The sequence below is a fragment of the Candoia aspera genome, chromosome 13, assembly GCF_035149785.1.
Source record: "Candoia aspera isolate rCanAsp1 chromosome 13, rCanAsp1.hap2, whole genome shotgun sequence".
NCBI lineage: Eukaryota > Metazoa > Chordata > Lepidosauria > Squamata > Boidae > Candoia > Candoia aspera.
In genome coordinates this window covers 22966142-23027089 of record NC_086165.1, presented here as the reverse complement: position 1 = coordinate 23027089, position 60948 = coordinate 22966142, and the positions used below count along the sequence as shown (strand labels likewise).

Here is a 60948-nt window from a genome sequence, read left to right as displayed (position 1 = left end):
AAAAGTACAGCCCACACCCGGAGGGCCAGAGGGTCCCCTCCTTGTAGAAAGGGGTGTCTCCAGCAAACGTGGGTCACTCAGCACTGGCAAAAACATTAAAAGCTAGTGATCAGGTGGCTATGATCACCATTGTGCATGGCAGCCCCTGGCCCAAGACCCTCCCCACTTCCACTCCTGTCAAGACTGAAAAATAGCTGGGGAGGCTTTCTCTGTGCTCCAGGGGAGAAGGAAAATTCACCCTATGTATCACAGTCCTGATCCCATGCCTGTCTTCCCAGCAGTCCTGCCAAAATTCAGGGTCCAGATGTCCCCAACCAGCTCTATGTCTGGAGTGCACAACTTTAGGAGAAGATGCCAACCGCTGGCAGGGGGGCCACACCTCCCCAAGAGGAATCGCATCCTACCTCTGGTGGGCATTCACCCTGGCGCGGAAGGGCTGCTATTCTGCCTCTCCGTTGGCGACCCCCCCCCCCCCGTTTTGGGAATGAACAGGTGGACAGAAGCCAGGGCTCCAGGGCTGACCCCCTCCCCCGGACGGAGCCTGGCCGCACCCCAGCCTGGGCAGAAGAGCCAAAAGGGGCGGTCTCGCTCTCCGTTTGTGCACCTCGAGGGGAGGCCGCAGGTAGGACCCTCTGCTGGGCTCTGGCCCCTGCCCAGTCTGGGCGCGCCGCCGATGCGGAGAGGGAGGGGCCCACCCTGCTCGATCCCCCGCGGGGGCGGCTCCTCCAGCCAAGGCTAGCCCCCGGGTTAGCGGCCCCCACGCGAAGGGGCGAGGGACCCCGTCTTCAGGGCCAGGCCGGGCCGGGCCGGACCGCGTCGCGTCCGCGCCGGGAGCAGCGCGGGCGGGGAACAAAGGCGCACGTGGCCGCCGAGGAGGGACGGCTCCGCCCCGGGGAGGGCGCAGCGCGGGGGGAGCCGGGGGCGGCTCCAGCGCTGCTGCGCTCGCGGCGGCGCTCGCCTCGCCTTCCCTTTCCTCCGCCGCCGCCCGCAGCGATGACACGCTACCTCCGCGCCGCCGCCGCCGCCTCCTGGCCCCGCTGCCCGGGCGCGCCGTTCCCCGCGCCCAGCCCCTGGTGGCGCCCGCCGCACCGGCACCGTGAGTGGGGCGGGGGGCGGGCCGGTCGGGGCTCCACAGCGCGTCAGGTTCCCGGGCCCGGAGAGGCAGCCCCGCCGTGCGCTGGAGCCGCCGCCTCGCCTGCCCGTTCGGGTCCACCGTGCCCTCCGCGGGGTGACCTTGGGACGCCCCCGTCGGCCCGCCCGGCTAGGCCTCTCCCCCGCCGAGGCGCGCAGCCGGAGAGGGGCAGCCCCGTCCAGCCCCGGGTCCCACCGGGCAGCGCTCTGCAGAAAGGGCGGCGGCATCGGCCTCCATCTGAGCGCGCTGGTTCCGCGGCGCCGGCCTCAGTCTGACGGGCGGGCGCCTTGCCGCTTCCTGGAGCTCGGCCAGACGGAGGACGCGCCGCGCCAGGCGGCTGCCCGCACGGGTTCCGGCGCTGCTCCGCTCGGCATCTCTGCCAGCGAAGGGAGCTGCTGGCCTGTCCCGGCTCTCCTCGCTGGCCGGAGCGGTCCGCGGCGGGGAAGGCCTCCGGGCAGCCCTCTAGGGGCTCAGCGGCGCGAGTGGAGGCCTCGGCGGGGCGCCCCCTCCTATTTTCAGCGGCCCTGGCAGCCGGCCCGGCTGGGCACCTGTTGGAGAAAGCCCGGCCAGCTGGCGCTCGGATGGCTGTAAAGGGCCTGCGGGCCTGCTGCTGACCAGCGTCCTCTGAGAGTGACCTTGTCCCTTTTGCGGGCAGAGGCCGTCCCTCTCCGGGCGGGGTGGGCGGGTGCAGATCTTCAGCGGCAACCGATGTGGCATGTGGGTGGCTCCTAGCGAGGGTCCAGGTCCAGGAAGGACTGGAAAGTGCCCCAGGATCCTGCAACCCACCAGATCCTCCGGACTGTGCTCCTTCTAAGCCCATTAGAGCTCCCCAAACGGAGTCGCTTGTCAAGGGGACTGGCCCCTTCCTGAACTCGGACAGAAGCAACTGCCCCTCACCTAGGGCCGCTTTAGGGACAGGCACATCTTACTGGTCTGGAGGCTTTTCACCAAACTCTGCACCTGGGGTTGGGATGGGGGGCAATATGTCAGAAGCAGCCCCTGGATTCTAGGTGGGGAACTTGCATGGTCCCACAAGTTGCTCTTTGGGGACATAGGTTTGCCTGCCATCTCCGCCCCACACTTTGTCACCGGCGAAGGAGGCTGAGACTGTCCAGGGGACGTATTTGGGGGCTCAGGTGGGGTCATGGTCTTGCCTCCTCTGATCTAGTCCTCTCCCCAGATGCTGACTGGAGGATTAAGGTTGCCAACCCCGTGGTAGAAATGGATGGGGATGAGATGACCCGGATTATCTGGGCCTTCATCAAGGAGAAGGTACTTGGAACGCTGCCCCCCTCCCCACCCCCAGTGAGCAGGGACAAAAGACCTGCACCACCAAGGCTGTGACAGTGGCTGTGGGTCTGGGGTGGACTGCCTGACTGCTCAGGGCACAGCAGAAAGCAAAGGCCCGCAGTCCAGAAGGGGAAATAGGGCGCATGAACTTGGAGCTTCAAGATGTGGGAATAGTAAGGGATCATTCTTCTGAGGTTTTTGTGTTGGTCGCTGGATGCAGCCTCAGTGCCCCAGGTGATGTCACAAGCGCATTCCGCACGCAAGGCAGTGGCACACAGGAGGACAACAAAGTGTCCCCCCCCCAGAATGTTGTGTCCTGAGGGCTTGGAAGCAACCTCTCACTCATCCATGGAAGGGAGCAGCAGCCCGAGCGCCTGCCTTGCCGGCGGAGAGGAGGCAAGGCAGGGCGTCTGGTCCTGACAGGTTCTTGTCTGGCCGCCTGCAGCTGATCCTGCCCAACGTGGACGTGCAGCTGAAGTACTTTGACCTGGGGCTCCCGCATCGGGACCACACAGAGGACCGGGTCACCGTGGACTCGGCCTTGGCCACTCAGAAGTACAGTGTGGCCGTCAAGTGTGCCACCATCACCCCTGATGAGGCCCGTGTGGAAGGTACGTGGAGAAGGTGAGACTAGCGCAAGGCAGAGCGTCGCCTGAAATGTCCCCTCCTGCTCTGCCGAGGGGCCTGCTTGGAGAGCCCAGGCTTGGATGAAGTGGCCTGCCCCCAGATGTGGCGGCTGGTGCGGGAGGGAGGTGGGCAAGCAGTTCTGGCCCTGGTGCCAGAGCGGCGGGAACCGCTTCTCCCCGTCACCCCCGCAGAATTCAAGCTAAAGAAGATGTGGAAGAGCCCCAACGGCACAATCCGGAACATCCTGGGGGGGACGGTTTTCAGAGAGCCCATCATCTGCAAGAACATCCCTCGCCTGGTCCCAGGCTGGACAAAGCCCATCACCATCGGGAGACATGCTCACGGCGACCAGGTTGGCTGGGAGGGAGGGAGGGGGGGTGCCCCTCTGTGGCGTAAGCTGGCCCGTACGAAGCAGCTTGTCTGCACTGGGCATCCTGGTGCCCCACCCCGGAGTGGAAAGGGGGGGCGCGCCGCACACTACAACGCCTGAAGGAGAGGCGTGTGGAAGCAGTTCCTCCCTCCTTACTGTCATCCGTGTGCTGGGATGGCCTGTGCCATTCCAACATGTTTTTGAACTGCCAAACCATGTATAGAAATTAATAGTATCAGCAAAGTTGCTAAGGTTCAAAAACATGAAAGTTCCACACTTTGTTCAGGGTTTGATAATTGAATGTTTGCAGGACCTGGAAGCTATTAAGTGAATGTGAGGATGTGGATGGGATGCAATCTGCTGATCCAATCCAGAAGCATTTCCCTGAATCCCTGAATCCAGGCCCCAATGTATTTAGACAAAAGTGTGATAAAAATCTCCTCCTCCTCCTCCTCCTCCTCCTCCTCCTAGCTTCCCAACATGCCCCCACTGCAGGGGCCACCCCCTCTCTGAGACAGCTTCTTGAAAGATTATCCTGAATCCAAGGCAGAACTGTCAGGAAATGCCCATGGGATAAAGCAGGGTGGGTGGTAGGTGGGTGGGTGCAGATATAAAGAATCTGTGAAATCAGTACAATCTAACCATAGTGCAAATCCTCAAATTATCCTAGGCCCCTGGTTAGACCAGAAGTTACAAATACAGGGGTAGGGGAAAACAAAATGAAGCTAAGGAATCTGCATGGCGAGAACATGGGAAGAAAATGCAGGTATCCTCATTAGGCTGCTCTGGGGCCTAAGACTGTTCCCAGTCGCACACAGGACTCTCCTTAGGAATGTTGGATGGAGAAACAAACAATGGTTGATCTTCCTGGATTATTCATTTTACAAACCATTACTTATTTCATCATCTTGCCTAAAAATGCAGTTCCTGAAAGCCTGCACTTTTTTTTTTTTTTTTTTAATTGTATGGCATAGCAGTTTGGGTTCATGCTGCTTTTTTCTTGCTGGGAAATCCTTGTGAGGTCCAGCAGCCAGATGTGTAGCCTATTGAGCCGTGACAAGTCACGTTGCCCGGGGTGCACCACGAGGAGGCTAGTCTACATTGCACCGAGTTGGGCTGAGAGAGGGACTGGCCCAGGGTCACCCAGCCCGCTTTCATGCCTAAGGCAGGACTAGAACTCACAGACTCCTGGTTTCTAGCCAGCACCTTAACCACTAGACCAAACTGGCTCACTTTGTTTTTAACTTGGCTTAATAAACTGTCCTAGATGGATTTTGTTTTCTGTATAGCCTTTTCTTTTTGCATGATAGGGTTGGCTGTAATAACCTCGGGGTTCTGCTTTTCAGTACAAAGCCACAGATTTTGTGGTGAATAAATCAGGGACCTTTAAGATGGTTTTCGTGCCCAAAGACAGCAGTGGAGCCAAGGAGTGGGAAGTCTTTAATTTCCCAGGTGGGGGTGTCGGCTTGGGCATGTACAACACAGACGAGGTGAGGAAGTGTTGGTGGCTGGGGCGGGGCAAAGAAATGAGCTCCCCTTGGAGGAGTGCCTGGGTTCCCCACCTCCATGGGGGTCTGGCCTGCTGAATCGTCCAGAGTTGGCACTCTGTCCTGAAGAGGGGTAGCTCTGGGGGCAGGCCGGTGACTGGTCCAGCCATCATTCAGGCACATCCCGCTGAACACACTGCCTGCCTCTTGCAGTCCATCTCGGGTTTCGCACACAGCTGCTTCCAGTATGCCATCCAGAAGAAGTGGCCGCTCTACATGAGCACCAAGAACACCATCCTCAAGGCCTATGATGGGCGGTTCAAGGACATCTTCCAGGAGATCTTTGACAAGTGAGCCACTTAGCCCAAGGTTACTGCGGGGTGGAAGCAGCCCCCTTGGCTCTTCAACAGTGTGTGTCCAGAGCCTTCCTACCAGGCCTCTGGTGCCCCCTTGGGAGTACTCCGCACTGAAAATTGTCCAGGGCTGACCTTGCATGCTACCAGCCCTGTCTGAGGAGGGTTCCTGTCCTACCTTCCTGTCAGGCACTACAAGACCGAATTTGACAAGCTCAAGATCTGGTACGAGCACAGGCTCATTGACGACATGGTGGCCCAGGTGCTGAAATCAACCGGTGGCTTTGTCTGGGCTTGCAAGAACTACGACGGAGATGTCCAGTCAGACATCCTGGCCCAAGGTATTTGCTGATCCTGCAGGGGGGCACGCAGCCAGGAAAGCTGCTACAGCCTGCAGATGGAGTTCCCATGCAGGGCCAGGGTGGGAGCTTGCTGAGTGGCTAGGAGTGGAACCAAGGCCCCCACAAACAGGCAGGGCTGCTGAAGACCCCCTCTTGGACCCTTGGCATCTGGCAAAGGCCTGTGTGGCATCAGGCAAGAGCCCTCCCTCCTCTCTTCGGCTTGCGCTGCCAGGCCAGGATGGCATCTTCGTGAGCAGCAGGGTGGGCTCACCCCCAAAGCCCCCAGTTTTCTAAAGGGTGCAAAGCAAAACTTCCTGTGGAGAGAAGCAGAGGGGAAACCAGGCACCTCCTTGCGGCTTCCCTCTGGTGGGCTCTTCCCGCAAGATGGGCCCTGTTCCCTTTCTGTAGCCTGGAGAGGAGAACCACCCCACCTTGCCAAGCTTGCTCTTTAAGCATGGCTGCTTGCGCCAGCAATGAGCACTACTGTCCCGTGGATGCATCTGGGGAATACGTAGGGCTCTGGGATGCTGGGCTGGGGGGGGGTGAGTGAAGGGCACAGTGCCCCTCTTTCCTGGTGGCAGCTGGGAGGCAAGGGTAAACCAGAACCCCTCTGAATGGTGTCTGGCTCCCTCCCAAGGGTTTGGCTCCCTGGGCCTCATGACCTCAGTTCTCGTCTGTCCTGACGGAAAGACCATTGAAGCGGAGGCTGCCCACGGCACAGTGACGCGCCATTTCCGGGAGCACCAGAAGGTGAGTGCACCGCAGGGTGAGGGAAGGCCCAGGGAGCTCTGCCTGTGGATGGCTGGGCTGCCCCAGGTCTCCAGAGAACATGTGCTTTACTTGTGTCTCCCCCTCAGGGCCGCCCAACCAGCACCAACCCCATTGCCAGCATCTTCGCCTGGACCCGAGGCCTGCAGCACCGAGGCAGGCTAGATGGCAATCCAGAGCTCGTCAAGTAAGGGTGGCACATGGCTGTCTTGGGCACCAGCCCGGGGGTGGTGGAACCCCCCCCCCCCACTACCTGCAGGCAGAAGAGGGGAGCTGGGAGCTTTGCGTGCTGGGCCTGGTATGGCTGTGGAAACCTTGACCGGGAAGGGCCCCGGCTCCCTCCTCCTCAGGGCGCCATCCTTTCCTCCCCTTTCTCCTCACCAGGTTTGCCCAGACTCTGGAAGCGGTCTGCGTGGAGACGGTGGAGAGTGGGACTATGACCAAGGATCTGGCCGGCTGCATCCACGGATTGAGCAAGTGAGTCTCCGTGGCCCCTTGGCTGGGATTGGGACGCATTGGCCGGCAGCCAGAAGCGCCTTTGCTCCCCCAGAATAACCCGTATCCCTTTTGTCTCTCTCCAGCGTGAAATTAAACGAGCACTATGTGAACACCACTGACTTCCTGGATGCCATCAGAAACAACCTGGACAGAGCCCTGAGCAAGCAGTAGGCGAGAAGAGGGCGTGGCAGCAGAGGGGCGTCACACAGGGACACCAAGCGCGTGTGCTGGGCCCTCCTGCATCAACAGGGCCCCTTTCTTGGCATGTTTCCTAAAGCCTGTGAGGCCACTGCTGCCGATTCCGGGGAGAAGAACATGCCCCCCTGCTGCTGTGATGGCTGGCTCTCGTGAGCAGAGAAAAAAATGGTTCAGTGCTGTTATTTACACGCGATGGCTTGGCACGGCCTTGGGTGCCAAACAGAGCTATTAAACGATGGCTTCTCCCTTAGTGCCAACAGTCAGTACCTGCGCCCCTTTCCGGGGAAGGCACCCAGCCCGCTAGAAGAGCTGCTGCCACGGCTCCGGCACCAACAGCCAGTCCGTCTGCCAAACAATATTCATTTATTGCTGAACTTCTTCAGAACTGGAAAATAAACACAGTAGATCTATGCACAAAAGGGGCAGCCCACTTGGTGGCATCACCCCAGGAATATAACGTGACCACAGACTGCAGGGCGGGGCCTTGACCGTTCTGCCACAACAGGAGGGGGTGCTTCAGAGTCCCACTGGACTGGGGGTGGGCCCCCTGACCTGGGCCCTTCCTTCTGAGTGCAGGGCAGAGGTAGTTTGCGACACACACCGGGAGGTGAGCGCTTGGCGGTCCAGTCCGGTGGCAGACCAAGTGGGTCTAGCCTGCCCTCTCAACAGCTGCTCCAGCCCCAGTCGCTTCAGCCGGGGTGCTTGGGCTGGAGCACCAATGTTGCCCTGGCCAGGTGCTGGGAGGTAGGAGGCGGCAAGCGGTGTCCGCAAGGCTGGTGCCCAAACCGAGGGACTGCCAGCTGTGGAGCCGCACCTGGTCAAGGAGCGGCTGGGAGGGCCATGGCAGGGCATGGTAGAGCAAGAACCGCAGGCCTGGCATAGTCCTCCAGGTGCTCAGAGGAGCTCCTGTTCCATGCGGCCCAAGCACCACTTCACTGGGAGGGCGACCCCTCCTCCCCTTCAGCCAGGCCCCTCCCACTCCAGCTACAACATGTTGTAGTAGGCCATCTCCTTCATGGTTTGTTCTGCCAAGGCAGGCCCACTGCCGGGGTTCCCCACTACCCCGTAGTCATAGGTGTTTTCCTCATAGTCATCCAACTCCTGCTGCCCGTCCAGCTCCGAGGGATTGGTGCCTGCCAGCTCCAGCATGGGATCTGGGGAGAGACGCAGACAGGCTTGGGTTGCCTGAGGTGGGCACCTGGGAGGATGGCTGTGGCACCCCCTCCCACCTCTGCCCCGGCCCACCCGCCTGTCCTGCCCACCTTGGCTGTCCAGGTTGAGGTCCATCACGCCGTGCTTGACCTTCATGTGCCGGCTGAGGTTCCCCTTCAGGTTGAACTTGCTGGAGCAGTAGGGGCACTTGAAGGGCTTGCTGCCAGCATGCAGGTGCATGTGGCCCAGGAGGTTGTACATGCGGTTGAAGGACTTCCCACAGACCTGCGGTGAGAAGGGAGGCGGTGCTGGCGGGAGGGGTAGGCTGGTGGGCGGGGGCACCCTAGCCTCCCTGCTCTGGGGCAAGGGCCAGCTGCAGTCCCAGCACAGGCCTGCCTGGCCAAGACGGCTACTCCTAGCTGAGGAGAGGTGTCCTCTGGAGGTGGGTGTCAGTGGCAGACCATCCAGCAGAGGTCAGCAGCCTTCCCGGGCAGCCAGCGAGGCCATGCGATGTGCAGCGTGGCTGGCGGCCCAAAAATTGAAAAGAACACTTGGGACATTTTTTAACATTAAAAGTGGCACCAATTGCATTTTTGGTTTTTCAGTTTGGGGGGCATGTGGAGATGGGGAGCTCGCCTGTTCCCTGCCTGCCCCCTGCTGCCGCTCCTCCACCGGTCCCAGTCCCCACCTTGCACTTGAAGGGCTTGACGGGCGAATGCACGATCATGTGAGTCTTGAGCGTCTGCTTCTGCACAAAGGTCTTGAAGCAGATGTGGCACTGATAGGGGCGCACGCTTGTGTGGATCAACATGTGCCGCTTCATGTTGGCCTGCAGCGTAAACTCCCGCCCACACACTTCGCACTTGAACTCTTTCACACCCTGAAAGAAACGGCAGCTGTGACAGGCACCCACCATCCAGACATGCTTCCCGTTCAGTGGCCTGGCAGGCACTGGGGTCTTTTCAGGGGAAACCTCCCCACCGGACATCAGCAGCTCAGGCCAGGGCAGAGGGCAGGGGCAGGCCGCCAGGCCGCCACACCCCATGGGCTTGAGCCCCCCCGCCCCATCTCTGGGGCCCCGGCCTACCTTGTGGGTCAGCGAGTGCTGCTTGAGGTGGTGGATCTGGCTGAACTCCATGCCGCATTCGGTGCAGACGAAAGGCCGCACGTTCTGGTGCTTGAGGGTGTGGTTTTGCAGCTGGCTGCGGTAGTGGAAGGACTTGTTGCACTCGGGACACGGGTACAGCGTGGGCCCCTGGTGCGTAGCCAGATGGCGCTTGAGCTGGGTGAGCGTGGAGAAGTCTAGGCCGCACTCCACGCAGACGTGGCAGCGGCCGCTCTCGTGCTTGCCTTCGTGGGCCTTCAGCTCACTGGGGTAGGCAAAGCCACGGCCACAAAAGCGGCAGCTGTAGGGCTTGACGTCTGAGTGCAGGAGCATGTGGCGCTTGAGGTGGCTGGTCTGGGTGAAGGCCTTGTGGCACACCTGGCACTTGTGGGGCCGGGTGCCCTGGTGGGTGAGCAGGTGGGTCTGCAGGTGGCTGGGCTGCTTGAAGAGCTTGCTGCAGTGGGGGCAGGAGTGCGGCTTGATGCCGTTGTGCCCCAGGATGTGGGTCACCAGGTTGTACTTGGAGGTGTAGGACTTCTCGCACAGGCGACACTGCCAGCGCTTCTCCACCAGGTAGGAATCGTCGATCTGGACATTGATGTCCAAGCGGTCCAGGTGCACCTTCTTGCTGCTGTGCTCGCTGGGAGTCTCCGCCTCGAAGTCCAGCGGCTCCTGCCACGCAAAGCCTGCCCCACTCTTGCCTTGCTCTGGGGGAGAGGCTGGCAGCTGATTCTCCAGGCCGCTCAGGGACGGTAGGCCGGGTGGGAAGCTGCAGCCGCTGGGAAAGCCTTCCGCTCTGTCTGGGCCGGCTTGAGGGGGGCATGGAAACCTTTCCTCGTACGCCCCCAAGGAGCGCTCTGGCTGCGTGGGCCGCTGCAGTGGCTGAGGCCGCCTGCCGAACGGGCTGAGGCTTGCCATCCTGCCAGCACCACTCTCCCCAATCTGTAGCTCTGAGCAGGGCTCTTCTGGGCTGCTGCCATCCGCCTGCTCTCCGGGGCCCAAGGTGGGCGGGGGCGCGTCAGGGGCCCCCTCCTCTGGCTCCCCCTCGCCCCGCTCGTGCTTCACCTTCGGCACCAGGCGCACGGGGGGCCGCTTCCTCCTCCGGGCCTGCTTCCCGAGGGAGGCCTCTGCCTCCGGCCCCTCCTCCTCCTCGAGGGGCTCCGCCTGGGCCAGGCCGGCCAGGCCACCGCTTTCGGGCGGCTTCGGTTCAACGGCTGCTGTGCCGTCGAGCTTTCCTGCAAAGCTGGGGAAGATGCTCTCTGGCGCGACAGTGCCTCCGAAGAACTCGTTCTCGGACACCAGGCCCAGGACGGCGGCTTGTGCCAGCGACAGCACCACCACAGCATCTGTCTGGGTCCCGGAGCTGGCAAAGCGCTCCATGTCCTGCACCGTCCAGCACGGCTGCAGCACCTGTGGGAACGAGAGGAAAGGGAAGCGTGGACTCGTGGCTGTAAGATATGCCGGCGGCACAGGATCCAAGCACAACACTGGAAAGCAACTGCTTCTCTGTGCGTGCCCACGGACCGGCCGGAAGTCCGAGCATCTCCATCCTCACAGGCCAGGCAGGATTCCACTCCCCAAAGAAGGCCTGCAAGGGGGGGTGACGCTGTAGCCGAAAGGCAGCCAGGCTACAGGCATCCTCCCGCACCTGGGGTGATCACAATCGCCAGATAACAATGCAGGTAGTTCTCGCCTAACAACCGCCCTGTTTAGCAACTGTTTGAAGTTACGGCAGCACTGAAAGAGTAACTGTACGACCAGCCTCACACTTAGGGCCATCACAGCACCCGTGTCACGCGATCGCCATTTGTGCACTTCACAGCCAGCTTCTGACAATCAAAGTCAACAGTAAAAGCCGGCAGTAAAATCTCAAGTCACAGTCATGTGCTGTCTCATTTAATGACCATATCCCTTAGCAATGGAGTTGCCAGGCTCAATTGTGGTTGTTAAGTGAGGACTTCCGGTATCATTTCCATACATCAGGTCCACGGGAGCACTTTCCCGTGTTTTGATTATTATGAGAGCTTAACTCAAAGCATGGACACAGTAGTTTTCTGTGCAGGAGTTGTGCGTCTCCAGAGCAAAATCAGCAGCATGAATGGCACAACTCTGAGCCAAATACCTTCCAGCTTGATGGCTGACCTGAACAGCCTATACCACAAGGACCCATCATACCAGGAACAATGTGGGGTCTGGAAGAGCAGGTCCAAGGGGAGGGGCCAGCACAGAGCCAGCTCTTAATTTACTGTTTGCTCCAAAGAGAGACAACCAAGGATGGGTGAGGAGGTGGGCAGAAGGGCTGGACTGATGCTGGGCCAACTGCAGGGCTGGGCGGTGGGGACCATGCTTCCCTGGAGACACAGGAACACAGCTGTTGTATGCAACTGCACTTCTGGGGGAAGAAGGTGGGAAAGGTTAAAGGAAAAAGGGCGGAGGCACAAGCATTCTGTATTCTACGGAACGGAGGGGGGTTCCTTTGTTGCTTATTGCCATCCCAGCAAGCGTGTCGCGCGGTGTCCGGAGCACTAACACCCCTGGGGTTTAGGAGGACAGGAAGGCAGCAACAGGCAGACCCAAGATTTTCTTAAGATTCCTTTGAGCACTGACAACAAAAGTGGATACAGAGAGAGAAGGAAGTGTGGGAGAAAAAGAGTTGCTGGGAGTTGGATGGTGTAAAAATTAATGAGGAGGAGGATGGAAGATGAGACAGCACAAACTAGAGACAGCTAACCCTGGTTAGAGAGTTGCTCCCTAAAAGCAAGTACAAGATCCTTTTCCTGTAGCTTCCTAACAGGGCCTCAGCTCTGGTTCTGGGCCTACCTGGATACCCCCAGGGAGTTTATAGCTTGGGTGGTGCCTTGCCTTTCATGCCAGCTGGGCACGGGCAGAGCAGACCTTTGTTAGGTAGCAGCCAGGCCGAGGAAGCCAAGGTACCTGCATATTCTGGAGGTCCGCCCTGTCGGAGGCCACAGGTCACCCCCCCCAGCCCGCGGCCCTTGGGGCTCGTCCGTCTGGCCTCCAGGCCGAGCAGAAGCGTTGAAGTGCAAGGAGGGCTTCTGGATCCCTGGCGATGGCAGAGAGCGCCCCCACCTGGCTTTCTTGCCAGCGACAGGGAGGGGGCTCGCCCTTGCCTTTCCCCACGCCCGCCTCACCTCCAGCCCTCCAAGGTCGGCCTAGGGGCGTAAGATGGCCCTGAGGAAGGCCAGGCCTCGGCGGCTCCCGGCCTGGCGCGGAGGGAAAGGGAGCCGAGGGGCCCCCAGAGACCTGCCCGGAGCCCAGCCCCGCCTGCCCCGCCGGGCGCCCAGGGCACGTGCGCGGCGGCACCCAGGCGCCCTCCCAGGCAGGCGAGGCGGGCGGGAGCAGAGCGGGAGGGCCGCGGGCGGGGTGGGGTCAGCCCAGCCCAGCCCAGCCGAGCCGGCGGGCGCGGGCAAGGCCGGCCTCGGGGCTTTGGGTGGCCAATCCACGGACTGAAGCGAACCCGTCGACCCGCAGCTCGTCCCTCTCGCGGGAGGCGGCGCAGAGACGAGACGAGACGAGGCGGGGGGCGGGGCCTCCGCTCCGCGGAGGGCCCGCCCCCTCCCGCCCCCTCCCGCCCCTTGCCGGGCGCGCTCGGCTTCGACCGCCGCGCGCTTGCGGGGGAGCCTCTCCGCCCCCTCCCCTCCCCTCCCCTCCCGCTCAGCAGCTCCCGAAGACGCCGGGCCGCAGCCCCCCCGCGCCCCTCCGCCCTCCGTCTCCCTAGCAGCGCCTCCCCGCCCGTGCCCCCTTCTCCCGGCCTCGCCACTCCCGCCCGGCCGGCCGCCGTTTCCCAGGGAGGTTCGGCCGGGCCCGCCTCGGAGAGCGCCCGGCTGCGCGGGCGGGTCTCTCCAGCCGCGCGCCTGGTGGGCCCCAATGCCCAGAGAGCGCGTTTCAGACGGCTGGACGCCGGGGGGCCGGCCGGCCTTCCCCTGCTTCGGCTCGGGTGAAGCCGATGTCTCTTCCGAGCATCTCCCTGCCCCGAGCGCCGGCCCGATCGCTCCGCCTGTCGCCCACGCCCCTCAGGGTAGGTGGAGGGAAGCCGGCGGTTCGGGTCCTCCAGGGGCGGGGGTAGGCCATCCCCCCCAACCCATCCTGGAGCCCCTTTGGGGCAGCTGCCCGGCAGAGCAAGGGGGAAAGCCACAGCCCAGAAAGGGTTCTTCCCTGGGGGGCCAGAGGGAGGGGCAGGAGAGCCCGCTTGGGTTTGGCAACCAATTGCAGGGCAGCTGCCCGGTGGGTTGGTCCTGATGCCCTCTGCTTCTGGCACCCGAGGGCCTTGTTTGCCCACCAGTCTCCCTGAAAGCAGAGCCGGGGTATATCCCCTCCTCCCTCCTGCTCCTCTGAGGCGCTGCCCTCCCCCCAACCCTAACTTACTAGGAAATCAAACCAGCCGATTTTATCATTTCCTCTACTCTCGAATTGCCCCCTGGTGTGTACCTTCCCTAGCAGCATCCCACGAGGAAAACAGGCCACCCCACTGGCAACACAAAGAAGCAGTGATTGTCCAGAAGACCTGTTGTGAAACAAGGCCGTGGGAAAACCAGATGCAGCGCTAAAGCAGCTTCATGGAATACAAGGCTCATGCCTGACGTCACATGAACATTCAGTGTTCAGGTTCAGCTGTCAAGAGCTGTTTGAACCCTGAGAAAATGGTGTTCCTTAAGCAGCTGACTGGCCCAGCTCAATACAAGCAGGTCAGATTGATGGAAGGACTCGGGGGATGTGCTGCTCCCCCAGATAGGGGTTCACTCCACACTCTGTCAGATCGCCCTTCTCCATCAGCAGTGGAGAATCCAAACTTCCTGCAAAGCAATGAGCCCTGCGCAAGGAGGGACATCACTGAGTGGGGAGGAGGGGCTGTAAAGTCACCGTGGTGGCTGTGACTGCCTGAACCCCACCCTTTGCACTGCACATACTCCACTGTAGAAAGGGGTGGGGCCTCAATACTCAGCTGTGGCCACCATCTTGACTTTTTTCTAACCCCTCTATGGATGCTCCTGGTGCTACAAGGCAGACTTCACTACTGTTGAGAACGATGAATCAAGCAAAGCATTTAAGAGGTGAAGACAGGCGGAAGAGGCAAGGAACCATCTGGCACTCCCCAGGAAGTGGCCTGATTACTAAGCCCTAACCTGGCTGCAGCGATGGGTCACCCCTGGCCTTCTGGTGGTGAGGCCGTTAAGCAGTGGCACAGCTGCCTCCGGCACTCACGGAGGCTTTTGAGAAGCGGCCTTTTGTCCGAGACGGTGTGAGGACTCCTGCGCCGGCCGGGCAGAGCATCTCCAAGGTCTCCCCCAGCCCTGGATTGCCTCCTTAATGCAGAGCTGGATGCCTTCTTATTCGAAAGCAAATAACCACGCAGACCCACCCCGCAATTCCCTTCTGGAACGAACAACGCTACACACAACAACAGTCCAGGAAATCCTAAGCAAGAGAAGTTAAAGGCATGAGCTGAGAGAACGAAAAGTAAGTCTGACTAACTCTAGTTACACCACTACTGCTCACTGGCCCTCTCCATGCCTTTGTCTGTCCTTGCAAACCTTCCTTCCTTCCACATCCATGCCTGACTTCTCACCTAGACTTTTTTCTTCTTTGGGGGATCTCATTAACTCCATCCAATCATATATTTATTTAACATTTATGTTATACACCACCCAATTCCAAATGATTCTGGGCAGCTTTTAAAAAGTAGGAATAATAAAGAGGTAGCCCATAAGTGTCCAGAAGACAAACATTCTGTGACAAGTAAAACATCCCACAAGGGCTCAACTACCTGGGAGAACAGATGGTTTTCAAGGACTTTCTGAACGTCCGGGGGTGTGGGGGGAGCCAAATGGATCACGAGGTAGAGGGAATGGCATTCTGGAGGGCAAGTGTCATGGCAGAGAAGGCGTGCCCCCTGTATTCCAATAGACAGCATTGTTTGATTGAAAGGACTCAAAATGCACCCACTTTGACCTCAACAGAAATGGTGGGAGATGGGCAGACCCTCAAATAACCTGGCCATATGTTATGTTTATAGGGGATAACCACCACCTTGAATTGCATCCAAAAGTCATCTAGCAGCAAGTGCAGCTGGCAGAGCAGTGGCATCTCATGGGAATAGTGTGGTATGCCCATCGCTGCCAGTGCTGCCACATTTGGGACCAGATGTAGCTTCTGAGTGGTCTTTAAGGGCAGTCCCATGTATAGTGCATTGCTGGAATCCTTTCATGAGGTGACTCAGGTGTGAGGGACTGAAGGGCACACCAGAGGTAACTTGGCAGGAGCTGGGCATCCAAGACAACCCACAGATTGCATACTTGAAGGGGAAGGGTAGTCCCCTCCAATACTAGAGATGGAAAGTCCCCAGAGCTGGGGCCCCAAATATCCATGGCTACTTGGTCTTGTCAGAACTGAGACTGAGTTTCTTTCTCCCCAGCAGGCCTGTAAAGCCCCCGACATGGGACAGGACTTCACTTGGCTGAGCTGTGCTCCAGGCACCTTAATTGGAGTCCAACTCTGAGTGGACCAGAGAACTTGATCTGCCAGGTAGCTGCAATATTCTGCACAGCAGCCATTCCTTCAGCTGATCCCTCCCTATCGAGGAGTGAGTCACCCTAAAGCAAACTGCTGGAGAGCCACTGGCAGGGGCAGAGCACAGACATAGTGTTGTTTCGCCATGATATAATCTCAAATAAGGACTCCTACTCTTGTTCAAACAGACTCACTCTTTTCCTTCCTCCAACAGCACTTCACCTGCGTCATCTTCCAGAGTTCCTCAGAAAACAAAGGTGCACCCCAGGATCAGCGCACAGGGAGGTGCCACACAGGGGCAACCGGTCTAGGGCCTCTGTCACCCACCCGTTCCAGGCTGCAATTAAGGCCTTGGCTGAACCATAACCTCAGGGGAAACCTCAAGCTCCCTCTAGAATCCTACAGGGTCTAACATAGGTCTATTGGGGCAGGCCATTCTAACAGACCCCACCTCCCTGGGAGGGGACACCAGCAAGCTGCACAGCACTCAGAGGGTGGTGTGACCATGGCAATGGGCTGATGGTACCACATGACGTCACAACTGCTCTGAAATCAGGTCCAAAGTACAACCACTGGTATGCACTGGGTCTTCAATGACTTGGGACAGGTCCATGGTTGCCATGAAGCCTTTCTTGGTCTTCCCCCTCCTTTCACCCCTGTCGCTTTCCTTTCAATTTATTCTTCCTCCATATATTTATTTTGTAATTAAATCTTCATTCATTCATTTTTATGCAGAAACCACCTCAGTATCTTTCTTCCATATTTGTTACTCACTTCTGTATTCATTTCACATTCATTCAGCACTCATTCATCCTTGACCCCACCTCTTCTTGTTTGATCACATAGAGTTCTTAAGAACCCCTTCTCACTGCCTTCAACCTACTTATGTGTTTCTGACATACACTCACTTCTATATAACGAAGGGGCAGAAGCATGGTCTGACACAACTGTTTTCACCTCTTTTGACTAGCACTCATTTCTCATAACAGACTGCATATTTCCCATTCCCCGCCTACCAGTATTTGCGTGTCTTAAAATTTCTCCATCCATTTTCACCATTAATAATCTTCAAAAGAACACAACCTATTTGCGCTATTTTTGTCATTTATGTACATCTTGCAATCATCCATTTTATTTTTCCTGTCATCCACGATCTTTTTCATTTCAACTTTCCACTAAGCATCCTTTTACATACTTCCCAGGAACGTAACTCTCCATATATTGTGGCACTTAATAATATAATTGTTCCAAGCAGCTTCTACATCCTCTTTTCTGATGTCCGTTTTTCAATTCATTCTGTTGGGAGATTAATCAAATACATTTTTATACAGGACTTGTACTCTCTCTTCCTGCAATCATTCTACTTTTACTGTAGTTTGTTTCACTTTAATTTTCTTCCACTTCCCCCCACTTTTGACACTACCAAAAAGGTCCTGCATTCAGAACTTCTCATTCCCAATGTATTCTTCACTAATTCTCTCAATCTTTCATGATAAACTCTCAAATTAATCATGCCTTTAGACGCACTAACTGTATTTTCCATGTGTAGACCACCTTTTCCTAAGCAGATGTTCACCAGTCACCAGCCCCCTTCATTTCTCCTCTCCAAACGGCTCAGGCACGTTTTCTTACTCCTTTGCCTCTTTCCCACCCATTTATCAGTGTCACTTAACAGAGTCACTCTTCTCCTGGACTGCATTCATCCAGAATGTTGCACTATTCCTCCCAGAACACTTCTTTGGTATGCCCATTATCACCAGTCACTAGGAATGTGCAACTATCATCAACCTGTGCCCACTTTCTTCACCCTCCACTGCTCATCCTGGCTTTGTCTATCAAAGCTTTTACATAAAGCTCTTCAGTAAAACTAGAGAAGGGTCAGGCTAAGTTACCAGCCTTACTCACACCCGTGCCCTGTGCAGAACGCCTTGCTAACCGTAAGGCCAGTTTTGACGTATTTTGGCCAGTATGTCACGAGCATAAGCCAAGCCCACAATCCAAGTTTTGCTTCAAGTATGCTACGCAAGCTGGCAATTTTAATCTGAAGACTACCTGAAGACAGCACGCTATTTGTAGTATTGGTGGGAAGGGTGATGTATTGACACAGGATGCAGGGAATGGCCTGGCTGGCCTTTGCTGTTTGTTTCCAGAGCAGAGCCCCCTGGGGGGGTGGGGGCTGCAGATGCAGTGCAGAGGCCAGCCCAAAAGAGAAACCCTAAAGGCCACTTGCAGAAGAGGAACCTCCATGCTCCAGATTACCCAATGGGAAGATGGCTAGCAGTTGGACCACCGTGGCACGCACAACCCTGGCACTGGGATAATTTTTCAGTGGGTGGGGCATTTGTGCTGCTTGTGGAGAAACAGCCACAATTCCAAGAAGTCGAAGGGCTTTCCTCTCTTACAAAGACCTGCTACAAAATAACTTTTGCTAAAATAAATGGAGAAAGACTTCCATGTTCCTTTTTTGCTGAAATGATTTCTCTTCCTACATGTTCCATGTGCTCTCTGAAAATAGAACAGCTATTTAAAAAGAAGCAACACGCACGCACACGCGCACACACACACACACTAGAGGAACTGAATAGAGGAAGGATGAAAGGGGGAAAGGAGCCTCAAAGGGGGAGTGGGGGTGAGAGAAACCGAGTGAAAAGGGATGGAAAAACGGAGGAGGAGGGGACGGAGAGCGCTGAAAAGGAGGCTGAATGGAGCTGCAGGAAGGGGGGAAAGGGGGAAAGCCTGAAAAGAAACAGCTACACAAATGACCCCGGATTCACAGGCTGTGCCAATCCCTGTTGTGTAAGGATGTAAAATCCTTTTGGCTTTTCACATTCTCTCTCTTTGGGGGGGGGGGTTAATTCCCAACTGAGCAGAAAATGAAGGTGGCCAAATGAAAGAGGAAGAACCTACTCCTGGGAAATCTTGTGAGGAAATCACATGCGCATATTAAGTTAAAAATCAAAAGTGTGTGTGTGGGGGGGAGCATCTGCCCTAACAAACAAACCCTCCCTCAAACGCTTTCTCCCCGAGATGGTCGGCATCCAGCAACCGGTGGTCTGCCACATCCCCCCCCCCCCGTGCGCCTCAGGAGCAAGGCCCAGCTGCCCCTGGGCCCCAGTCCAGCAAAGGGCCTGGGGCAGTAGGCGACGGGCTGGGGGGCAGGAGAACAAGCCCTGCCCCCGGGCCACGCTGTCCTTTCTTGCAGCTCGTTCTTTGGTTAATGGCTGGGAGCTCACCCACCAGTGCAGAAGTTGCTACCCCTTTTCTTGTTCATTTCAAAGGGTTCTGCAGATAGGAAAGGAGGGCCAGGCCTGCAGCCCAGATTCAACCAAGGGTGGCCAGCTTCAGCCCTCCGAATGGCCAAGTGCTCCTGTTGGGTGGGGACAGGGCGGGCACCTTGGAGGGATCCATCACATAAGCACCCGCAGTGTAACTCCAGAAATGACATGTGACCACAATATATTTTCAGCAAACAGGAATTTTTCAAAATTCTAAAGTAAGACCAAAATCATGACTTACAGTAGTTTAAAATAATTGGTGGTTCTACTATGCTTTTTTCCAGTTTGCCTGATGCTTCTTTCTCAGCTCTCTGGGTAATAAGGTGCTCTTTTCTAATTCTGTGCCAAGCAGGTCAGCAGGGCAGCTGCTGGATGGGAAACAGGGTCCCCATCACTACTTCTGGGGCTTCTTCTGCCAAGGGGCTCCAGCAATCCAGGGAAACGGTGTCTGCCTCCCAGTGCCTCTTTTCCATGGACCAGCGCGGCTGCTCATCCCTCACTCTGCCTCCGCCTGCCAAGGCTTGCAGGTGGCCATTCTGCGATGCCCGAGATAGAACGCAGGCACTCCTTAGAAGAGGAGCAGCTGCAGAGCCACCCAAACAATCCAGCTTTAAGAGTCACCTTGGGCGCCTAACTGGGAGATCAGCTTCCTCTGCAAAATGCAATGAATTCATCACCGTTGCCTGAACAGAGTAGAGAGAACTGACGGGAAATGCTAAAGCCAGGGCCAGAAATCCAAGGAGGCCCTCATGACTGGCAGCCTCTACTTTTTTCTCCAGTGGAAATGGCATCTGCTGCCACCTACTCTGCCCCCGGAAATAGGCAATGCATAGAGCAAAGCATGGAGCCTCGTGTGGCACAGAGTGGTAGGCGGCAGTATTGCAACCAAAAACTCTCCCCACGACCCGAGTTCAATCCCAGCGGAAGCTGGATTCTCGGGTAGCCAGTTCAGGTCGACTCAGCCTCCCATCCTTCCGAGGTTGGTAAAAGGAGCACCCGGCTTGCTGGGGAGAGTGACGACTGGGGAAGGCAAGGGCAGACCACCCCGCTATGGTCTGCCAAGAAAACATCGCAAAAGCGGCATCCCCCCAAAGGGCCAGACATGACTCGGTGCTGGCACAGGGGACCTTTCACCTCTCATCATACAGCAAAGCACCAACCGATAGAAAACAGTAAGTCAGACAGAAAGCCCATCTCTGCCACCTTCCCACAGTATTGATGGTGCTGGAGCCGAACAAGCCATGAGGAAAGCTGAACAAGCCATGAGAGAGCCAGTGAGGAAAAGGGCCCTTGAGAAGCCATGACAGGGTCATCCCCATGGCTGCTCCTTCACAGACCAAAGGAGAGGGAAAGAGGCACACATTTCTTTCTGGAAAAAATTGCTCCTTTAATTTTCTTAATCAGATCTAGACTTATTTCACTAGTTTAGAGTATAATCTGTGATTCATAATTCAGCATCAAAACTCTCTATTCGGCAAGGTGTGAAACGTACAGATCATTCTTAAACCCCAAAAAGTCCCATTGTAGTTAGTGGCTGCCTAAGTAGGACTGCAGCTTCAAAGGCCAAGATGCTTCAGATGCGTTATGAGAATGGTTGTAAACACACCAGAGAAGACCTGTCCTTGCCCTGGCTCTCTCAGCCCAGAGTAACTTTTCTGGGAGTACCGTAGACTCAACCTTGCCTTGAAAGATGCCAGGGATCGACTGATCTGGCAGCCTTGTTTCCCTCCAGGCTGTTGGATCCTGTTGGGTGGACCAGGCTGTTGCTGAGTGGCCAGCAAAGAGGAAGGGCCAACCATGCCAGTAAGTTCTGGAAACCCCTTGGAACACAGGCTGGTGGAAAGCCATGTTTCGTTCCTATGTCTAGGCTTCAACTGATTTCAAAGAGAGTTGGCTATGTTTGACTCTTCTTTGCTTGATCCCTGATCATGTTTGGAATCAGAAATGGGTTGATTTTGTCTTTTTGCCCAGCCTGGGATGGGTTCTCACACGTGTGCCAGGCCAGACTAGGCACATGCAGCTCACTGATTCTTGAATTAAAGGAATGCTCTAGAAGAGGGGCCTCACTCAGATGGCAGCAGTACATCTACCTCTGAAAAACACGACAAAAGGATCTACAGCGGTACTACCAGGCAGGGTTGGCGGCGCAGGCTGCTGTTTATCACACTGCCTAGCAAGAAGGAAGAAGCTGCCTCTGTTGGGGCCACTGAACACCTCCTGCTTAGTCATCAGAAGCTGGAAATTGAAACTACAAACTTATAATCAGTAAATGAAAACATATTATTCAAACATAAATAGTATTTTCATGGATACCCTCTAGCTGGAGCAATGTAAAAAAATCTATGGGGTTGCTAAGAGTCAACAACAATGATGGCACATAATCAATCAATCAATCAATCAATCAATCAATCAATCAATCAATAGCAATGTATGATTTGAGGGCTGTATATTTCTACAATATACACAAGAATGATAATCTTGTCATGCCATAGATTGTTTTATATAAAAACATCTCCACATTTCACTGAGTAGGGAGAAGGACATAAGTTGGGGGAACACCAAAAAGGGGTCAGTTGACTCAGACAACTAACACCCAAAGGGGAAATTGAACCTTAAATTCACCCAGTTCTATGCATAAGTATACTAACTCTACCTAGTCAATTGTGATGTTGGAATGCATTTTGCCTCCCTAGTGCCCCTCCTCCCATGGACAGAAACACTGCTGGAAAACCACCCAGGTCTCAAACATGATTGGCTGCAATGGCCAAGCCACACCTACTGCTGCCAGTCTGACCAATGGGGAAGTGATTAGTGATGCAACATAGCTTTGCTAGCTCTCTCCTGGCCCCAGACCCCCACAAGTAAGGGAATGGTGTGGGGCCCCTTCTCCCAAGGAGGAAATCAATGTCATGGGTGAGGGGGAGGATTGCCCATTTACTCTAGATGTGACACTTCACAGGGCTGCCAGGCAGTTACAGGCCTAGAACATATCTGTAGGTCTAAAGTCTTGCAAGGGCAAACTTAGGAGGAGCTTCTGAGAGCATTGGTCAAGAATTCCAAGCCTTACGTGGCAAAGTGGTGTCAGTGGAATTAGCAGTCCATGGTCAAAGAAAAACTCCTTCTCAGGAATGCAAGACGGTCTCTCCTACTGACACAGGTTACCTGAAGCCCAGTAAAATGAATTACGTTACGTGGTCTCGTTGGAAGTGCCCTTCCAGACAGTGGGAGAATTACAACCAGTCAGCATGAGCGAAACAATAGAGAATGCCCAACACCTTCTTTGTAACCTCATTGTGGAGCTATGACATTTGAGGTTGCACAGATGCTGTCTTATAACCAAAGTATTACCAGACTGACTTCTGCTAGAGAGGAACTAGAACATACATGATGAAGGAATCTTGCAGAAGACAACATGGACCTCAGTGGAGAAGGGCAGCTTCTGCTGGAACAGGAAGAACGTGCCATTTAGAGGGTTTTCACAAGCCTGAGAGTCAGCTTGGTCAAATGGACCAGGGATTTGCAGCTGTTGCAAGGAGGAGACTGTGCCACATCTCCCACTTTGTCTTTCATTATACAGACTGTTGTTGGCCACATGATCTTGCCATGGCCAACTCATGGGAACTGAAATGTGCACAACAGGAGAAACAAACAAGTCTTGGTGAACGGACATGAGAAGATCTGTTCCATTCTACAGGGAAATTCAGCTCCACTGAACCAGCATTATGCTTGTCCAAAGGTACATCTTCGATGCAGCCTTTGTTAGGCTTGGAAGAGAAACTGCTGATGAAATGTGAAATTTGTAAAGTCAGCCTGCAAGCCATTCTTAGAGCACACTGATGACTTGGTTAAGATTCATTTTCAACAGCCGTGAGCTGCTCCAAGTATGGCTGTTCCATCAAGCGAGTCAGTACATTCTCATCCCAATCCAGCCCCCTTGGCAGAGTTCTTTGTACGACATGGTGACGGAGGACCACTCATGTCAATTACACATTCTGAGGACTTTGTCCCTTTAAATGGGGAGAGTAAAAAGGTTCCCCCAAAGTCATCTGAAAGAAGACTAACCTTGGGCAAGGAGGAGAGCAAGATGGATGCATTTGCCAGTTCTGAGCATTAAAGGAGCACTGCATGAAGCAATGTTCCAGTATTTATTACATGGCACCAGGGTAGCTTAATAGTTCAGGTACTAGTGTCAGCAGGGATACCTTGCCTTGGACAGTTGGACAAACCAGAGCATACCACATTTCTCATTCTTCCCTTTCCAGACAAAAGTATGTCCTGAACTCATTGTCGGTTTGCCATTAACACTACAAAGGGACACACATCTGCCAGGACCAACTTCACTCTCTCTCACACACACACAGACATTTTCATCCTGCCACCAGGCATGCAGTGTGTCTCTTTGCAGTCCATATGAAATGGGCCCAAACGGGGCCTGGAATCTCTCTCCTGTTGGACAGCAGCAGGTAATGAGCTGGGGTGGGCAGGAGGAGCAGGCCCAGTGCATGTAATGGGAAGGTGGCAGGCCGTTGGTGAAGAGGCTGCAATGCCCTTCCCTAGCAGGTTCAAAGGCCACCTTGTTGCTCCCACATCCAAGCTGCAGCCCTGCAGCAAGGCAACCAGAACAGTGGCCAGGATGGAGAAGGCGAGGACTTCCACCGATGCAACGGGAGTGCTTCTCCTGAAAGCCCTTCTCCCAGCTGCCGGAGAGGAAGCTGTCTTCCATTCCACATCCTGATCTGGGACTTCAGTATATCTGGGGCTGGATGAAGATGTCCTGATTGCGGGCATCGCCCCTTGCTTGTGCTGCATCTTCTCTGACAAAGAGTAGGCACATTGGATGTATTGGTGCCTGGATCTCTGGGGCAAAGAGCTAACAAACTATTTGGGGAGACAGGCATTCTGAGGCCAGCCTGCCTTGGCACAGGGCTCTTTCTCCAGAGTCCCAATTACAGCACTGCCCATTGCCTGCTCTAAGACACGGCATCCCACAGCTGGAGCAGCAGAGAAGATGCTTGCACAGAAGGCAGCAGCCTGGAAGTGATGATGTGGAGGCTGCTCAAGGGACTCCTCTGACCGGCCATTGGGCACCTGGGCTGAAGAAGTGGTGGAGGCACCATGAAGGGAGCAACAGAGGCAGCTTTTTTCGATATGCTCAAAATAAGGGGAAAACAAAGGATCAGTGCACTAGCTTCTCAGTGAAGACAGAAAGATGCTAAGAGGTAAAATGCAAAGGGAGAGGTACTTAACTCGTCTGCAGCCAGCAGGACAAAGGGGAAGAAAAGCAGCTTCAGGCGACTGAAATGTGGGCAGGAAATAACTTACTTTGAATGAGTTTAAATCTCCACAGCCATGTGAGTTCCACGGGGAGGTATTGAGGGGTGACAGAAGTTTTAGTCTTTTCCAGTAGGTTATTAGTTACTCAGATGAAGGAATGGAGGGGTGTTTATCTAATCTGCAGATACAAAACTGGATGGGACAGCCAAAAGAGGCATAAAATTCAAAACAAACTTGGTAGGGTAGAAATATGTGCTAAAAGGAACAGTATTTTATGTAACATAGAAAAGTGCTGTACACGGTTCTTCACATGTGATGCAAACATACAGGATGAGGGCTCTCTGGCTTGGTAATGGTAAAGCAGATAATGGAATTTACGGTAGCCTGAGCCCGAGTCAGCAGTGTGAGGTGGCTGCAAAACAGGCAAATTCGATTTCACACTTCAACGGCAGAAGCGTAGCTCCTAAAGCAGCAGATGCGAGAGCTGCACTTGCCCCGCCTTGCTCAGACTCCACCTTCGGGACGCCACACTCCAAGAGCCAGGGGGGGGGGGCAGGACTCAGTCCTAGGAAGAGGGGGGAACGAGCTGGGCATGTTCAGCCTCGAAGGAAGACGACTGAGGGGGGACACGTTGGCACCTTTCCAATATATGAAAGGCAGCCAGGCCTCGTTCTCTGTCCTCCCAAAATTCAGGACACAGAAGAATGGGCTGAACACATCCCAAAGACGGATTCTGACTGAACGCTGGAGCAAACTTTCGGCAGTAAAGGCACTTAGGAAGCAGAACCGATTTCACAGGGGTGGGTGGTGGGGGGCTCCCCTCCCAGATGAACTCAGGTGGGGCTAGACAGCCACTGAGTGCCATCTGGATTTCGGTACCGAGCAAGGGGCCTAAATGGCCACGTGCCCTTCCACAGCACTTGCCAGAGAAAACGCTGAATGGTTCGTTTGAGTCAGAAAGGAATGGGGGGGTGGAGGCAAAAGAAACATCTCTCTTCCTCCTTCCTGTCAGCTGAGAAAGGGGGATCCTGCAAGCACATGGCTGACCCCAGGGAGGGTGCTTCAGAAAGCCCCCTTTGTGGAGTCTGGCCAAGCAGAGGAAAGGCCTGCAAGCTGGGTGGGTGGGGGGGCTGTGATGCACAGCAGAGCCTCACGTGAGGGGCACAACCCCCTGTGGGAAGGGCAGGGGCGGTGGCACTGGAGCCCAGTGTGCCCCCCTTCAATGGGGCTGAAGAAGAGGGAAGAGGCTGCACAGTTGCTTCAGGGGCCTCTACCCTCCCAGAGCCTGGGAAATAAATGGAAAATCCAAGTGCGGGATGGTAAGACCTGGCAAAGTTGAAAGACAGGCTTTGTTCAAAAGGAATCATCCCCACAGAATAGAAGACAATCTAATATTTCCAGCTGCACCACCAAAAAGCAGAAGTGAGAAATAAAAGTGAAATAGTTATGGAAGGGATGGACAGCAATTTCCCAGAACAGCTGAAAAAAAAAAATCTCCCACCTTTGCTGCAGGTCTAACTTAGCTAAAATGGCAAATCAAAAATGTTTGGATATTCCTTGCTCACCACTCCATACCTTTGGCAATAAAGAAAGCAACAATAATGGAATTGTTATTTATACTCACCGTTTACAATATAAATCCTGCCAAGGAACCTTTTATCGACAGTTGGAAATCATAGACTGGAAAGGTACATTTGAGTCACTGCCCCTGGGGCAATACAGAGTATCCCCTCCCTCTTCTGTGGGACCACCTTGAAAACAACTGTTTCCCCTCTGTCTTTCCTTCCCAGATCCTCCAACTCTTCCTCCCAGGGGTTGGCTTCTGGATCCTTTGACTCCTAGGTAGCCCTCCTCTGAACTGGACCCACCTTGTCACTAACCTTGTGAACTGTGGTGCCCAGGACTGCATAGAACTCCAAAACGGGTCTGACCAGGGCACGGTGGGGCAATTATTTGGGGGATCTGGATTTTTTGTTTCTCTTAATGCAGTCCAAGACTGCTGGCTCATCTTTACCTTGTAGTCAGCAAGGATGCCCAGATTCTTCTTACATGTTCTGCTGCCAAGCCAGGTCTCCCCTATCCTACGCTTAGATCATTTTGGATCTTCTCTTTCTCTTTTACGGAAGAATTTGTTTTGAAAAGCAAAAACTGTTAAGGCAGGTGGTAGTAATACCCCTGAGTGACATTGTCTCTTCACCCATCTTCAGGAACAATTCTAACCTATTTTCCAGAAGACAGTCTTTCAGCTATGTGAAGTCGGCTATCATGTCTCCCCACAGTCTTGGGAGATACCCAGCATCTCCAAGTGTTTCAAGTAAGGTTTTCCTTCCAGACTCCTTATCCATCTTGGATGCTATCCTTAGGACATGCTCTAGTTTCTCAGTGTCTTTCCTAAAAGGTGGCACAGAGAATTGGATGCAGTATTTTTTGCTTATTAAATTTGCATGCTGCCAAACCATTCTGATTCTTAGCAACATGAATTGGCCATGATATATTAGAGGGGAATGATGACTTTTCTTGATCCTGACATTCTACTCCTATTGATGCAGCCTAAGATTTGATTTTTTTTGTACCTGGATCACTTTGTTGGGTCACTTTTAGCTTGTCATCCAGATCCTTCTGACATATACTTTCACCTCATATGGTGCCCAGAGTATCATTCTCATGCCTTTGATTTTTCCTACCCGAACAAACTTAGTATTTTTCCCAGTTGAAATTCATCTTGCAACTTTCTGCCTATTTTTCCAGTTGATACATTAAGATCCTCCTGAATCTTGATGCTTCCTTCTAAGATGTTTGCTATCCTCTTTATGTTATCTACAAATTTGATAGCCATATTTTTAAGCCCCTCATCCAAGCCATGCATAAATGTGGTAAACAGCACAGGGCCTGGACTGGGAATGTCATCTGAATCTGAGAGCCCACACTCCTCTGGCTTGAAGCAAAGGAGGGACATACATTCCCTGGGTACAATTGTTCAACCAACTCTGTATTGATCTAACAATGATAAACCCAGCTCATTTTTTCCATCTTTTCATGAGAAACACTGGATGCCTTGCTCAAGTCAAGTATACAATTCCTATGGTCAACTAAGTTCATCTCACTCAAGAGATCAGGTTGGTTTGCATGCTTTATTCTTGATAAACCCATGCCAAGCAAGGCATTCTCTTCTAAATGCCCACAACCTAATTTAATCTCTTCCAGAGTTTTGCCTAGTATCAACATCAAGCTGACTAGTGTAATTAACTGGGTCCTCTTTTTTTTCCCCTTTGTTGAAGGTAGAAATAGCATTTCCTCCAATTCTCTGGCACTAGGCCCATCCTCCATAATTTCCCAAAGAACCCAGAAGTGGTCCACAAGCTCCTTCTGGGCTCTTGGATGCAAGTGGCCTGGACCTGGAGACTTGTACACGGTGGGCAGATGCTTCCTCGCCATCTCATTACTTTGGGTTGCCCCTTCCTCCCTTTGTCATTTGTTCTCCTTAAGTCCATTTGAACAAGTTCCCTTTGGAGGGAGGGAAGACACAAAGAAAACAGGTACTTAAGTGCTCTTCTAAGCTCCTAAGCCCACTGCCACCTTTTACTATCCACTATTTCTCCCACCAGCGGACCTACCCTTTCCTTTTACTACCAACATGCCAAAAAAGACCTTTTGTGGCTTCCTTTGTCAGCCTAAACTTAATTTTTGCTTTCTTTCAGCAGTTATTAGCTACTTGTTAATACCTCCTTGATGATTACACCCATCTTCCAGTTTAATTCTTAGCTCAGTTGACAGCTGCATCCATAACCATTTCCTAAGCCCTTTGTATTTTTTTTTAATGTTGTGTGATTTACTTCCAGTACCTAGCTTGTGAGACACTTTCAACCCTCCTACACTGCCTCTGACACAAGGAATTTGGTTTGTGGGAGCACTTCTCTCAACTTGTTAAACTTGGCTCTCCTGAACACTAGTGTGTTGTATGTATGCTCCAATTTCTCTTTTGGTAGAATCTTTGGGTAAAAACTCCCAAGATGACATATTCATTTCCTCCCAAATTTCCCACCCTTTCAGTTCTTCATCCTACTTTTTCCCATTGGTTGAGATCGGAAGTCAGCCAGCCAATCCCCTTGTCTCTCCTCCAACCTTCTGGAGAACAAAACAGCGAGACCACCAAGGAATCTTGGAGATCTCTGTTTTGCTGAATAGTTTTTCTGGCATATGTCCAAAGAATTGAAGTTCTTCAGTAGGGCTATAGCTCTCCTCCCTGAGTGTTCTGTGATCTGGCCCAGAAGGGCATTATCTACCTGGCTTGATGGTATATATTGTACCCTAGCAATAACAGATTTGTTGTTTCCATTCCCTTGTATTCTTAATCGCTCTCAGCTGGACCCTCAGCACTCCCTTTCCTGGATCGCGGTGCTTGCATGCCCTTCCTTCACATATGATGCCTCTCCTCCTCCCCTTTTGCCTGGGATATTCCTTTGGAATAAATTGTACCCTTCAATCCTTGCATTCCAGTTCAGGTCTTGCCCCACCAGGTTTCGGTAATCCCTACTAAATCACATCCATCTTCCTGTATAAGACTACAATTCTTCCTGTTTGTTCTGCACACTCTGTATTGGTGTATTGAGATACTGAAATTCTTGGCTCATGTAATTAGACTGATTCATTCTTGTATTATTGACATGCTTATTATTGGATGCCTCCATATTCTGCATACCCACTCACCCCCACCTCTGACTCCTGTTTCCAGCACTTGGCATTACATTATTTTCATAGCTCTCTTCTCCCTCGCCTACAAAAGATTCAGTTGAAAGCCCTCTAGATCAGGTCTGCAAGTCCAACTGGAGCAAGTTCCAAGCTGATTTTCTCTTCAGACTCAATCCCAGCCAAGAGTTAACAGCTGTTAATGAAATGTAAGAAAAAGGAATGTTGAGAATAGTAACCATGGTATTTTGGAATTTGTGATAGTTGGGTAGGATCTCATGCCTAAAAATTCTTAAGGAGAAAAGAGTTCAAGAGGCCTGCAAGCAAATGGAAACTAAAAATATTGAAGACATCAGGAAATACCTTTTTCCTTTAAATGAGTTTAAATTTCCAGGGCCAGAAAAATTGCATCCTAGGATACTGAAGAAACTAGCTGATTGGTCTGGTAAATCCCTTACAGGTTTTCTGAGAAATCCTGGAAGATAAGTGAAATAGGAGTTCAACAGAAGAGAGAAAATGTTCTTATTTTCAAAAATAAAGGGGGGAAAGGATGATTTAGGAAATTACCAATCAATCTGACTTCTGGGGAAGAAGTAACGAATTGAAGACGGGTCCCTAAAAGCGGAGCCAATGACTGTGGTGGAATGAAGAGCCGGCAAGTAGACCGGCTCTTTGTAATTCCTCTCCAGATAAGGTGGGTTTAACGCTCTGTGAGACGAGAGAATAGCCATTTTGTTCAACCCACAGTCGGCACCTTCACAAGGACACTGGGTTCCCATACTTCCTTTTCTAATCACTTTTGGAAATTGCTTGTTAACTGCTTTTCACCTATTAGGAAACTTTGAATCAACAAGTCTAAAAAAACACTGGGTGAGTTTCCTTCAAACCTTAGTGAAATAAATTTTAAATACAAGTTTAAGGATTAATAAAAAAATGCATATTTTGGAATAAATAGTAAAAGGTGATTAGAACTTTGACTCTGGAAAGCTACAAACAGACTAAGGGTCCAGATGAATTTGAAATAAGATTAATAATAAATTAATAATAAATTAAGAATAAATAATAATAATCTTTCCCAGGGGAAAATGCTTTTGTTTGAATTCTTTACAAAAAACATAATAGGATGGGACTTTGAAGGTTGGACACTAGAGGGAACTAGAAGGAACTAAAGATTACAATTAAAGGAGAACAACACTTAAATTTGACTTATTAATACAGAATGGAGCAAAATATTTTAACACTGGACATATTGAAGGATATTTTTGAACAATGGACCCAGAGGTTAACTTTAAGAGTGTCTGCCTCTATTGATAGACATTAAAATATGTTATGAAAGAGGAACAACTTTTGGCAGGCTACAAGAATGACATGGAAAAAGATGCTACACTGGAAATACAAAAGAAACCAGCTGGTGTCAGTTAAAAGGGATATACAAGTAACAGACCAAGGGAGTGACCTGGATAATTTTCCTATATTGGATTTACAAGAGAGGCTTGTTAAAGCTTTGAAGAATTTTGTGAGAAGGGATAAAGAAAATGAAAAGAAATCAAGTTCTAGGACTTTGTTTGAAGGGGCTCAAGATTGTTAAAAGTAAAAGAAAGGAATATAAAGTTGGTTTATTTGATCAAGGTTAAAATAGATATGTTATCTCTGGTAACCCTTAATGGACTTTTGCTGACATCAGGACTGAAATGACAAGGCTTTATGGATTTGTTTATAGATAAGAGATGGAATATGGAAAGAAGAGATCATTTGTTCTATTTTAAGAGAAGGTGATAAGTTACTAAAATTGTTTATATTTGATGTCATTTCTATATATTTTTCTTTTTCGGTTATGCTTATTTTTTCTTTCTTTTCTATTTTTTCTATTTACTTTTTTTCTGCACCTTCTATTTTTTTCTTTTTTTTAGTTTGCATTAGTTTTTTATCATTGTAAGTGTAATTTTAATTGAATTATTATTTTAAAAAAAGGAAATTACCAATCAATCTGACATCAATACCTAGGGACACTTTGCAACAGATCTGTAAGCATCTTGAAAACAATACATTAATTATCAGCAATCAGCATGGTTTTGTCAAGAACAAGTCTTGTCAAACTAATCTGATTTCATTTTTGTTATTAGGTAACATCTTTAATAGATAGCGGGAATGCAGTAGTTGTAAAATATCTTGATGTGGATGAAGAGACAGAAGAAACTCTTATTAACTTTGTAGAACGCACGAAACTGGATGGGAAGACAGAAATAAAATTCAAAATGATCGTGGTAGAGAAACTGACAGTAAATAACACTTAAATTCAAGAAAGGTAAGTCCATAGGTCTTCAGTTAGGAAATAGAAATCAAATGTTCAGGTATAGGATGTGGATATCTGGCTTGCTGGCCACACTTGTGAGAAAGATCTTGGAAGAGTAATTGATTCAGTGTCATTATGGGACCACAGTGCATTAGCTGCAAAAAAGGCAAGTAAATGTCTGAAAGCATCAACAGTAGAGTTCCAAATCAAGGGAAGTAACAGTTCCACTTCCTTCTGCTTTGGGCAAATCACATCTCAAGAGCTGGATTCCCCTTCACAGAGGAGAATCTAGAGAGCTACCACCAAGCTTCTGTTTTATGGTGAACCACCCAGGGTTCCCAGAGTGGGGAGATGGGCGATAATAAAAATATGATAAATAAAATAAATAAAGGTTGCTTTAAATTAGATTTCTGCACTGAGCAAGGGGTCAGATTCAATGGCTTTGATGGTCCTTTATAAGGCTGGGTCATGAAGATTAAGATCTAGAATGAACAGAATTTTGCCAGAGAAATCAGTCTGTGTGCACCTACAAATAATACATTGCTTCTTGGAGTCGCATGGGTTTATTAAAAAGAAATCAAGTGTCAAATATCAACATGGGATGCAAGAACATCCAAGGCACCCCAGATGATGCCCAAACCTTCCTCTCTTTTTTTAATGAGGTAGAAGATAAATAAACTGACAGAAAATTAGAAAAGGGAGATAGTAACCTTATTTTAGTCTTCAAGGGAAAGAGAGCTGCATGTTAAATTTACTAAACAAAGGTCTCTGAATAGGAAACTCCTGGGAGCATCCAGGATTCCAAGCAAGCAGCCTGCATGCTCAGGGCATGAACACTTTCCTCAGCCACCCCCAAAGCAGAGCTAGAAAACGGCTCAGGTGTGTGTGTGGTGGGGAGAGAGAATCCTCCCAACCTTTTCAAGCTCGACTCAGGCAGGAGGAAGGAGAAGGGTGGGAAGCAACCGCCATTCCCAACTGGACATGAGTGGAAAGGCTCCTTTGATTTTACAGCATGAGGGAAGTGATGGGGGCATCTAGAAGAATTAAAGGAAAACCAAAAGGTACAAGGAGTCTGTCTGTTGAAGGTGCAAAATAACATTCAAATTGGCACATGTGTGCAAGCACTCTCTCACACACACAGGCAACACACAGGGAGACTGAAACAGGAGCAACAACATGGGAAGGAAGCAGTGGCTTTCTTCCTTTTGAAATTCTAGCCACCCTTTCTTCCTTCTTGATTTTGCCTGGAACGGCCACCACAATGAACAGCTCCTTACATATCATGTTTTAAACTGAGTGTGCATGCCACTTCCTATAGAACAGGGATTCAGAGTAGTCTGCCTCACTAAATACAACCCCCTCAAGTGTTAATGATTATAAACACCTCTGTGTTCAAGGCTATTAACAGCAAACCAAAGCCAAGGATTCAGAAGGGTGTTTTAAACAGTTGGTGTAACTTGAATACTGAAGGGGGCTGATGTACCCCAAGTTCCGCAGCAACAGCCCCGCCCCAATGCCCGACAGAAAGCGCCGCTCAGGAATCTGCTCCCGGCATCCTGCTCAGTGGCCCAACAGCTCCCCTGACGTCTCACGGGCCGGGCTAGGACAGAACGCAGGAGGCGCACCAACCGATCTCCGGGCTCTAAGCAATTGTGACCCCTTTGGAGAGAGCCAAAGTGTTCTAGGTGTTTTACTGAGAAGCAAGTAGAATATTAGACGCATTCCAATTATTTACACAGAACTACTTGTGCTTCTGTTCCTGAACATACTGCAAGACCATCTGGAAGTTTTCAGTCTCTAACCACAGCGTAAAACCCAAGGAACTGATGCTCGGAGGCTCCCCAGACGGCGCAGCACTTGCTTGGGGGAATGCCATGTCATGTAGCAGGTCCTCCTCTCTGCCCTGGCACTGATCAAGGCACCTGCCTCCCCGCACACTACAATGGGTGCAGTCTTTGCCTTCCACAAGAGCTGACCTCTGTTCAGACCACCTCTCTCTGGCTGCCATTTCCTTGGAGTTTCACTTCCCACCTGGTTCCTTGGGGGCACGGGGGTGGGGCAACACATTGCCCCCAAACACCTGCCCTGCTGCTGCCCTGCTCTCCTTTCCCCTGAGCCTTCACCCAGTGGCCAAAGAACTCCAAAGAGAGGGAAAACAGGCCGATCGCCAGTTCACCCAATCCCCGCTCCAACCCCACAAGGAAAGCACGCCACACGTTCTCCGCAGAGGGTACAGAGCGGGGAGGTGTCCGTTCGTCCCTGCTCGCTGTTTTGGATCTGTGACCTCCCGGCAAGGGTACCCGGCAGTCGGCTGAAGAGAAGGCAGTGCCGCGCAGCTGGCAGAGAGCTGGCCGGACACTCCCTGGAGCCTCAGTTTCCCTTTCGGGAGGCCAGGATGGCTGAGGCTCTGCGACTCGCTCGGGCGGAGAGTCACACTCCGCACAGCCACTCCAGCCCTTCCTGTCCAGGGGAGGGAACCCCCGCTTTGGGGCAGGGCAGAACTGACCGACAGCCGCCGCCATCTCCGGCAGCGCTTGAAGAAATTCAAAGCGACCGGATCGCGGGGGGTCGCTTCTCTGAGCCACCGCGGCCACGCCAGAGGGGCGTCCCGAAGCCCATGGGGAGCTTGTGGGGGGGGCACGGCACGGCCTCCCCGACCCGCTTCCGGCGGCGTTCCGAGGGGCTGCTCCGCTTAGCTGGCGGCGCCTCGGCTCGGGAAGGAGGGCGCTTCGGTTCACCTGCTTTCCGGGCAGCCCTCGGCGGCGCTCCATTTTCCAGGGGTCGGGCGGAAGGGATGTGGGCAAGGACGCCCCCGCCTCCCCTTTCCGCCGCTCTGCAAAAGCAGCGCCGCCGTGACTGGAAGCCCCTCCGACCAGCAGCCGGAGAAGCGCCCCGCCGCACGCAGGCCCCGCGGGACGGCGGACCCCGCCACGCCCTGGAGCTCCGAGCGAGCCCGGCGCCACCCGCCCCGCCAGCGAAGCGGCCTTCCGCTGCGCCGGAACGAAGACCGCGCGGAGGGGAGCAAAGCGGGCAGCGAGCCATGCCTCGGCAAGACGATCAGCTGTTCAAGGGGAGGTTCAGCGCGGCCGAGCCGGAAGGGAAGGGAGGGAAGGGAGGGGAAGAGAAGGAGAGCCGCTGCCGCTCCCCCGCCGGGGCTCGGAGCGGCAACAGGTAGCCCCCGCCTCGGGCGTCCGCCGGGAGGGTCTTCCTCCGTCCGGCTCGCCAAACTTTGCGCGGCGAAGCGGCAGAGGAAAACCGCACCGAGGGCCGGCGCGGAGCGAGCGGGCGCCCCCACGTGCCGAGCGGCCGAGCGGGGCCGGCAGGGCCAGCGGAGCCGCGGGCCGAGCCGAGCTCTGCGCGCCTGCCTGGCTCCCTCCCGCCTTCGCTTCCTCCTCCTCCTCCAGCGGCGCCATCGCTCCTTCCGCCGCTGCCTCCTCCGAAGGGCGGCGGCGGCGGCGGCGGCGGCAGCCTCTCGGGCCCGGGCCGGGCGTTACGCGCGGCGCGGCCCTCTCCGTCCGGGTGGCCGGGCCCGGCGCCTCCTCGAGCCGGGGAGGAGAGGGACGGAGGCCGGCTGCACGGGCCGGGGCACGGGCGAACTCACCCTGGGAGTCCCGAAGAGGCTCGGCCACGGGACGGGCAACCCTACTCGGCGCGGGCGAGGCGAGGGGAGGCCCGGCCGCCTGGCCTCCGGGGCGGCTGCCGCAGCGCTGTGGTCTGGCGGCCACCGGCTTCTCCTGGCTGGCGCGTTCTCAGTTCCCTTTCCCTTCTCTCTCTCTCTCTCTCTCTCTCGCAGGAAGGAAGAAGGGAATGAGGCAGAGCTGACGTGAAGGGATGCAAAACAGCCCCTCCTAACCCAGCTCGGAGAAAAGGGAGAGAGAGAGAGAGAGAGAGAGAGAGAAAGAAAGAGAAAGGCGCAGAGAGGAGGGAGAGCCGCCGCCGCCGCCGCCCTTTTATCTCGCTTTTGTTGTCGCACTTCCTCTCGCTCCGGCCGCGCCAAGTTTTCTTTTCTCCTGCAGCCCGGGCTTCTCCTCCCCCGTTCCGCAGCCGCGGGGGACCCCGGATCCCTCTTTCTCTCCCCAGCCCAGATGAAGCTCCGGGGGAGCCGAGTCTGGCCGCCTCCCCGTGGAACAGGTGAGGGAGCGAGGCCGGGGAGGGCCGGACCCCGCAGGGCCTGGCCTGGTCGGGGGACCCTTTTCCAGGGCCCAGCCTCCCTCCCTCCCTCCAGCTGCCTCTGTTGGGACAACCCAGCGCTGCTGCGGTGCACCTGGGAAGGGCCCCTGGCCTTCAGCTCCCTTCCTGCAGCCCTCAGAGGCCAGCCATCAGACAGCAGACTTCCCTCCCTGTTGAGATGGGAACTGCAGAAACACACAGGGTGTGAAATAAGCAGTAGAAGTTAGAAAACAAAGCAACTGCTGCCAAATCAGTGTGCAGCCCTCTGGGTCCCCGCTTCCCCCACCACAAAGGACTCCCCATCTATCTTTCCTTGGGGCAGAACGAGCATGGGATGGACAGCAGTTGATGGGATGTTGTGGGTTGACAGGGATGAGGAAACTGCATTTGTCCCTGCTTGGCCCCCAGATGTTGAGTTAATGCATCCTGCTAAGCCCTGATGCTTTTTGTGGCTTGTGGGTCAGTTATGCCATGTATACCCAGCCATCATGGCTTATGGCATAATGCACTGTGGGGGTCCAACCCAGCAGCTGACGGCCACTCATTAGATCACTGTGAAGCCAAGAATCACTTGGTGACTTTCCGCCCTTTGCAAAGGACGACTTTCATTCCTCAGGCCTGCTGGCTGTCAGTGTTTATCGTTCCAGATTCTCCCCCATTCTGAATTACATAAATGTTGCCCCAAAGATTTAATACTCCTCTTGCAGGAAAGGGCTCCAGTCCCTCATTAACAGCCCCCAATCTAAGCTCAGCAGAAGACCTTGTCCTCTGCCCAGCCCAGCATGTGCCACCCTGAGCCTGGAAATTGCCATCCTCAGCCCATGTGCACTGCTGCCAGCCAGGCCTCCCTTGAGGCGTCTCTCGGGGTGCGGCCTCAACCAGCAGCCCTTCGAAGCTGCCCCCCGCAACACCCAGCATGGACAGCTCTTCTTTCCACAAAGCCTGTGATTCAAGATCTCATACTCTGCCCAGGAGGATCAGAGTCCCATCACTCTGTCGAAATCTGCCTGCGTTTGGAGGCTTATTGGTTGATTCGTGAAACTAGTGGTCATAGACAGAAGGTTCTGTTTGCCTAGAAGTAGCCTTTTGCAGGAGAAAAATGAGTTCTCGTGGACGTTGTCCAAAGAAAAGCCACCGCTGCAGCAGCAACCCTTCAAGCTCGAGAGTGACAGCAACGGCAGAGATACCAGTGCTCGGGTGCCAGTCTCACTTGCTCGCGCCAATGTCTTGTTCTGAGAGTTGCGGTGTGGAAAAGGGAGATGCGGCAAGGGGAGCCCGGGACCCACCCCAGGCCAGGTGTGAGAGGGAGTGCTCTGCTAGCCCTTGGCCTCCCAGGCCCACAGCATCTCCGGTTCCATGCAGCTCGGCCCCTCGGGGGATTCGAGAGAGAAATGGGTTGATTTGTAGGAGCTGAAACAGTGTCAGGGGCTCCCCATGTCAAGAGGAGTCAGTGCAGAGGAAGCTGGCTCTGCTGCCCTCCCAGTTCTGCGCCCTGTCCTAGCTCATCCTTGCCCAATAGTTCAGCATGTTAGCCAGCCAGTGCGGCTGGCGCAGGGTGACCCAGCTGTTCCTGGGACGACTTTTTCCACAGCCAGGGCCCCTTCACCCTCTGCGGATGCTCAGGGTTCCCATCCTTGATGAGGTACTTTCCATTTCCTGCAGGCACGCCCCCAGCCTGCAAGCCAAGACTTTTTCATCAGCGCAGCAGTTGAGAAGAAAGGGCCCCCCCAACAGCCAGGACTGTCTGATGGGTATTCGTGTATTCCTGAATGTTGGCTCGGCTGATGCCAAGCTGTTCTGGAGTGCTTCCATTTGATGCTGTTTGAGGCACCAGCAGTGGGAGGGAGGTGGATGCCGTTTGGGACCCCAAAGCTTTCACCAGAGAGCGCCAAGAAATGCCACCACCTGCCTCTCAGAAGGCTTTTGTTTTAGCACTCAAGCACGGATCAGCACCAAGGCTGGATCAGGCCAGTGGCCCATTCAGTCCAGCCTTCTCTTGCCCCCAGGACGCTTCTGGGAAGCCCACGAACCTGGAGGGGTGGCAGTGCCTCCTTGCCTATCGCCACTGAACAGCTGCTGCTTCAGGAGGGGCAACAGTGTCCTGGCGGCAGACAGGCTGACCCGCTGGTGGCCTGGCGAGTTCCCTTTCAGAGTCACCCAGATTGGCCGCCATTACTGGAATGTGCCGCTCTGTAAAGAGCGCTTCCTTTGGCTGATTCCGAGTCCTGCGTTCAATTCCTGTGTTCAATTCTTTTTTTTTTTTTGCATATAATTTTTATTCAGGGTTTTGATTACAATAGTAAAGACTAATACAAACTAAACTTAAAGAAAAAAAAAAGAAAAAAGTGCGAGAAAAAAAGAAAAGTAGGAATATAATAAAGAAAGAGAAGAATATATAAAGAAGTGACTTCCAACCTTCATCACAACCAGTATAGTCAAATTTAGTAACCCTTCACCCTCTCTGAGGTTACAGACAGATCCTACAAACAAACCCTAACCCTAACCCTTCCCATGTCCCATCCCTTGTCCATAAGCATATCAATAAAACATCAACTTTTCAATCCTGGTATCAGCAAAAACTCCATAAAGGGTTGGCAGAACTTTGCAGATAAATGTCCTATTTTAACCTTGATCAAATAAGCTAACTTTATGTTCCATCCTTTTACTTCTAACAGTCTTAATCTTTAGTTCATTGAAATATTGTTGTAGGATTTGATTTCTCTTCAATTCTTTATCCCATCACCAGATTTCTTCAAGGGTTTTACAAGCTTCTTCTATAAATCCAATAAGAAAACATTTTCCAAGTTATTCTCTTGGGTTTGTTATTTGTGTTTCCCCTTTAGTTTTTAAAACTTCAGCCAGTTTCTTTTGTATATCCAATAAAGAGTCCTTTTCCAAATCCAAATCATTCTCTCAGCCTGTCATTTGTACTTCTACTTTTGGTACTTTGTCCTGCCAGACAAAATTTGCTCCATATCTGTCATTCCCTCATTGACATGTTATCTTCGTAATGGACCACTGCATGAGACAGGTCTCATCTCCCAAGGACTGGGAGTCTCGTTCTCAATGAAAAATCATGGCCTTTGTTGTACACTACACTAATGTCCAGTAGATGGGAGACAAATGAAATGAGCTGGAGGTCTTAGTACATCGGAAAATACAATTGAATGAGCACACAGAGACCTGGTGAGAAGATGATCATGACAGGAAGATCACAATTGTTTGAAAGGAACTGAAGCAACAGAAAAGAAGGTGGTGAATTGAGTGTTAAAAGTATCTTATGTGCTCAGACTAAAATATATAAACTTGGCATTACTATGGAAGGTGTCTGTTAAAAGAAGTGGAAGAATGAATAAAAATGGTACTACCTGGGTGAATACAACTCCCTGTGCAACTAAGAATATGTGAATTATTTCCAAAAGTCAAATGGTAGGTTTTCAGAGTCCAGAAGTAATAAGTGATTGGGGACTGATTCTACCAAACATAGTTGTCCTAGGACAGGAGTAGATTCTGCCCTGGGCAGAGGGCTGGATCAGAAGCTCTCCAAGGTCTCTTCCAAATGTTATATGCCACCATTCTCCAACCCAAAAGAATCTGCCCCACCTTGGAGCATAATGAAAGGCGCGACTGAAGCTTTGGACTTCAGCGACTGTCTGTTGACCATGAGTGAGTTTCAATTTCCAAGTTAGATGAATTTGCGTCCTGGTGTACTGAGGGAACTATGCATGGTCTGGCTGAACTTTTCATATTATCTTTGAGACAGACTAGAGAACTGAGGAAGGGTGAAATGGTTAGAAGAGAGCCAAAGCCCCTATCTTCAAAAAGGATGCTCAAGATTTGGGAAGATTTGGGAAGAATCTAAAGCAAATCATGAATTGAGCGATCTATAGACATCTTGTACAACAGTGCAATAATTACCAGAAGTCATCAAGCACAAGTCATCCTTGGCTGAGCTTTTTTTAAAAAATATTAGCTTCCTTAATATGCTGTGGATAGCCGTAAAACATAATATAACTTGATTTGTTACATATTTTTAAAAGAATTTTATTGAGTTTGAAACAAAGATAAGAACTACAAAAAAGAAAACAACTACAAAAAGAAAAGGAAGAAAAACTAAAAAAGTGTGAAACACAAGAAAAAAGAATTTTGAAGATTACATAAAGTGACTTCTGACTTTCAACAGCAAGAATATACAGCAATTTCCATAATCCCTTGTTGTTTATTCGTTTAGTCACTTCCGACTCTTCATGACTTCATGGACCAGCCGACGCCAGAGCTTCCTGTCGGTCGTCAACACCCCCAGCTCCCCCAGGGACGGGTCCGTCACCTCTAGAATATCATCCATCCACCTTGCCCTTGGTCGGCCCCTCTTCCTTTTGCCCTCCACTCTCCCGAGCATCGGCATCTTCTCCAGGGTGTCCTGTCTTCTCATTATGTGGCCAAAGTATTTCAGTTTTGCCTTTAATATTCCCTCGAGCGAGCAGTCTGGCTTAATTTCCTGGAGTATGGACTGGTTTGATCTTCTTGCAGTCCAAGGCACTCTCAGAATTTTCCTCCAACACCACAGTTCAAAAGCATCGATCTTCCTTCGCTCAGCCTTCCTTATGGTCCAGCTCTCGCAGCCATATGTTACTACGGGGAACACCATTGCTTTAACTATGCAGACCTTTGTTGTCAATGTGATGTCTCTGCTCTTAACTATTTTATTGAGATTTGTCATTGCTCTCCTCCTAAGAATTAAACGTCTTCTGATCTTCTGGCTGCAGTCAGCGTCTGCAGTAATCTTTGCACCAAGAAATACAAAGTCTGTCACTGCCCCTATGTTTTCTCCCTCTATTTGCCAGTTGTCAATCGAGCTGGTTGCCATAATCTTGGTTTTTTTGAGGTTTAGCTGCAAGCCAGCTTTTGCACTTCTTTCACCTTCGTCATAAGGCTCCTCAGTTCCTCTTCACTTTCAGCCATCAAAGTGGTGTCATCTGCATATCTGAGGTTGTTAATGTTTCTTCCAGAGATTTTAACTCCAGCCTTGGATTCCTCAAGCCCAGCTTGTCGCATGATGTGTTCTGCGTACAAGTTGAATAGGTAGGGTGAGAGTATACAGCCCTGCCGTACTCCTTTCCCAATCTTAAACCAGTCCGTTGTTCCATGGTCTGTTCTTACTGTTGCTACTTGGTCGTTATACAGATTCTTCAGGAGGCATACAAGATGACTTGGTATCCCCATACCACTAAGAACTTGCCACAATTTGTTATGGTCCACACAGTCAAAGGCTTTAGAATAGTCAATAAAACAGAAATAGATGTTTTTCTGAAACTCCCTGGCCTTTTCCATTATCCATCGGATATTGGCAATTTGGTCCCTAGTTCCTCTGCCTTTTCTAAACCCAGCTGGTACATCTGGCAATTCTCGCTCCATGAATTGCTGAAGTCTACCTTGCAGGATCTTGAGCATTACCTTACTGGCATGTGAAATGAGTTCTACTGTTCAATAGTTTGAACATTCTTTAGTGTTTCCCTTTTTTGGTATGGGGATATAAGTTGATTTTTTCCAGTCTGATGGCCATTCTTGTGTTTTCCAAATTTACTGGCATATAGCATGCATTACCTTGACAGCATCAACTTGCAAGATTTTGAACAGTTCAGCTGGGATGCCATCGTCTCCTGCTGCCTTGTTATTAGCAATGCTTCTTAAGGCCCACTCAACCTCACTCTTCAGGATGTCTGGCTCTAGCTCACTGACCACACAGTCAAAGCTATCCCCGATATTGTTATCCTTCCTATACAGGTCTTCTGTATATTCTTGCCACCTTTTCTTGATCTCTTCTTCTTCTGTTAGGTCCTTGCTATCTTCGTTTTTGATCATACCCATTTTGGCCTGGAATTTACCTCCGATGTTTCTAATTTTCTGGAAGAGGTCTCTTCTCCTTCCTATTCTCTTGTCTTCTTCTACTTCCACGCATTGCTTGTTTAAAAATAATTCCTTATCTCTTCTGGCTAACCTCTGGAATTTTGCATTTAATTGGGCATATCTCCCCCTATCACTGTTGCCTTTTGCTCTCCTTCTTTCTTGGGCTACATCTAGTGTCTTAGCAGACAGCCATTTTGCCATCTTGGTTTTCTCTTTCTTTGGGAAGTATTTTGTTGCCGCCTCCTGAACAATGTTGCGAACTTCTGTCCGTACTTCATCCGGGACCCTATCTACGAAGTCCAGTCCCTTAAATCTATCCTTCACCTCCACTGCATATTCCTTAGGAATATTAGTGAGCTCATATCTAGCTGATCTGTGGGTCTTCCCTAATCTCTTTAGTCTGATCCTAAATTGTGCAGTAAGAAGTTCGTGATCGGAACTACAGTCAGCTCCAGGTCTTGTTTTTACCGACTGTATAGATGTCCGCCACCTTTGGCTGCAAAGGATGTAGTCCATCTGATTTCGGTGTTGTCCATCTGGTGAAGTCCATGTATAAAGCTGTCTCTTAGGTTGTTGGAAGAGAGTGTTTGTTATGCAGAGTGAGTTGTCTTGGCAAAATTCTATCAGCCTATGTCCTGCTTCGTTTTGTTCTCCCAGGCCATGCTTACCTGTAATTCCAGGTGTCATTTGACTGCCCACCTTAGCATTCCAGTCTCCTGTGATGAAAATAACATCTCTTTTAGGCACGTTGTCCAGTAGGTGCTGCAGATCCTCATAGAACTGCTCTACTTCAGCTTCTTCAGCATCTGTGGTTGGGGCGTATATTTGGATCACTGTGATGTTAGATGGCTTGCCCTGAATTTGAACTGAGATCATTCTATCGTTTTTTAGATTGTATCCAAGCACTGCTTTAGCCACTTTACTATTAATTATGAAGGCTACTCCATTTCTTCTGTGGTCCTCTTGTCCACAGTAGTAGATCTGGTGGTCATTTGATGTGAAGTGGCCCATTCCAGTCCATTTCAGTTCACTGACGCCCAAAATGTTTATCTTTAATCTTGACATCTCACCAATAACCACATCCAATTTGCCCTGGCTCATAGATCTTACATTCCAGGTTCCAATGGTGTGTTGATCCTTAGAACATCAGATTCGCCGTTCACCACCAGCACCATCGGCTGCTAGCCGTCCTTTCGGGTTTGAGCTAGCTGCGTCATCACGTCTGGGGCTAGTTGAACTCATCCTCTGTTCCTCCCCAGTAGCATTTTGACCCGGGGGGTCTCATCTTCCGATGGTATACCGACATATCTCTGGTTGTACTGATCCATTTAGTTTTCACGGCAAGAATACTGGGGTGGGTTGCCATTACCTTCCCCAGGGATCGCATTTAGTCTGACCTCTCTGTCATGACCTTCCCATCTTGGGTGGCCCTTCACAGTTTAGCTCATGGCATCATTGAGGTACTCAAGCTCCAGCAGTACAACAAGGTAATGATCCTTTGCTGAAGCTCTCTTGTGGTAGATAAACTTAAATATAGGTAAAGGTAAAGGTTTCCCTTGACGTAAAGTCCAGTTGTGTCCGACTCTAGGGGGCGGTGCTCATCTCCGTTTCTAAGCCATTAGAGCCGGCGTCCGTAGACCCATCTGTGGTCATGTGGCCGGCATGACTACACGGAATGCCATTACCTTCCCGCCGAAGCAGTACCTATTGATCTACTCACATTTGCATGTTTTCGAACTGCTAGGTGAGCAGGAGCTGGGACTAGCAACGGGAGCTCACCCCGTCGCGCGAATTCGAACCGCCGACCTTCCGATCGGCAAGCTCAGCAGCGCAGCGGTTTAACCCACAGCACCACCACGTCCTGTAAACTTAAATATAAATTGGGTGATTTAGAAATGGGGTGGCTCAACCTAATGTCCCTTTAAGGCTACAGCACAGTGTGGAAATGGTGACATCCCCGCCTCCCGTTGTCTCTTACGGGATCATCGTGAATGCTGCCTGCAATTCTCTGGCTGCAAGATGCCATTCTGGTGGGCAAATGGGAGGATTCTGAGCTTTTTCTTTATTCATGAAAAAGCTCTGGGCTTCAGGAAAAAGCCTGCCTGAACCCAGGGTGGAGGTGGGGACTTCCGCTGTCAGTTCAGTCCGTGGAGCTTGTGGATAGCTGTTCAGTTGGCCATGTTCCCACCAAAGTCCAATTTGTTATATATTCTCATTATATATTCACTTATTTTTCTGTCTTTTAGGGTGGTGTGATACTCTGATTAGAAAACAAATTAAATGTGGGTTGGATATCATGACAATTAAATGTACTGTTGTGTGCCGTCGGGAGTTGCCTTGTGTGAGATGGGAAGCCATATAAATGTGAGCAATAAATAAATAAATCTATGCATAACTATATTCTAGAGGTGATGGACTCGTCCGTGGGGGAGCTGGGGGTGGCGACAACTGACAGGAAGTTCTGGCGTGGGCTGGTCCATGAAGTCACAAAGCAACTGAACGAATAAACAACAACATGCATAACTACCTACAAAATCTTATGCAACATGTACTCATCAATCATTCTTCATAAATTGGAGACAGATATTGAATGGGGGCCCAGAACTATCAGTGTGGGATGCTATATTCCAACCTTTTTATTAAATGTTTTCAATTGTACTTGTTTTAATATTTTGATTTTATGATTGTTTTCATTGTGCGCTGCCTAGAGTCATTTTCTGTGAGATGGGCAACTAATAAACATGGTGAACAAACAAACAAACAAATAAATGACACAGGGGAAGAAACATGGAAGGAATTGTAGGGAGCCATGGAAGTGTCCCTGGAGAAGCTATTTGGAGCCCAGGCAGTGCAGAAGCAGCAGATGTGAAGCCCAGGGCAGCAAGAAAGTATTCGAATTCCCTGGGGAATAAGAGAGTGGGAAGGGTTGCAAGATTCTGTTTTTAGAGCCTGTTTCAATAGAGTTCTAGCCATCCTGTGGAGTCAGCAAGAAACTATCTACTTTCTAGGGTTGACAGGAATGCTTACCAAAGTGGCTCCCCACACAAAGTGGCTAACCCACTAATAGGAGAAAAATCTGTGTGATGGCTAGGTTAGGGCAGTTGCAGCCTCTGTGGACTTCAACTCCCAGAATTCACCAGCAGCAAAGCAAGAGGATGAAATTTAAGAGCTAAGAGCGACCCTCCGCCCTTGGGAAACAGAAATCAAAGCAGTGGCTCCGGGAAGGGCCCCCTGGCTTAGTTACAGGCCCTACCACGAAGGGCCTGTGGAGGGCTGAGCGTGTGAACTGGGGCTGAGTCCAGCCACAAGGAAGTCCGGTGCGGTGCAGCCTCGCAAGCAACATCAGAACGCAAAGGGCAGCCGGGAGCTGCAGTTTGCTGAAGGACAGGGCAGGAACCCGGGACCTCGTTAAAAGGACAACCCATTCTCAGTCGCTCCAGCTGCAAAGCCCATTCAAGCATACGCCAAGCCCTGCCCAAACGGCGGGGACCCCGGGGCAGCCCTCCCGCCCTCTTTGTGGCGCAACGCACCTGCCGCCCGGCCTCCGCTGGCCACACAGGCAACCGCTGCACCGGAGACAGTCTGCCCCAGCACCCTTTGTGGCCGGGGGCTCTCGTCCAGCCCCGCCTCGCATCTGCCTCTCCCTCGCGATTTGCTCTTCGGCCACCTGCCCGTCGCTGGGCAGAAGCGCGCAGAGAGTTGCCGGCGTTCGCTCGCGAGCCCCTCGGAGCCCTGCAGATGGGCCGCAGCCGGCGAGGAAGAGGGGCGAGTCTGGCGCCGCCCTGCCCCCAGGAGGCTCTGCGCTGCAGAAGCGCGCCCAGCTGAGAGGGACTTCAGGGCCGGCAGCATCTTCGAGCCCCCGAAGGCTGTGGCTCTTCCGGAGGCTCGTGTTGCAGCCCCCTCTGCAGTCGGTGGCCGCCCGCTCTGCTGGACTGCCGGGCCCCTCATTCCCCGGGCACTGTGCTCGGGTGTGGCCGATTCCCGCCTCCTGCCAGCGCCCACCTCAGGGAGGACGGGCAGTGGAGCAGGGGGCGGGCTGACCAAGGGGGCGGCGGGTAAAGGGGGCCCGGGACAGCGGCGGGGCGGCTTCGGTGCGGCCGTGGAGAGTGCACAGGCGGGGCAGAAGGGGAGCGGGAGCAGGGAACCGCCCGGCCGGCGCTCCCTGAGGAGCTCCGCGGTGGAAGGGCGGCCAAGTCCAACCTGCTCAGGGCGGGGCTCCCAGTTCCAGACTGCCTGGGAGAAACTTCGGTCGAAGCGCGTCCGTCCAGCCAAGGGGCACCGTCTAATATCTCACACTAAGTTAGCCATTTGTGTTTGCCTGTTATTTCTCGTCTATGAAACGCTTCTTGTGCTGAGAGCCACAAAGGTGTTTTGGGGCACAACCTGGGTTTGTATCTATTCCATATTCTCAATATGGCATGGCTAACATAGTGATTTTTAAAATCCACATTAACCTTGACTTTGTCATACCACACATATCCATACCACCCAAATCTCAGGACATGTCCTTCTAACTCCAAAAGCCTTCTATTTCTCAGCAGCACCCACTCTTTCATCCAAACTAAAGAACAAGCTGCAAAATATAATTTCAAACCAGGTACAGCCAATCCATGCTGATGCTAGGGAGAGCGGAGGGCAAAAGGAAGAGGGGCCGACCAAGGGCAAGGTGGATGGATGATATTCTAGAGGTGACGGACTCGTCCCTGGGGGAGCTGGGGGTGTTGACAACCGACAGGAAGCTCTGGCGTGGGCTGGTCCATAAAGTCATGAAGAGTCGGAAGCGACTAAACGAATAAACAACAACAGAGCCAATCCTCCTCTATCATCTTGTAACACCTTATATTAACTTGTGTTTTTTTTACCCTGCCATAAAAATTTAAACATATCCTTCTGCCATTGTTTAAAAGGTGCATCATGGTCAGAACAGGTATTGTCTGAAACAAAAATAGCATTCTAGGTAAAACGTGCATGTTAATCACAGAAATTCTCCCCAGTGACAATTGTGTTTTATCCCATCTTAACATATCTTTTTAGAACTTCATTCCATGGCTTAACATAATTATTCTGAAATAACACACAATTCATACTTTTCGTAGTAATACCCAGGTATTTTACCTTGTTCTCAATCTTAAAACCCGTTTTATTCATCGATTCCATTTGCTCTTGTATTTTCATACTTTTTGTTAACATCTTCATATTCTGTTTATTAATCTTAAAACCAGCTAATGCACTAAATTCTTTTAATCTATGTACTACTAAAACTCTTGTGTCTGTCTGTTTGTAACCTTACCTGGGTGAAGTGGTGCATCACAGGGCAACAATTTTTGAACCAAGGTACCTCAAATGAGCTAACTTACAGAATGAGCCCGAAATCCAGGACCCATGACTCCTGTGGAATTGAAATTTGGCAAATTTCATAAAACATTTTATGACATAAAAATTATCATAAAATATTTTATGACATAATACAAAATGTCATAAAATATTTCCTGTGGTCTCCTGATGTTTGGGCTATACAGTTCAGTATGGGCTACATATTGAACATGGGCTATTTTCAAGGCAGAAATGTCTCTGAGTATCTCCCTGAATTTTAAGAACAGCCAAGACCATATGTTAGAACTCTGCCATTGTTGAAGGCATCGAGGAATCTGGAAAGGAAATATCTCTGAAATGATGACCCACAGGTCATGGGTGGTCTAGTAATTTATTAAATGTATATGCCGCCTGACTCAGCGATTTTGGGGCAGTTTACAATTATCAAAACATTTAAAAACAAAGAACAATACAAAAAACAACAGCACAAGACAAAAGAACAATGGTAGCAAAGAAAACAGACCCAGAGGGCAACAGAAAGGAAGAAAGGGGTGCCAAGTCATCCTCTCCAAAGGCCTGGGTGAGGAGTCAGGTTTTTAAGGCCCTTGGAAATACCAGCAGGACCCACTTGAATTTTGGGGGCAGCCTCATTCCAGAGGGCAGGTGCTGCTACAGAGAAGGTGTGCTTCAGGGTTCAGACAGATGGCATTGCTTAATCCACAGAATCTGGAGTGTACCAACCATGCCAGATTGAACCAGCCAGGCAGATCCTATGGGAGACAGGTGGTCCCTTAGGTAACCAGGCCCTGTGCCATGTAGGTAGTGACCATCAGCACTGTGAATCACGCCTGGGAGCAAACATACAGAGGCACATCTGTCACTGCCCACATCGCTGCATTCTGGGCCAGCTGAAGCTTCTGGGTAGTTTTCAAGGGCAGTTCTATCTATCTATCTATCTATCTATCTATCTATCTATCTATCTATCTATCTATCTATATCTATCTACCTACCTACCTACCTACCTACCTACCCATCCACCCTTGTCTCCCACTCCAAAGGCGGCGTTCTAACCATTACACTATCCAGCTGCTTATATATATATATATAAATATATATAAAAGCAGCCGGATAGCGTAGTGGTTAGAACGCCGCCTTTGGAGTGGGAGACTGGGGTTCAAATCCTGGCTGTACCTAACTTACCAGTAGGGGTCCTTAGGCAAAGACCCCCTAACGCTTCACCTGCCTACCTCAAATATGAGAGGGACACAAACTAAGAGAGTCATGCCGGCTCGGATGTCGCCCTGATTAACAAGGTCCGTGTCAGATATTGGGAAACCAGGACAATCTGACAATAAATGGACTACTGGAACAAACCATACATTGACAAGACAAGAGAATCTGGAATTGATGGAATGCTACTACAACAATAGACCTAATGAGAGGGGAGATATGAAACGCATGAGGGGACTATGGATGGACAGAAGACCTGCATCCACACTGAGAAACAGCTTCAAAATAGTGAAGAGGAAGCTGCTCTCACAACTTGAGACAGACCAACTACACCTCATACCCCAGACTCAAGAAGACCCAGAAGAACAACTGGAGGTGCAGCCAACACCTGAAGCTGAAACGTCACTGCCACCCCCTCCATTACAGAGCACAGCTGTCATGTTCATCGTTCCAATGTTCTGAATACATCGTAACGTTTCGCATGTCACTTTCCTGATACGTGTTTGCAGAGTGGAGATTTCCAGCCGTGCCAGGCTGTAATCTCATTACTGTAACTGTGGAATGTATGTTTGGGTTATGGAATGTCTTCAAGGTTACTTTCTCAGGCCGATGTGGGCAACCGTTGCTAACACCGGGGAGGGGGTGGTTGCTAAGCGGGAGCGAGGGCGGAACCAGGTTTGAGGCGAGGGTTTTTAGTTTGTATTTGGCGCGCTTTTGCTCATTCTCAGCTTTCTTTGTATTTGCACACTATTCTTTCAATAAATCAGTTTTCATTAAGAACCTGCTTGTGAGGCTGAGTATGTCAGAATAGGCAACCATTACATAAAGCTGAGAATCTAAAACTCTTACCACTAACCTCCTTCCAGTGTTACTGTGAGGAAATAAAGTTAGTGATGACTGAACCTACTTCTCGCTCAGGAGAGAGTGAGGATCCCAGCGTGGGGGAATCGGATTCCATGAGGCAAAGAAGGGAAAGGACCCTCACGCCGGAGTCGGAGGAGCTGTCGGAGACCTCAGACGCCAGCTCAGCTACTGCGAAAGCAGTAAAGTCCAAAGTGGTCAGGAAGGATGAGGGAACCCGGTCCGGAACGCCCCAGGCACCTGGGAAGCCAAAGTATCCGCTGTCCCCAGATGTGGCCATAAGGGTGAGGAGTGGGTCGGACGTCTCCGAGGCCAGTGAGAAGTCACAGAGATTGGAAGCCAGGGTAAAGTCTCTGGAAGACATGATGGCAAGGATGTCATTTGCGAGGGGCAGCCAGGATAGAGGAAGAAGGGAATATCATTACAGACGGTCGTCTCCATCTGTTTCTCCTTCCCCCCCGAGCATGAGGAGGAAAGACCGGAGGAGGTACTGGGGGGGATCACCACCGCGCAGTCCCCGGCAGGCGTCCCCGTCGCCCCTGCGGCGGGCCAAGATTGCCGGGAGGGGACGAAGCAGAGATCGGAGGAAAAGTCCCAAAGTCGGAGCTGCGAATCCCCTCCCCCCTCGGGAGAAGAGGTCTCCAGAGCCCAGGAGGAGGGCCGGGAGGAAGGAGAGGAAGAGCAGCCCGCAAAGAGCCAGGTATAGGGATTTCAATGTCAAGTTTGATGGGGATCCCACAAAACTGTACTTCTTCCTAATGCAAAAAGTTATATGGAGGAATTTGGGAGGCTGTTCCCTTTGGAGAGGGCGAAGATAAACGCTGTAGCTACCCAACTGGAGGGGAGGGCAGCTGACTGGTTTGTCCAATTAACCAAGATGGACACCCTGGAGTTGGATGATTTCAGAGACTTTCTGTGGGCACTAAAAATGCATTTTGCTGACCCGTTAGCAAAAGAAAAGGCTAAGGTGGCTTTGAGGGAACTGATCCAAGGATCAAAGTCCGTGGCAGATTATGCCCTAGAATTCCAAGCCCTAGCGGCCAAGGTGGATGATTGGTCACCAACCACGCTAATAGAAATGTTCAAAGACGGAATGAGACCTGACTTACTGAGATGGGCGTTAGGAAGGGCAGATCCGCTCACCCTATATGACTGGATTCAACTAGCGGTGAATGTCGAGCAAGCCCAGGCTAGGTTCGCACAAACCAGGAGGGGTCCCAAGCAAATGGCCATGGCGAGGACGGCTAAACCACCGGCCACCACTGGCAGAGCGGGACGTATGGGCTGGCAGGAGGAGAGGGAGAGCCGTCTTGCGAAAGGGCAATGCCTGCGATGTGGGAAGGAGGGGCACTGAGCAGCGGCGTGCCCACAAAGGAAGATCAAGGAGCATCGGGAAAAGCAGTCAGGGAAATCCCCCTCCGGGCCCAGGAAGATGAAGGCAGCGATGGCTGAAACCGAGGCTGAGAACGTTCCTTTCTATGGGGACGAAGGGGAGCTTGAGCTGTCTCAGCCGGCGGGAAATGCCAGCCACCTGCCCTAAGAGGCGCCGCTGGGCAGGTGGTAGAGGAGGGGCGCGACCATGCTTCGGTGAGTGGAAACGTCCCTACCCTGACCGTGAAGGTGAAATTGGGGTCACGGACACGGACTGTGGAAGTGTGGGCAATGGTTGATTTAGGGTGCTCATGGTGTTTAATGCACCCTGACGTGGTAGCTGCATTAGAGTTACCCACGTTCCCTTTGAAACGGCCCATGATCTTCACCCAATTAGATGGATCTATGGCGGGGGGGAAACCGGTGACTCACTCCACAGGGATGGTGGCATTGCAAATGGGTAGCCACTGGGAGAAGCTGCCTTTTGTGGTAGCACCTGTGGGGGGCCCATTTGTCATTTTGGGGATGCCTTGGTTTGTTCAGCAAAGCCCCCACATAAATTGGGTGCACAGGACTGTGACTTTTGCAGATGGATTTTACAAAGCCCCTGAGGGGGATGAATTGGAAAACGGTGAGGTGGGGAGGGCGGCAGCAACAACTCCGCATCTCCTTACGGGTCCGCTGGACGGACTGCCGGAGCAATACCAAGACTTTGCAGATGTGTTTGGCGAAAAGGAGGTGGATCAGCTACCACCGCACCGCAAAACCGACTGTGCCATAGACTTTATCCCTAATGCAAAGTTGCCTAAGCCAAAAATTTATGCTATGACCCAGAAGGAACTGGCAACGCTAAGAGAGTTTATCGATAAAAACCTAGCCAGGGGTTTTATCGAACCAGCCAGTTCCCCAGTGGGTGCTCCTGTTCTATTCAGACCCAAGAAAGATGGGACTTTGAGATTATGTACGGATTTCTGGGGATTGAATGCAGTGTCAATATTAAATAAATATCCCGTCCCGTTAATCAAGGACATGTTATCACATCTGGCAAAGGGGAAAATATTCTCTAAGTTGGACCTGAGGGAGACATATTTCCGCATTCGTATACGGGAGGGGGATGAATGGAAAACTGCTTTCAATTGTCCTCTGAACTCTTTCCAGTATAAAGTGTTACCTTTTGGGCTGGTGGGAGCGCCGGGAGTTTTTATGCAACTCATCAATGAGGTCTTGCATGACCACTTATTCAAAGGGGTCTTGGTTTATTTGGATGATGTGTTAATCTATACTGAAACAATGGAGGAACATATTGAACTGGTCAGACAGGTGCTCAGCAAGCTTAGGAAGGCTGAACTCTATGCTAAATTGTCCAAATGTGCTTTCCATAAATCTCAAATTGACTATTTGGGCTATAGAATTTCAGACAAGGGTATTGAAATGGATCCAGCTAAGATTGAAGCCATTCTGGCATGGGAGGCACCACGCACACGAAGGCAACTTCAAAGTTTCCTGGGTTTTGCGACATTTTATCGGTCATTCATCAAGGGGTTCGCAGAAATCGCCTTGCCCCTCACTGAGTTGCTTAAAACTAAGGGGCAGGGGGACACCCGGAGATCAAAGAATCCGGGGGCATTACTAAAATGGACGCCTGCATGCCAGCTGGCTTTTGACAAGCTTAAGAAACTATTCACTGCAGAACCCATTTTACAGCATCCAGATCCTAACAAACCATTTGTGGTGCAAGTAGATGCCTCTGATTTTTCCGTTGGAGCACTCCTGCTACAAGCAGATGAATCGGGATGTCTAAAGCCTTGTGCTTATCTCTCTCATAAATTCTCTGAGACGGAAAGACGGTGGCACGTCTGGGAAAAAGAGGCTTTTGCTGTTAAAGCTGCTTTGGACACTTGGCGCCATCTGTTGGAGGGGGCTACCCATCCTTTCAAGGTTTGGACTGACCACAAAAACCTTAAAGCACTCAGTGCGCCTCGTAAGCTAAACCCAAAACAAATCAGATGGGCTCAATTCTTCAGCCGTTTTGATTTCAAGTTAAAATTTATCCCAGGGAAGAAAAACTTTCTGGCTGATGCACTGTCCCGTAGACCCCAAGATTCCAGCACTGTACCTGATGTAATATGGACTCTCTGGACGGAGCCACAGTTGAGTCTGGCAGCTGTGACTCGCAGCCAGACTCATGTGCAGCAACCAGACGCTTCAATTTCAACCCCTCCGGGACGTTTGCCAGTTCCCTCAGATTTGCAACAACAGTTTCTTTCCCAATTGAAATCTGACACTTGGTTACAAGCAAATTTACACGCTTTTGACAAGGGTTTGGCTTGGAAGAATGATCGCCTCTATGTACCTGAAGTTTTACGCAAAGACGTTTTGCTCCATTGCCATGATGACAAACTAGCGGGGCATTTTGGATTTGTTAAAACACTTCACTTAGTTAGGCGCCAATTCTGGTGGCCAACGATAAGGCATGATGTTAAAGACTATGTTGCCTCCTGCCCTGTTTGCGCTGCTTCCAAACGGAAGGTGGGGAAGCCTCAAGGTTTGCTCCAACCAGTCGCCAGTCCCTCTCACCCCTGGGAGGAAATCTCTATGGATTTTATCGTGGATCTACCTCCAAGTCAGAGAAAAACTGTGATTTGGGTGGTAAAGGACTTTTTCTCAAAGCAAGCCCATTTCATTCCATGTGCTTCCATTCCCTCAGCACAGCAACTCGCCTGCCTCTTCTTTGTACATGTGTACAGGCTCCACGGGAGCCCCTCCCGTTTGGTGACTGACAGGGGCACACAATTTACTTCGTAATTTTGGCGGGCTTTTATGAAATTGGTGGGCACCAAGCAAGCGCTCTCCACTGCATCGCATCCTGAGACTGACGGAGCCACGGAGGCACTTAATTCCACACTAGAGCAATATCTGCGGGCTTTTGTGAACTATCAACAAGATAATTGGGTCGACCTCCTGCCATTTGCTGAGGTCACCTACAACAATGCAGTGCATCAGAGCACTGGTCAGGTGCCATTTCGCACTGTCTTTGGTCGGGATTTCATGCCCATCCCTGAGCTGCCACAACCAACATCACCTCCTTCTTCCCCTGCAGACTGGGCAGCACATCTGGGAGACTCCTGGCCAAAAATCAAACAAGCTCTCGCCGATGCCCAGGCTGCTTACAAACGCCATGCTGACACCAAACGGGCACCTCAGCCACCCTTCAAAGTTGGGGATGAAGTTTACCTCTCCACAAGGTTTATCAAATCACCCCAACCATCTAAGAAGTTGGCACCAAAATTCGTGGGCCCCTTCCCTATTGTGGCTCAAATTAATCCTGTTACTTTTAAGTTACTTTAAGTTAGATTTGCCTCATAATCTTAAACGTTTGCATCCCGTTTTTCATTGCAGCTTACTCAAACCTTTCCACCAGTCGGATCGCTGGCACCCACAACCCGCGCCTCCTCCCCCCATTATGATTGATGGCCAGCAACACTTCGAAGTCCAGGACATTCTGGATTCTTGTTGCCTTCGTTCTACTTTGCAATACCTGGTCAGGTGGAAACATTTCCCTCATCCTGAGTGGGTTGCTGCCCGCAATGTTCATTCCCCTCTTCTAGTTACCCGTTTTCATACTGCCTATCCTGCTAAGCCTGCTCCTTAATTTCACATTTTTTTAAGGGGGGCGGTATGTCATGTTCATTGTTCCAATGTTCTGAATACATCGTAACGTTTCGCATGTCACTTTCCTGATACGTGTTTGCAGAGTGGAGATTTCCAGCCGTGCCAGGCTGTAATCTCATTACTGTAACTGTGGAATGTATGTTTGGGTTATGGAATGTCTTCAAGGTTACTGTCATGACCTCGTTGCAAGGCACAAAGAGCCTCACAACGTGGATCATGATCATTAAGGAAAAGGGGAAGGAGATAATCAAACCAGGGATTAACACAAGCACCCAAAGGCACCCACACCCATGGACCCATAAGCAACTGAAAAGAGAGACGTCAGAGGAATGAAGATAAGGTGCACATGGTGCCCCGGAGGACACAACCATCGCAGGGAGACAAAGAAGACACCGGGGAAAACGCCCAAGCAGCCATCAAGGGTCCCATCAAGAGGGATCGGGGCATTGAGGGGTGGGGAAGCCCGGGGCAATACAGGAGGGTATAAAAGGGGCGCCCCCACACTACCTACCCCGTTCCCATTTTTCGTTCTGTCAGCTATCATTCCAATAAACCAGAAATCCTTAATACCCATTAAGTGAGTCTGTGTCTTATTGTGAAGCGAGGCTGGCCCTGACATAAAAACGGGTTGTTGTTGTTTATTCATTTAGTCGCTTCCGACTCTTCGTGACTTCATGGACCAGCCCACGCCAGAGCTTCCTGTCGGTCGTCAACACCCCCAGCTCCCTCAGGGACGAGTCTGTCACCTCTAGAATATCATCCATCCACCTTGCCCTTGGTCGGCCCCTCTTCCTTTTGCCCTCCACTCTCCCGAGCATCAGCATCTTCTCCAGGGTGTCCTGTCTTCTCATTATGTGGCCAAAGTATTTCAGTTTGGCCTTTAATATCATTCCCTCAAGTGAGCAGTCTGGCTTTATTTCCTGGAGGATGGACTGGTTTGATCTTCGTGCAGTCCAAGGCACTCTCAGAATTTTCCTCCAACACCACAGTTCAAAAGCATCGATCTTCCTTCGCTCAGCCTTCCTTATGGTCCAGCTCTCGCAGCCATATGTTACTACGGGGAACACCATTGCTTTAACTATGCGGGCCTTTGTTGTCAGTGTGATGTCTCTGCTCTTAACTATTTTATCGAGATTTGTCATTGCTCTTCTTCCAAGGATTAAGCGTCTTCTGATTTCCTGACTGCAGTCAGCATCTGCAGTAACCTTCGCACCTAGGAATACAAAGTCTTTCACTGCTTCTACATTTTCTCCCTCTATTTGCCAGTTATCAATCAAGCTGGTTGCCATAATCTTGGTTTTTTTGAGGTTTAGCTGCAAACCAGCTTTTGCACTTTCTTCTTTCACCTTCATCATAAGGCTCCTCAGTTCCTCTTCGCTTTCAGCCATCAAAGTGGTATCATCTGCATATCTGAGATTGTTAATGTTTCTTCCAGAGATTTTAACTCCAGCCTTGGATTCCTCAAGGTCAGCTTGTCGCATGATGTGTTCTGCATACAAGTTGAATAGGTAGGGTGAGAGGATACAGCCCTGCCGTACTCCTTTCCCAATCGTAAACCAGTCTGTTGTTCCGTGATCTGTTCTTACTGTTGCTACTTGGTCGTTATACAGATTCTTCAGGAGGCAGACAAGATGACTTGGTATCCCCATACCACTAAGAACTTGCCACAATTTGTTATGGTCCACACAGTCAAAGGCTTTAGAATAGTCAATAAAACAGAAATAGATGTTTTTCTGAAACTCCCTGGCTTTTTCCATTATCCAGCGGATATTGGCAATTTGGTCTCTAGTTCCTCTGCCTTTTCTAAACCCAGCTTGTACATCTGGCAATTCTCGCTCCATGAACTGCTGAAGTCTACCTTGCAGGATCTTGAGCATTACCTTACTGGCATGTGAAATGAGTGCCACTGTTCGATAGTTTGAACATTCTTTAGTGTTTCCCTTTTTTGGTATGGGGATATAAGTTGATTTTTTCCAGTCTGATGGCCATTCTTGTGTTTTCCAAATTTGCTGGCATATAGCATGCATTACCTTGACAGCATCATCTTGCAAGATTTTGAACAGTTCAGCTGGGATGCCGTCGTCTCCTGTTGCCTTGTTATTAGCAATGCTTCTTAAGGCCCACTCAACCTCACTCTTCAGGATGTCTGGCTCTAGCTCACTGACCACACCGTCAAAGCTATCCCCGATATTGTTATCCTTCCTATACAGGTCTTCTGTATATTCTTGCCACCTTTTCTTGATCTCTTCTTCTTCTGTTAGGTCCTTGCCATCTTTGTTTTTGATCATACCCATTTTTGCCTGGAATTTACCTCCAATGTTTCTAATTTTCTGGAAGAGGTCTCTTCTCCTTCCTATTCTATTGTCTTCTTCCACTTCCTCACATTGCTTGTTTAAAAATAATTCCTTATCTCTTCTGGCTAACCTCTGGAATTTTGCATTTAATTGGGCATATCTCCCCCTATCACTGTTGCCTTTTGCTTTCCTTCTTTCTTGGGCTACTTCTAGTGTCTCAGCAGACAGCCATTTTGCCTTCTTGGTTTTCTCTTTCTTTGGGATGTATTTTGTTGCTGCCTCCTGAACAATGCTGCCAACTTCTGTCCAGAGTTCTTCCGGGACCCTATCTACTAAGTCCAGTCCCTTAAATCTATTCTTCACCTCCACTGCATATTCCTTAGGAATATTAGTGAGCTCATATCTAGCTGATCTGTGGGTCTTCCCTAATCTCTTTAGTCTGATCCTAAATTGTGCAAGAAGAAGTTCATGATCTGAACTACAGTCAGCTCCAGGCCTTGTTTTTACCGACTGTACAGATGTCCGCCACCTTTGGCTGCAAAGGATGTAATCAATCTGATTTCGGTGTTGTCCATCTGGTGAAGTCCATGTATAAAGCCGTCTCTTAGGTTGTTGGAATAAAAACGGGAACCCCCCCAAATTTTTTTTTCCACCTGGTACCTATCCAACAAGCTTGTGAGGGACCCAGCCAGGTATGGAGAACCAGGAACCGAGGAGGCGCAACCCTTCGGCGCCCAGCGACGAAGCCCCGCTCTCGCAGGGCGGGATGCAGCTGAGGTCCGGGCGATGCAACGCCCCGGTAAGTATGGGACCCAGCTGGGGGGAAGCGGCGGGGGAGGGACCCACCCCGGCGCCCCGGAGCCCGCGAGGCACCGGGGGCGAGACGAGGGGACCCTCTCCAAGCCCGCAGGCAACCCCGGAGGAAGCGCGAGATGAACCGCCACCCTGGGCGCTCGAAGGCGAGGGCGCGCCTGGCACCGCGGTGGGAATGAGGGACGATCCGTCCTCCACCACGGCCAACGGCGAGGGTGAGCGGAGCGGCGAACACCTCGGCGGGAAGCCGGGGACGGCGGAGAGGCTCGACGTGTTGGAGGAAGGGATGCAGGCGGTGCAGCAGATGCTCCAACAGCTGACGGCGGCACAGGGACTCTGCGGCGGAGGCAGCGCAGAGGCACCCCTGGACAAAAGGCGGCGGGGCGAGTGGGGCGGCGGTGACGGCGGAACCCGGCCCAAGGAGCCCACCCGACGATCGGAGGCGCACCGGGATGAGAGACGGGATGGAGACCCAGCGGATGGCGGCGACCACGGTGGGACCCGACCCCAGGAGGCCACCCAACGATCGGAGGCACGCCCGGACATGAGACGGCGGGACAACCTTGGTGGCGGCGGCGCCCGGTCCCAGGAGCCCACCCCACGACGGGAGACGCGCCAGGCTGAGAGGCGGAGGGACGACCCGGCGGGTGGCGACGGCGACGGCGGAGCCTGGATCCAGGAGCCCCACTGAGGGAGAACACCCCGCCCTCCCCCCCGAGCGACGGGACGACGACCTTGCGAGGAGACCCAGAGAGAGGCACCAATGCCGCAAGAGAACTGGAGACACCCCGACCCGCAGCAGCTCCCGCAGAGCCCGAGGCACGATGTAGAGGGGGCCAGGAGCCAGACCAGGACACCCGCCAAGGACTTTGGCATAAAGTTCGACGGGGACCCCTCGAAACTCTCCTTTTTTTTGACCAACGTGAGGTACTACCTCGAAGAATGGGGTCCCTGCTTCAGAACTGAGTGGGGCAAAATCAATGCCCTGGCCATAAAATTAAAAGGGCGGGCCGCCAATTGGTACGTCCAATTGTGCCAATCAGGCGCCCGGGCACTGCAGGACAGCACTGAATTCCTGCAGGCACTGGAACGGCACTTCAGGGACCCCCTGGAGCAAGAAAAGGCGAAAAGGGCGCTAGAGACACTCAGACAAAGCCCGCGCTCCGTGGCAGAGTATGCCATGGAGTTCCAAGCCCTAGCCGGAAAAGTGGACACTTGGTCTCAATCGACACTGATTGAGAAGTTCAAACACGGACTCAACTTAAACGTCCTCCGGTGGGCACTCGGCCGCGACAACCCCAGCTCCCTCATGGGTTGGATCCAGCTGGCAGCGGAAGCGGAGAACGCTCATGACACGTTCCTCCACGCAAGGAGGGAAATGCAGCAGATGGAGACAGCGAGACCCCCACGCACCAGCGCAAGGCAGGTGAGGGCGAGACCCCAACCCTGGAAGGAGGAACGGGACAGACGCTTCGCAAAAGGGCAATGCTTCACGTGCGGCAGGGAAGATCACAAAGCAGCCGCATGCCCCAAAACGACGCCCAGAGAGAGCCCAAGGAGGGCACAAACAGCACCAACCCCAGCGCCAAGAAAGCGACCAGCGGCGAAGGGGGAGTACCGACGCAGACACGTCCCCTACAGTTCAGAGGAGGAGGAAAGCAACCCCGATGAGGCGGCGGGAAACGACAACCACCTGGCCTAAGGGGCACCGAAGGACAGGTGGAGGACACTGACAGGCGCTACGACAAAGGGGTGAGTGAGGAATGCCCCACCCTCTACATCCGTGTCACCCTCACCCATCGAAATAAAACCGAAAAGGTCTGGGCACTCATTGATTCGGGTTGCTCCAAAAGCCTGATGCACCCTGACCTGGCAGCCGCACTTGACCTCCGCTGCTATCCACTTCAGCACCACCTGGTGTTCTCGCAGCTCGATGGATCTGCAGTGGGAGGGGGCCCGGTCACCCAATACACCGGAGAAACCGCGCTACGGCTCGGCAGCCACGAGGAAAAATTGGCTTTCATCGTGGCACCGGTGGGGCAACCCCGACTCATACTGGGGATCCCATGGCTCGTGCAGCAAAACCCAGTCATCTACTGGAGAACCAGAGAGATTAAGTTTGCTGACGGGCGTTACCAAGCACCTTCAGGGAACAGGGTTCCCCGAGCAGCCATGGGGGGGGCGACGACGACGGTGGAACACAGAGAGACAGCACTGCCAGAGGGACTGCCAACCAAATACGGGGATTTCGCCGACGTTTTCGGCGAGAAAGAGGCGGACAAACTCCCCCCCCACAGAAAGACGGACTGCACCATTGAACTGGTCCCAGGGGTACCCCTACCCAAACCAAAAATATATGCTATGACCCAGCGAGAGCTAGCAGCATTAAGGGACTTCATAGATAAAAACCTGGTGAGAGGTTTTATCGAGCCAGCAAACTCTCCAGTGGGAGCGCCAGTCCTCTTTCGCGAGAAAAAGGACGGGTCATTGCGGCTCTGTACAGACTACCGTGGATTAAACGCAGCAAGCATTTCAAATAAATACCCCTTACCCTTAATAAAGGACATTTTGTCCCACCTGGTAAAGGGTAAGGTATTCTCCAAACTGGACATAAGGGAAGCCTACTACCACATACGGATACGGGAGGGGGATGAGTGGAAGACTGCTTTCAATTGCCCATTGGGGGCGTTTCAATATAAAGTACTCCCATTCGGACTGGCAGGAGCACCGGGGGTATTCATGCAGTTAATTAATGAGGTCCTGCGTGACCACCTTTTTAAGGGGGTTTTGGTTTACCTGGATGATGTATTGATCTACACAGAAACAGAACGTGAGCACGAACGCTTGGTAAAGGACGTGCTCAAGAAACTTCGCAAGGCAGAGCTGTTCGTTAAGCTCTCCAAGTGCGAGTTTCACAAAAAACAAATTGACTACCTAGGGTATAGGATTTCAGCTAAAGGGATAGAAATGGACCCCAGCAAGGTCCAAGCCATCCTGGCGTGGGAACGCCCACGCACAAGGAGACAGCTGCAAAGCCTCCTGGGATTCACTAATTTCTACAGGGGGTTCACGCCCAGGCTGGCAGAAACTATTTTGCCCCTAACTAACCTGCTAAAGACTAAGGGCTTGGGGGACACGCGCAAATTGAGGAACCCGGGGCGCTACTGAATTGGACAGCTGACTGTCAAATGGCATTCGAGAGACTGAAAACCCTCTTCACAGCTGAGCCAGTGCTACAACACCCTGACCCCACCAAGCCTTTTGTGGTGCAGGCAGATGCCTCCGACTTTTCCATCGGAGCCATCCTGCTCCAAAAGGGCTCCGACAACCACCTAAAGCCCTGCGCCTACCTTTCCCGCAAATTCTCCGAAACGGAGCGGAGATGGCACGTATGGGAAAAGGAGGCGTTTGCAGTAAAGACAGCCTTGGAAACATGGCGGCACCTGCTGGAGGGGGCCTCCTGCCCTTTCGAGGTCTGGACGGACCACAAGAACCTGGAGGCACTCAGCACGCCAAAACGGCTCAGCCCGAAGCAGGTGCAATGGGCTCAGTTTTTCAGCCAGTTCAATTTCACGCTGAAATTCATACCGGGCAAGAAAAACTTCTTGGCAGACGCCCTTTCCCGACGGCCACAGGATGACACGCAAGCCTCCGACATCGTGGGGACAGTATGGACCGAGAAACAGCTCGGCTGCCCAGCTGTCACGCGGAGCCAGACAAGGAATCAGCGCACGCCAGCACGAACGGCGGGGAGCGATCGGAGCCAGCGCTCAATTTCACCGAACTGGCAACAAAGACTCACACAAGCACTACAGCAAGACACATGGTTGCAGAATAACCGACAACATGTATCTTTCAAAGACAACATCGCCTGGAAAGAGAAAGCCTTGTACGTGCCCGAATCACTGCGGGGGGAAATCTTACATAGAGCGCACGATGA

General features: G+C 51.8%; 3 protein-coding genes across 3 annotated transcripts; 1 reads left to right on the top strand and 2 right to left on the bottom strand.

Moving 5' to 3' along the window:
- Positions 1-951: 951 nt before the first annotated feature.
- On the top strand, positions 952-7312 carry IDH2 (isocitrate dehydrogenase (NADP(+)) 2). Its single transcript, XM_063314417.1, has 11 exons — positions 952-1096; positions 2313-2404; positions 2868-3033; positions 3241-3401; positions 4766-4909; positions 5120-5256; positions 5449-5600; positions 6238-6350; positions 6458-6555; positions 6753-6845; positions 6950-7312. Exons 1-11 carry the CDS (start codon positions 994-996, stop codon positions 7035-7037), a joined length of 1347 nt encoding a protein of 448 aa, XP_063170487.1. The 5' UTR covers positions 952-993; the 3' UTR covers positions 7038-7312.
- Positions 7313-7404: 92 nt separating this feature from the next.
- ZNF710 (zinc finger protein 710) lies at positions 7405-35062 on the bottom strand. The gene is made up of 5 exons (XM_063314416.1): positions 34979-35062; positions 9304-10731; positions 8905-9096; positions 8327-8501; positions 7405-8218 (listed from the first exon to the last, which is right to left on the bottom strand). Exons 2-5 carry the CDS (start codon positions 10699-10701, stop codon positions 8049-8051), a joined length of 1935 nt encoding a protein of 644 aa, XP_063170486.1. The 5' UTR covers positions 10702-10731; positions 34979-35062; the 3' UTR covers positions 7405-8048.
- Positions 33922-34608, bottom strand: LOC134504888 (small nuclear ribonucleoprotein-associated protein B'-like). Its single transcript, XM_063314321.1, has one exon. It carries the CDS (start codon positions 34417-34419, stop codon positions 33922-33924), a length of 498 nt encoding a protein of 165 aa, XP_063170391.1. The 5' UTR covers positions 34420-34608.
- Positions 35063-60948: the final 25886 nt, after the last annotated feature.

What these genes read in the sequence shown, in the direction of transcription:
- IDH2 (XM_063314417.1), top strand. Translation starts at nt 994, where the DNA reads ATGACACGCTACCTCCGCGCCGCCGCCGCCGCCTCCTGGCCCCGCTGC. An exon ending in TGATGAGGCCCGTGTGGAAG is followed by an intron (nt 3,034 to 3,240) that starts GTACGTGGAGAA and finishes TCACCCCCGCAG; the next exon opens with AATTCAAGCTAAAGAAGATG. An exon ending in GACATGCTCACGGCGACCAG is followed by an intron (nt 3,402 to 4,765) that starts GTTGGCTGGGAG and finishes TCTGCTTTTCAG; the next exon opens with TACAAAGCCACAGATTTTGT.
- ZNF710 (XM_063314416.1), bottom strand. Translation starts at nt 10,701, where the DNA reads ATGGAGCGCTTTGCCAGCTCCGGGACCCAGACAGATGCTGTGGTGGTG. An exon ending in TCAAGCCCTTCAAGTGCAAG is followed by an intron (nt 8,502 to 8,904) that starts GTGGGGACTGGG and finishes TTCTCACCGCAG; the next exon opens with GTCTGTGGGAAGTCCTTCAA. An exon ending in CCTCAACCTGGACAGCCAAG is followed by an intron (nt 8,219 to 8,326) that starts GTGGGCAGGACA and finishes GTCTCTCCCCAG; the next exon opens with ATCCCATGCTGGAGCTGGCA.
- LOC134504888 (XM_063314321.1), bottom strand. Translation starts at nt 34,419, where the DNA reads ATGGCTCGCTGCCCGCTTTGCTCCCCTCCGCGCGGTCTTCGTTCCGGC.